At 37.6% G+C, this 72089-nt stretch overlaps 1 long non-coding RNA gene across 1 annotated transcript; it reads right to left on the bottom strand.

The window, feature by feature from the left end:
* Positions 1-35232: 35232 nt before the first annotated feature.
* LOC131493037 (uncharacterized) lies at positions 35233-36972 on the bottom strand. Its single transcript, XR_009252420.1, has 2 exons — positions 35803-36972; positions 35233-35451 (listed from the first exon to the last, which is right to left on the bottom strand). It is a non-coding gene; the product is annotated as an uncharacterized LOC131493037 (long non-coding RNA).
* Positions 36973-72089: the final 35117 nt, after the last annotated feature.

Consider the following 72089-nt stretch of genomic DNA (forward strand, 5'->3'; position numbering starts at 1 on the left):
ACACTCTTCGACATGAATATTACAGTTTATTAAAAAGAAAAAAAGGAAAGGCTGAAGCAAATTTTTCCAGTGGCTCTTTTTCCAAAATTCTACTCTTCTGTGAAAATTGTCTTTTTATATTAGGATACCCACCATATGTTAGACACTGGCAGGTGGCTCAGAGACATCGTTTTGGGCACTTTGGAATGCACTGGGCATGCAGTAGATTTCCAATTGCTTTGTACATTTTTCTCTTTTCTCCCTCTTTGCCCACTCTTGCTACTGTCATTATGTGTGGCTCCCAACAGCCTTCTCATCCTTACTTTGTATTTACCCCAATCTGCTGGAAGCTGGAAAAGACACAAGGATTTGATAAGCTTGATTATCTGTTACTGCCAACTTTTGCAATAAAGATCCAAATGCCTACATTCTCAAAGCCGAAGATCACTAGAAGTCTGACCTTTAGAGAAGTAAGGCAGTTCTGCACTTCGCCTCAAAAACCCTTAATCTCGAAAAGGACCTCAGGTTTCTACAGAGAACTTCCGCGTGGACGGAGATATGTCTGTGGGGTCCTTGGAAGGTGCTAGTGTTGTTGTTTAGGCTTTCTTTGAATACTTCCAAGGATTTTCAAAAACAACTTTGTTTCCAACTCAGATATTCTATTGCAGAATATGTATTGTTATCAAGATTACCTATTCTTCCTTTTTTTAAAGCTTATACAAATAATACCTATAATTTCTTTATATCAGCCCTAAGACTTTCAATGAGACAAGCAGAATAGGTCTACACTGCTTCTCAACATCAGCTTTGCATCAGAGTGATCTAAGGCACTCTGTGCACAGCAGATGCCCAGGTGCCCTCCTGGGAGGTCTGGATTCAGTGGGTGAGAGGCAGGCTGACGCATTGGTATTCTGGCACAGCTCTGACAGGTGATGTGGACGCACCTTCTGTATGACACCCTTCCCTTCCAGTATGGGAACGTGGTTGTTTTGTGTCCTCTCCTCTCCAAGCCATGTAGCTCTGGTTTCTTCAACTGCTCATGAGCCTTGATTTGCACATCTCTCATCACTTAGATCACTGTCCCTAAACTTTAACTTTTTTAATGTGTTTTTTTTTTTAAAGCAGAGTCCACACTCAGCACAGAGCCCAATGCAGGACTCGATCCCACGACCCTTGGATCATCAGCTGAGCTGAAATCAATAGTCAGATGCTCAACCCACTGAGCCAGGCACCCCTCTTAATGTGCTTTTTAAATGTGGCCATGGCATTTTGAACTCAAAGCTGCAGATGTGGTCTCACTAGCGTGGACTCGAACTTCTCCCTCCCTTCATCTAGACTCCAAACCCTGTTGCTGAAGTCTAACAACATGTTTCATTCATACTGCCCTGTTGTGCTGTTGTCTTACACTGAAGGTATGGCCAATCATCAATCGTAGGACTTTTTACCTGGTTTTCCTTTCCTTTCTGCCTGCTGCCTTCCGGCCTTGCTTCTCTCCTTCATCAGTAATTGCTAAGTGATACTTGGGGTTCAGTCCTGGGGATTCAGAAAGAGTCAGGACAGACATAGTCCCTGTCTTGCCAGCGTTGGGATTCAGACAAGCAGCGTAGCAGTTATGTCTTTAGGCTCGTTCTTACCTACACTGTGTGGTGTAACTGATTTATGAACACCCCTGACTTGAGCCAGAAAGGATTTAGGACTGTTGGCAGAATTCTTGAAACAGTGCTGCTTAATTCATCTTGCTCACACGAGTGTAGAGACCTGCCTGCGTCTGTCAGGTAAGTTCTAGTATCTGTATCTACAACACCCAGAAGAGTTCAAGTGAAGACTTTATGGGTATGGCTAGAGGATTTGACAAGAAAGGTGGGACTTTGGTTGTGTAGTGAGAACTGTAAACACTTTATTACATAGTCTAACATTCTCCATCATGATTACAAGGCTGGTGGAGGTAACCATCTCTGCTCTTGTTCCTTTTCTCTGTTGCCTGATGACCACAGTGAAGGGTCTGGGCTGAGTCAGGATATATTACTATTCTCAGGGAGCCGTCACCTGTGAGACTGCTCAAAGAGCCATTTTGTATTACCAACCTTTGCTGTCCTCCAAAGCCCGGTTGCCTGTTTTTGCTGGATAACAGGAAGAACTGTGGGCTATTGCTGCCGCTCTTTGGTTTTCAGTCCTGAAGGTTCTGTGTGTACGTTCCCTTTGCTGATCCTCTCCGAGGGTTAACTGTTCTCCATGTTCCTGCAGTTGGATGGGTGTTTCCACTGCCCTTTGAATGCTAGAGTTACTTGTTCACGGGAGTTCCCAAGCCAGAGCAACTCATGGAATCTGGTGTGACACTTCCACAGGGACCTGGTGACACACTTCTTGGCAGCAGATCTTGGGGCCTTCTCTGCCCCACTGCCATCAGCCAGTGCTCAGTGTGCTATGCCTACCTACCTAGTCCCTGACACATTTGCTCTTATTGATTTGGGGCTAGAATTACAAGTCTGTCAAGAGCATTTTGATCTTGATTCCATCTGTCTTGGTTTTGTGCTTCTGAAAATTTCATAAACATGGCTCCTTCAATGTCATATAAATCGTGAACCAAAACACTGGCAGTTTCAGATTAAGAAGAGAGAACGGAGAACACAGCCAGACACCTGTAAGTGGATATCAATCCGCTAATTCATTCTATTTGGTTATGGTCATTCAGCCAGTCCACACGTTTTTGTTGTTTTGAAGCTTTTATGTGGTGAAATATAAAATGCATCCTGAAAAGTGTCTCTCCCAAAAACATAGTTTAATAAACTATCGCAAAGTAAACAACTGTGTAATTTCTCCCCACACCAAGAATAGAAACTCCTCTCCTGGACACTACCTAATCATAACCCTCCTCATCTCCCAACACCAGAGATAGGAACTGTTCTGATTTTTATGGAAGTCACTGCTTTGCTTTATAGTTTTATCACATAACTACATACCTTTAAGTACAAGAGTTTAACTTTGTTTTTTGAAGCTTATATGAATGGAAGCATATCCAGTCTTTTTTTATGTCTATCTTATGTTATTATTATTCTCCTTGTGGTATCATTTAATGAACAGAAGTTCTTAATTTTAATATAGTTTATCAACTTTTCTCTTTCTGTAACATCCTTTCCCTACCTGGATCATGAAGATAATCTCCTCTTTTACTTTATAGAAAATTTACCTTGTTTACCTTTTACATGATCTCAAATGAATCTAGAGTTAGTTTTTTTGTATAGTATGAGGTAAGGGGGGGCAACATCCATTTACCTATATGGATATCCAGTGTCCCCAGGAAACCACGCTTTCTCACTGTTCTGTAGTCATTCTCTCTCTCATAAATCAAAACTCCATGTATGAGAGAGACTTCTAATCTCTTCAGTTTTCTCCTTGTCTACTCACTTTATTGCCAAGACCACTGTGTCTTAGTGACTGTAGCTTTATGATAAGACTTGATACTTGAGAACAAAACCTCACCCCCTTTTCTTCTTTGTGTTGCCATACAAATTTCAGAATTGGTTTTTCAGAAATGCCAGTGTTTCAAAAACAGTAACAAACAAGAAAATCATGTTGGATTTTTTTTTTTTTATCTTCTTGAATTAACATGGAAAGCAGTCAGCTGTTAGTCAAATTTTTGCTGTTTCAAGAAATCTGGTTTTTGTTTTCTTTTGAAACTTTCAAGACTTTATCATTGTTTTTGGTTCTCAGTAACTTTGCTTTGATCTGTGTAGATATGGGTTTCTTTTTATTTTTTTGCTTTGAAGTTTTGCAGATTTCTTCATGTCACTCATCAGTTTTGGAAAATTCACAGCCGTTATTTCTTCACTTGCTGATTCTATCCTATTCTTTCTCTTCCCTCCTTATGGGACTTTGATAAACATTTATTATATCTTTTCAATATGTCTGTATGTCTCATACCCGTTATTCTGTCTCCCATCCTTTTATCACTCTGTGCCTCATTCTGGATTTCTTTTTCTCTCTAATTTCCAGTTCCTATTCTCTAGCTGAGTGTAATCTGCTATGAACTCCATTCATTTAGACCTTATTTTTAGTTATTTTGTTTTTCAGTGTTACAATTATAAGCTGGTTCTCTTTTTAGTTTCCAGATCTTTGTTGAAATCTTAATGTCTTTATATCTCTTTTTCTAAATTTTTTTAAATGTTTATTTTATTTTTGAGAGCAAGAGACAGAGCATGAGTAGGGGAGGGGCAAAGAGAGAAAGAAAAACACAGAATCTGAAGCAGGCTCCAGGCTGTGAGCTGTCAGCACAGAGCCCAATGTGGGGCTCGAACACACAGACTGTGAGATCGTGACCTGAGCTGAAGTCGGACGCTTAATCAACTGAGCCACCCTGGTGCCCTATGCCTCTTAATATAGTAAGAAAAAGTCTGTATCTGATGACTCCATGATGTGGAGCCCCTGGGGTTCTGTAGTTGTGTTTCTGTTTGTTGTTTCTATTAATGTCCATACATGTTGGCTTATTTCCTTCTATGCCTGGTTACTTTGGTTTGTTGCTACTCATTTTGTTAGCAAAAAATGTTCGTAGAAATAATTTGAAGTCTAAGTGACGTTATATTTCATCCTGCTAGGTGATTTTATTAATTTCAAGGCTTTCTTATTTTATTAATTTTATCAATTCTGTTTCAAAATTGTGCTGTGGCCTCCAGTACAATATATACTTGCAATTTACCATTATTTCTAGGGTCTCAAGTTCATGATTCCAACTGTATGTGAAAGGCTTTCATTGGGACTCCCTAATATGGCCATACTAATTCCTCTCTAACTAGCTTAGTGAGATAGTCAAAAGCACCATGAAGTCTCCCCTGTCCCAGCTTTATTGAGATATAATTGACATATAGTTGTGTAAGTTTAAGGTATACAATGTGTTGATTTGATACATTTATATATTGCAAAATAATTAGCACTGTAGCATTAGCTAATATTTCCATTTGGTCACACAGTTACCATTTCTTTTCTTTGGTGAGAACATTTAAGATCTATTCAGTAAGCAACTTTCCATTATATAAATAGTAGTATATAATCACCATGCTCTACATTACATCTCCAGACTGTATTCATCTTATAACTGGAAGTTTGTACCCTTTGACCAACATCTACTCTATCCCCTACCCAGCCCCTAGTAACCACCATTCAAGTCTCTTTTTATGAGTTCAGCTTTTTTCGATAACACATGTAAGTGATATTGTTATACAGTATTTGTCTTTCTCTGTCTGACTTATTTCATTTGGCATAATACCCTCAAGGTCCACTCACGTTGTCAAAAATGGACCATCAAGTCTTTTAGGCTTTCAGCTACTCCCATTGATTTGGCAAGTATACTTAGGAGGAAAACAACCTCAAAATCCTGACTTCACATCCTCTGGGCATCAGTTTTCTGCCAGATTTTATGCCAATAATTCTTCACTATTTTGTTAAGTCCCCAATGTCATATAAGAAATTTAAAAGAAATACTTAGTTCAGCTTTTCAAGTAATTTTGAGCGGGAGTGTTAGTTGAATTATCCACTCTATTACTACCAGAATTAGTCTTCCAATTTACAGTAGATCCTGAACAATATGAGTTTGAACTGCATGGGTCCACTTATACACAGATATTTTTTTTAAATATAGTACAGTACTGTACATGTATTTTCTTTTTCTCATTATGATGTTCTTAATATTTCTCTAGTTTGCTTTATTCTAAGAATATAATATACATGCATATACATAAAAACAAACAAAAGGTGTATTAATCAATTATTTATGTTACCAGCAAGGCTTCCTATGAATAGTAGGCTATTAATAGTTAAGTTTTGGGGGAGATATACAAAAGTTATACATGGATTTTTGACTGTGCAGGGGGTTGGTCCAAACCCTCACATTGTTCAAGGGTCAACTGTACACGTTTGTCCCTCATCTGTAAGTATAACTCGAGACACAGTCACCTGCTTCCTGAAATCAATATACTTTGTTAGTGATTTTCTGTAATATCAGTATATAATTAACTTTACCAGAAGAGAAGAACTAAATTGACTTGGCCTTAATTAGTAATTTTATTCAAGTTCCAGTGATTACCATATTTTGCATGTGTGTATATTTGTGTGTGTGTTGGGGGGGGGTGGTCTTGATGTTCCTTCACAGACTTTCAAGTCTTTATTTATCATATTTTTACACTTAACTGTTTGCAGCTAGTTTTTCCTTCAGGGAGTGCTTTTCGTAACAGACAATAGACAATGCATACAAACACCATCAACCAGAATTCTTCATGATTTATCAGCTTTATTTTTTTTTCTGTCACATTTGTAAATTTCAGTGGTCATATAAATTATATTATCAACTTTTTCTATAAAACGAAGCCACAGATTATTGTATAAAGGTGTATCTTTAGGAAAGCATGATTACTGAGAAGATAGAATATGGAGATGTGTGTTTCCCATGAGTTGTAGCTTCTCACTGTCAAGGAAGATTAAAGAAAAAATAGTACTTGCCACTTTAGACTACACAATATAGATTATCTTGGGGTAGACTGATAAAGAAGTTCAAGTGTCATATATGATGCATGGGATATGACAGTGGGAAATGGGTGGTGGGATGGGCTGGGGCTGTGGGACTAGTCCACCCTGAAAGAGGAGAGTATTTTATCACTGACATTAAAGTTGCTGGAGTATACTACTAACACAAGGAAGCTGACTTGTCCTTTGATTTCTTATTGTAATCTTGTTTTTAAGCCCATGGCAGGTAACACACTCCCTTTGTAGCCTGTACTCAGAAGGAACCCCACCTCCTGTTCTGGGATAAATGCCCTAAATCCAGGCTAAATGCTAATGAGTTGCTCAACAAAAAAATCTGAAGACTGAAGTTTTAATTTGATGGTATAATTTTGGTATTATAAAAATAGAAAATAGAATGCATTAAAGCATAATTAATCAGTATTAATAATAGTTATACATTTCATTTAAATCTTTACATGAAGATGTATCCTGATCTAACAAATACACTTGGGATAAATAAGTACAGTTGGCAGTAGTATGAGTCTTTTCAGAACAATGTCAGAATGTCACATGCTCTGTATTAAGATTCAGATGGTCTTTTTTAAAAAAATTCTTTTAAAATGTTTATTTATTTTTGAGAGAGAGAGAGTGAGCAGGGAAGGGCAGAGGGAGAGGGAGACACAGAATCCGAAGCAGTCTCCAGGCTCTGAGCTATCAGTACAGAGCCGGATGCGGAGCTCAAACTCATGAACTGTGAGATCATGACTGAACCAAAGTCAGATGCTTAACCAACTGAGCCAGCCACTCAGGTGCCCTGATTCAGATAGCCTTTTTAAACACTTAATCTTTGAGCTTCAGTTTCTTTATCTAAAAATTGATGCTTATTGATAGGATTTTGGGGTGATGGTGGGATTTGGAGCCGACAGCCAAGAAAGAATTCTTGAAGATGTCTTTGGTGCAAAAAGGTGATTTCATTAAAGTATGGCAACAGGACCCATGGGCTGAAAGAGCTGCACTGGAGTTGTGCAGAGTGACTGCTTATATACTGTGGAGTTTTGGGGGAGGCAAAGTCAAGAGGAGGTTTCTTAAAGGGATTTTCATATGTTAAAGAGGATTTACAGATTACTGGAGGCCTAGCTATTGTCAAACTAAGGTTGTTTTCCCTCTAGCAAGGCATTATCATTAAGATAGTAGGGGGCTCTGGATTAAGCTATTGATGAGATATTTGTAAACTGATGGAGACTATTAATTTAACCCTTTGTTTTCTGTCCTTTCCTTTGTTCTTGGGCGGCCAGGAGTGCCTGAGAAATATCACACATATCCCACCCTGGGGGAGGGGGGGGGAGTGCTGGGTGCTAACTGGTGCTTGGCCCTCAGCCTACCTTATGGTCCCTCATCACTTAGGACTTTTTTGACTACTTCAAAAGAAGGTTATAAAAATAAGAGATCTATCAAGGGAAAGCACTTTGAACATTGTAGACCTGTGTACAAAATAAGCTAATATTTTATAATAGTGAACAAAGATTTTAATGGGATATTTTCATTGCTATTGAAGTATTACCAGCAGTTTCTGTGAAGTGGTTTAGTTTTATATTATGTCCTCAATTCTTAGACTATGCCTGTTTCTAAGGCTATTCCATTCTTACTCTAAAACAAAGTAAAACAAGCAAAGAAAATTCCTGATTGTCCACATTCATCCCTTTAGAAAATAGGCAATTGTCACATATTATCTGTTTAGTGTTTTATTATAGACTGAACCAAAGAAACAATACACAACAAACAAAACACTGTCAGTTCTGCTCCATTTCCACTTTTGTCTAATGAATCTCATTCAAATTGAGTGATACAGATTCAGTTGTGATTATCTCTCCAAAATGGGTCTAATTTCTCTGGCATTTTTATGTCATTGAACACTAAATTTTTGTGATTTTTTACTTAATATTTTTATTTGGAAAATGATTTTTCTCTACGTATTTGTTTATGGGTTCATTCATATGAATTTTTCTGTTAATCAATTCACATGAATATTATTTTTTCTCTGTACATGGTTTTTTAATGAGAAGGTGATATTTAATAGAAAGATTTGATTAAAAAATAGGTATATGTGGTTTAAATTATATAACCAAAGTGAAAAGGGACAGAAGGCAAGTAAAACCTATCAAAGTTTTGTCAATCCCTAAATTTGGAAGCAGGTATGACTTTGGCACTAAAATGGAAAAAGTCATTGTTGATTTTATAGAACATATCACTCATGGGATCAATTATAGGTATGTGGAAAATTTGGAGTCTGTTCTTTTGAAGGAGACATACAAGGAATGTTCCTTTTTTTGCCCCAAGTCAGAATATCATTTTTTCTTGCAGCTGAAGATCTGAAGATGTGTGTGTGTGTGTGTGTGTGTGTGTGTGTGTGTGTGTGCGTGTGTGCGCATGTGTTTATAGTTATATTTATGTTTTCCCCAAATCTACTCATTGCAATAGCCAAAACTGTCATTTTGATTCTAGTGTTATTTTTTTCCAACTTTTTCTTTGCCAGTTTTTCTTCTGACAATATTTCCTTTTTTTTTTCTTTTTGAGCTACAACAGAAGGATTTCTAGCAATCATATTTCCTACTTAATGTCTAGAGTGGCTACATATTGTAGAACAGAAATATCCTAATATCTACAGACTGGCAAAGTTTATGTCCAACACATTTAGGGAAACTTGCCCAAGATTTGCAATCATGGAACTCTTTCAGATCTCTATTTAAATTCTTGGTTAACTTAACAGAAGTGCTAGCATGGCCTTAGTTTAAAAGGGAAACAAACTCTGTCAAAACTAATTCTCAGGAGCACTCCTGCTGAGGAAGTTTGTATTTGATCCCATGTAGAGGCCTTCAATATGAACAGGCATTACAGAAGAGTCTGGCATTTTATGTAAAATTCAAGTGATCACTCAAAATTATTAATATCATAAAGAAGAGAGAATCTACCTCATTTTTTAAGAAAAATACTTACCTTCTTGATTAGAAAGGGACTCCCTCAACATTAGAGGTGTGTCTTCAATAGGAAAATGTGGGATATGCCACCAAATATGCTATTGAGATCTGGGTTCTGGCTCCCATTCTTTAACTTATATAGTCTATGTTTTGGGACACACAATAATAATTCTCCAAGCATTTATTTATTCATCTGTAAATCAAGAAGTTTAAATAGCTATACTTTAAGGCAGCTCATCTATTTCTTGGTGGAAAAAGAGACAAGACATGAGCAAAGGTATAAAGGCGTATCAAAATCCTTCCTCTCATTAGTGCTGAGTGGCTGGACTGGCTGGACTACTTTCTCCCTGTTGGCTGTGTAAACCAGCAATCTAAAAGGCTTTTGATGCCGAAAATGGCAGAAAGCCACATATTTGTGGATCCAAATATGCCCTTAGAAGAAACATTTGACTTTTTCATTTAAGACAGATGGATCAAGTTGAAAAGGAATATGCTAAACAAGAATTTTCAATATTAAGCATTGGCACAGATTCAAACTATTTAAGAAGTAGAGAGAAAGCCATTTCCATTTGCAAATATCTTCTCCCATTCAGTAGGTTGTATTTTTGTTTTGTTGATGGTTTCCCTTGTTGTGCAAAAGGTTTCTGTTCTGGTGTAGTCCAACAGTCTAGTTTTGCATTTTGTTTCCCCTCCCTCAGGAGACATATCTAGAAAAATGTTTCTATAGATGATGTCAAAGACCTTACTGCCTGTGTTTCTTCCTAGGAATTTTATGGTTTCAGGTCTCACATCCAGGTCTTCAGACAATTTTGAGTTTGTTTCTGTGTATGGCGTAGGAAAGTGATCCAGTTTCATTCTTTTGCATGTAGCTGTCCAGTCTTCCCAATGCTGTTTGTTGAAGAGACTGTCCTTTTCCTTTTGGATGTTCTTTCCTGCTTTGTCAGAGTCATTGATCATATAATTGTGGGTTTATTTCTGGATTTGCTATTCTGTTCTATCGCTCCTATATGCCTAGTTTTCTGCCAGAAGCATACTGTTTTGATTACTATAGCTTTGTAGTATATATTGAAAGCTAGGGTTGTGATACCTCCGGTTTTGTTTTTAGTTTTCAAGATTGCTCTGGTTATGTGAAGTCTTTTGTGGTTCCATGCAAATTTTAGGATTATTTGTTCTAGTTCTATGAAAAATGCTGTTGGTATTTTCACAGGGATTATAATAAATGTGCAGATTCCTTTGGACATTTTACCGATATTTGTTCTTCCAATCCAAGAGTGTGGGATATCTTTCAACTTGTTTGTGTCTTCTTCAATTTCTTTCTTCAATGTTTTATACTTTTCAGTATACAGGCCTTTCACTTCCTGGGTTAAGTCTATTCCTAGGTATTTTACTATTTTTGGTACAACTGTAGATGGGGTTTTCTTAAATCTTAAATTATTTCCTGAAATTGTTTTCTTTCTGTCGCGCTTCTGTACACTAATAATGATATAGCAGAAAGAGACATTTTAAAAGCAAATTACATTTTGTGTATATTTCTAAAACTTATTTACTCCTCTCTGTCACTATCGCCTCCATCAACTCTCACATAGATTGCTCTAATTGTTTCTTCACTAGGTGATGTACCACTGTTCTATTCTCTCTACTCCAGTCACTGTGAAATTTTGAAAGTACAAACATAATTTACCGTTTACCCTGAACTTTTTCAGGGCCTTCCCATTGCTCTTAGAATAATGTCCAAATTCACTAACAAGTTGAATAAGTCCCCGAATGACATGCTTTGGACCCTGCTCTCGTCTCTAGCCTCATTGCTCACCAATGCCCCGCTCCTGTCCTTATGCTCCCCACACTGAATGTCTCTCCTTTCTTGAGACAAGAAATGTCCTTTCAGCTCCATACCTTTCACAGAATGGTCTATCTTATTAGAACTACTATTTCATTGCCCAGCCTCTCGTGTTTGGCTAACTATGACAGATTCTTCATGTCTCAAATCAACAACACTTTTCTGGTGAAGCCTTCCCTGAGGCCCCACCTGCCAAGCCTAGGTAAGGTGTCCGGCTATGTATTTGCACAGATCTTTACACCTGCTCTAGAAGAGTCCTGATTGTCTTTCCTTTTCTCCCAATGGCACAAACTTTCCATGGGACAGGAATAGTTTAGATCTGGTTTACGGTTGTATTTCATACCCAGCGGGATATCTGATGCATAGTAGGTGCTCAGTAACTATTTAAGTTTTGTTTTGCTTTCATCTCATTTCATTTGTTTCATTTTCCCACTCGTTTCATTTTGAATGAACCACACTATTGCATAAAACATGACGGAAACTACACTGCTCACCAGGGGTCATTGACCCTAAATTGTAAGATCAGTCTGTTGAAGTCATGAAAACGATCCTTTGAAAGTTGGAACATACAGACATAGATGTAACTTTTAGTAGATAGGGGTCATTTCAGCCTGAGCACGGCCTAAACTGGGGTTATATCTAACATGGCAAACTGTGATTTTATATAATGATGTTGATGATGATTGTAATGATGGCCACAGTAAAATAAATGCCATCAAAGCACCAAACCTCAGACACACGTTGTTATTTTTAATCTGGCAATCAGCAACACTCAAGATATATGATTTTCAGAATGTAGTATTTATAACATGAGACTCATTACCCTAATCAAATCATGAACATTCACAGGCGTTTTCAAAATCAAGTTTGTGAAACCCTTTAAGTACATTCAACTCCTAGTTCCCCTCTCTGCTGCTTGTTTCTACTGCTAAGAAGAGCAGAAGTCAAAGGAAATAAATTTATACCTTCTAACCTTGCTGAAGGCATTGCTATCACCTTAAAAACAACCAGGTTGTGTGTGCACAAGGATAACATGATCAATAAATGAGTTTGGGAGACTCTCTGTGGATCTCAATGATGTTCTTCTTGCCCTCCCATTATGAGGATGACTACTCAGAGTTAAAAGTTAATTTTGCTGCTGTGTCCAGGCCAGCCCTGACTCACAAACAAAATATATATACAAAATATATTTAGGGGTTTTTCTTAAGAAATCCAGTGTCCTCTCAAAAATAAAACATAAATTATTGCTATCCATCACATTCTTTTTCACAATGGAGATTTGTAAACATCTGGTAGCCTGCTCTACCTGAGGATTATACCATCATGAATGCCAAATGAAATGCTGTCTTGTTTTGTGAAAGAAAGACAATACATAGGCAGGTCAAATGCATTTGAAAACAAAGCAAGTCCCTCCCAGAACCGAGTATAATCTGATTCCTTAAGATGCCTGCACAGGAAGTAATCGAAATATTATTCAATATTAGCCGATTTGCTCATTAAAAACAAAGCTCTTCTGATTTAATGTGTGCATAGAAATCTTGATGAGATTCATCTGAGCCACATCAGCTTGAAATCAGCACCAAGTCCTTGCTTTATAATCTTTTGCCTAAGTGATAATGCATAGGTGTTTCAACAGAAGTCATGGAATAGACAAACCATAGCGAGATCAACTGAAGTGCTTATAGGTATATTTTTCCCTGGAAATTAGTGTCAAAATATTTACATACAACCCTTTAAAATTCCATCTGATGTTTATGTCACCCGTCCTCCATAGCACCTTTATCTTGACTCCATAACAACATGAGTCAAAAATTTTAAAAAATATGGCCTTAAAAATCCAAGCTTTAGAACTTTGGACCTTGGCTCCTAATCTTTCATTTCTGCAACTCGCAACGTAGTACAGGTGAGGCTTTGGGTTCTAAACTTCAAAAAGAAAATCAACTAATTACTATTTATTTTAAAGCACCAATGAAATGTATAGATAAGCATGTGTATTCTTATTGAAAAACAACTTTTGGGGTGCCTAGGTGGTTCTGTCAGTTAAGTTTCAGGCTCGATTCCAGATCAGGTCACTATCTTGTGGTTCTTGGGTTCCAGCCCTGCCTCTGGCTCTGTACTGACATTGCAGAACCTGCTTGGGATTCTCTCTTTCCTTCTCTCTCTCTCTCTCTCTCCTTCCCTCTCTGCCCCTCCCTTGCTTATGCGCACATTCCCTCTCTCTCTCTCTCTCTCTCTCTCTCATGAATAAATAAATAAATTTAGAAAAAAAGCATTTAAAATAATGTAAAAAAAGAAAAACAACTTTTGATCTTGATTCTTATTTGCAGCATGTCTAAGGCTCTTTCCATCCCTACTCACGTGCCAATCACTACAAGCCACAGAGGTTGCAGTGGTCTTGGGCTTTTGTTTCTCTGTGTGATTGTTTCTGAGTCCACTAGATGCCCTGCTAGTGCTTACACATCTCTGGGTGTTACAACTAGGGAAGGGGAGGTCCTGTCTATGGGTGTAGTCATTACTGCTCCATCTTGGAACAACTTTTGTCTCCTTCTTATCTTAATTCATCTCCATGAAGAGTTCTAAGGGTGTTTGTCATCTTTTAAAAGACTCCTGATTACAGTCCTAATTGAATCAAGGTACAAAATTGAATACTATTTTCTTAGAGGGAGGATTTAAATAATGCTGTTCAATTCTCTTCTACTATAATACTACTATCATCTAACTTCAATTCAGTATGATAACAAAAATATGCATCATAATATGTGCTCCGGATAGAAAAGTCATCTCTCATAGTCCAACTGCTGGATCTCTGTATTTTTATGTTAGAATTCTTGCTCTATCAGCTACTCTCAGAATTAATAGATGCTAAGAAGATTCTAGAAAATCTGATATTTTGAAGCAATATTTTAGCTCAAATGTGGCATTAAATATTCATCTTAGCTGTTTGTAGCCATTCATCTGGCTGATTAAGGCATTTCAGACCATTTAAATATTTATTTTAAAAATGTTCCTTGTAACCAGGAATGATATGTGCTTCCTAGAGATGGGCTAGGTAGGTCGGGAGAGTTAAGAGGAAGACTTGTATAGAACTTTTGTACTTCTGATATTTGAACAATGTGGATATTACCTACTTAAAAGAAATATTAGCTTTAAAAAATGCAACATGAACTTTTTTAATACAAATTACACATATGTTTTGGTGACTCAAAACCACTTTCTGAGAGGGTGGAGGTCACTGCCAGTCAAAAGCTGTTAAGAATTCAGATCCATTTCCCTTCAGTTATGGGCCTATAAATAATGACTATACAAATATTTCATGGGGCATCAAAAGTAAAGATGTTTGCCTCAGATTAAAGTGTGCGGTTTGATTAGGACATGAAAATTACTCTATGACAGTGAACCCAGAATCTCAGGAAGTTGTGGGGATTACTGTGCATAACCCATGAGAAAGAGATAAAAGGATTGAGGAATTCTCCCAAGACAACATTCCTGAGAATTTCCAGTGAGCACTCCCGCCTGCTGGCCTCCCACAAGTGGTCTGCATTATCACTCCGGGGCCTGGAAGCCATAAAGCACAGGAACATATACAAGAAACGGTTTTAAGGAGATAAGAGAAAGTGGCTTAACAAAAGAAAATCAAGGCCCCTGTGCACCATTATCATTTAAGGAAGGAAAGAGGAAAACGAAAACTAGATTCTGTGAAAGAGAGGCTTACCAAATCAGCATTTGGTAAAAAAAATTGGTAAAAAGTTCATTTACATCTTTAGTGAACACTACTAGAGAAAATGTTCGTGAACTCCTGAACCCCTCATTAGGTAATTACCATATGCAAGTTTGTATGGAGAGCACACATGAACTTTTGTATCCTCAGCTTTTCAAGAGAAGGTACAATGACTTTTGTTTAATAGGCCTGGGGTTAAGGAGTTAAGAGCATGTACCTGGATGAAATCCTGGCTCCACTGCTTATGAAGTAGATGACCTTGGACAAGGTGGCTAACTTCTTGGATTATCAGCTTTCTCCTCTGCAAAATGGGATTATTATAGTATGTATCCAGAAACTAGTACTGAGGATGAAATGAGTTAATATTTATAAAGCACAAGGAACAGTGACCGCACATAGTGAGTGTCATATCAGTGTTTGCTAAAGAAAAATCCATGTGAGTAAAACAATAGAAGTTTGCTTAAGAAAAGTCTACTCAATTAATTCATGTCCTATTGCCTTTGAAAGCAGTAGTTGAAGCCTTACGACTCTGGGTGTCTACGATTATTAGCTACTCTCTTGTCTACCTCTGCTTCTACCTGTAGAGTTGTTTGCTTATCAAGACTTGGTTGTACTTATTCCCAGATACATTTATGTCAGACTGTTTTGCTTTTTTAATTAAATAATTGAATCTTAGGAGTACACCTATGAAATATACATTCAAAAAGAGAGGTTTTTCATGTGAGAATTCAGTTAAAGACTTTGGAGGAACTTGATGACTAGAGGCCATTTAAATAATGCTTTCGGTTTCAGTGTTTATGAAGCAACTGAACAGAATTAGGAAAAATTATAAAAATCTGGAAAGAGTTTATGCAGAAAACTGTTTTTCAAATGTCCTTAAATTCTGGCTCTACTTAATAGAAACTGAAGCTGGAAATTGTAAACGATGCATTGTGGGTATGATTTGTGCAAGAAAGACAGCACAGGATTCCAAGGCAATGATCCAGACTCAATAGCAAAGCTTGACCCTACAGCAAAAGTTTGGTGAACTCTTGTGGACTTATATGTTTTAAGCTAAGAGAAAACATATTTATTCATTATAGATCATTTTTTGGTGACTTCCCAAACAAATAAAATTTTCAATGCCAGGTGAGAGAATTTCTAACACAATTAAAACTGTTGGGTTTTAGATCAAAAGGGGGAAACAGTTAAAAACAAAAACAAAACACCACAGTCTCAAAGTGATATTACTTGGGCCAGGCCAAGTCACTAAGCAAGGGCTTAATACCCAACCTAACTGCAGTTTCAACCTCCTCCAGAAATGTAAATCTTAACCTGCCAATCAGGAATTTTCTGATAAGCACCAAAGAGGTAATCTGTCACTTGGGCCTTTTCCATTTCCCAAAGTAATATGTGGTCATTTTCATAATAAGAACACCTGACTTTCAGCCTAAGGGAAAGTTCCCTTGCCTGGAGCAATCCTTTCTTTTCTTTTGCTGATAACTTTTTTCCCCACCCTCCTTCCTATAAAAACCTTATATTTTGTACAACTCCTTGGAGCACCTCTCTAGATGGTGTGCTGCCTGATTTATATATTGTTTAATAGAGACAATTAGATTAAAACAAACAAAAAAAGAACTATTGGGTTTTAGAATACCTAGCCTAGGTTTTAGTCCAGGCTCTACTACTTAGTGGCAGTGGGACCTGGGGAAAATAATTTGCTTAACTTTTTTAGGAGTCAGTTTCCCCATCTCCAACACTGGAACATCAAAGTGTCCATGAGGTTTTCGGGAGGATTCAGTGCATGGAAAGTACTCAGTACCATGCACAGCGCGTGGTAGATGTTGAACACTATTATTATTATGCTTGCCTGCATTCCATTCATCACCTAACTTGCACATGCATAATTGTTACAGAATAAATGTTTAGGGGCGCCTGGGTGGCTCAGTTGGTTGAGTGTCTTAATTTTGGCTCAGGTCATGATCCCAGGGTCATGGGATTGAGCACCGCATCTGGCTTTTCTGCACATCAATCGACCTGCTTAAGATTCTCTCTCCCTCTTCTTCTGCCCCTCTCCCATGCACACATACTCTCTCTCTTTCTTAAAAAAAAAAAAAAAGGAATAAATGTTTATTACTTTTTGATGAGGATTACGCCTTTAAAAAAATAATTATTGAGCATCCAATTTGTCAAACACTAAAATGTGATTCTGAGAACACAGGCACAAATTAAGATATAGCTCTCTGCCCCCTTTAGAAGCTTTTCATCAGCCAGAAGTTAGATTAGACATTGCAATGAACCTAACCGTTATTGATCTTGTTGTACAGGCAAACACTAAGTAAAACCATTTTTGATATTGATGATGATGGGTAAGACTCTACCTGTTAGTTTTGGGCAAATAGTCATTCAACAAACATTTATCAGGCTATCCCCTAGAGGAGGAAAATGGGGTCATGTTGAGTGATAAAAACATATAAAGTGATAACTATATAGAAATGAAATATGTTATGGGGGAATAAAAGAAGGGAGAGAATAATAGCAAATTCATGTAAAGATGCATCATGTTTCTAAACACTTCTACCTACTTTAGTTATACATAAACCTAAAGTGTCTGCTCAGAAAATCAGACATGATGTCAAGTAGGATAAGCCCTTACAAGTTGATGAAACTATATATTGTGGATATGAGTGTGGATTTCAAGTAAGACCAAGATTGGAATCTTAACCTTGCTGCTTATTAGTTGTTTGACATGGGGAACATTACTAAACCTATTTAAGTTTCAATTTTCTCATCGGCAAAACAGAGGGAAGACAGCTACCCCCAAGGATAGTTGTGAAGATTCCATGAGAAAATACACCCAAGTTGTCCAGAGAAGTTCCTGGCACAGTAACACTTCAGAAGGCAGCTGATATTGTGACAGGTAAGAATGAACACTATGCTCAGGCTGTGTGCCACAATGCCAACAAGCGTCCTTCAGACCACAGGCAGCAAAACGCTTCTTGAGAATCCTTGACATAGACTTACAAGGAGCCTGTGGCTTGGCTTGGTGCTACGCTTCTCTGTTGACCCACTGAGTCAACCTCCTGTAGGGCAACTGTTCTTATATCTGCTCTACTTTTTAGCCAAAGCACGTCTATACACTCAAACACCTCAACCCTGCTTTTCTAAAGAAAGCCTTTTTATGCTTTTGTTTCTTTGTTTGTTTGATTCGTTCTATTTGAGGGATGCAGTGCGATTCCTGATACATGCATGAGTGCAAGTTGCTTTAGATTTCATGTCTATCCTTCCATGAGACATGCGCACTCTTACACAGACCATTTCCTAACATAGTCAGTTCCTCTGAGCACCTCTTAAATAATTATCCACAATATTTGATGAATATTAAAAGTTTTTGAGTTTGAATTCTTTCTCTGTGGATTATAATATATTCCAGCACCAACTCTAGGTATCTTGTTCTACCAATGGAGATGTCTACTAAATGTTTGTTGATTGATTTATTTCGCTGAGTGATTGAACCCTAAGGTCTTATAGTGTCCTTATGCACAGCTGTGTAAACTCTATGGAATGAAACTGAAGCTTGTCACATTCCAGGAGTAATAAGGAATGAGTTAGCCAAGTACCTCCTCTCTGACATGTCATCCATCAAAAAGCCTCAACATCTTGCTGACATAAAAGCAGCTTTAGGAGAAAAAGAATATTCTGGGGAAAAAAATCAAAATCACTTCCTCAAAGGATTAAAAGAATAATAGTAAAAATACCAAAATGTATGTGTCTATTAATAAGGGGAAGTGAGATAGAGGAGATACTTTCAAGTTGCAAATGAAAGTTGAACACGATTTCGCGAAGCTCCCATTGTTTCAGCTTCACCAGTGTAAAATTCTAAATCAACATGCTATGAGGCTGATGCACTTAAATTAGATCCCTAGATATGCTCCTGAGTTTAACAAGCAACCTCATGCCTTCAGACAGATGCTCTGGGAGAAGGAGGACTTCCTCCACAGCAGCTACTGCATGGCTTTAACTGCCTCGGCACAACAGACTCAGAACCAGAGACAAACTGAAAAACATATCTCGTCATAATTAATCTCTGTGCAAATGTGCCCCCCAAAAAATGGTTTTGAAAAGATTACCTTCCATGTAGGGTTCTCAGAAAATCAGTTGGTTTTCATTTCTGACTTGGAGATGATTAGTTAGATACATTGATTGAATGACTTTCCCTGCCCCTCCCCATCCTAAGCACTTTCCAATTTGGGTCCAAGCTTGTTCCTTGAACTTCTGTATGACAGAAAGAAGCAGAAATGGCAATATATGTGCTCTCTTGCGTAAGTCCAATAAAAGCAAGATGAAGTAACAGAAGAAGGAACACACCCTAAACTCATTGTGGGGCTTGCTATTTCCTGCAAACGTATTTCCATGGGTTTCCCAAAGGATTCCTGTCTTCTCTGTACAATTTTTTAGCTTTTGACGGCTTCCTTTAATTAGCATCCAGCCAACTCCTTCACACTGCTTTGCCTCTTATCTAGAGGGAAAAATTAACTTGCAAAAGAAAGGAAGGGGGACAAGATGGAAAGGCTATGCCCCAAATGCCACATTTTCACGGAAGCTGTTTGGAGCCAGGAAAAAAAAAAAACAAAAAACCCTGTTAACATCAATGAAGAGAAAAACCCCATTCCTTATGATTGTCAAGGGAGTTTGGCCTTGCTTTATAAAGATCACATCCTGGATGATTTTGACTTGGAATGTAACATCAAGGAAGAATATACTTTTCCGTTTAGAAAGCACTCCTCCTCTTACGCTCTGGAACTCAGCTCAGCGTAAAGGAAGAAGGTGACATTCTGGACTGCAATTCATACTCTGGAGCCTATATTCTCCACTCATCTTACAAGCATTTAATTCACAGTGAACTCGAAGCCTGTGACATTTAGAGAGGCACAGAGAGTTCTTTCCCAAGTTTATCCATTCCTACCTCTTTGTCCTGTAGTCCTTGAGGAAGCAGTGCTGAGCACCAGGCATTGTACCTCAGTAATTCAAAGACAAGTGGGAAAATATTCCAGCTCTAAAACTGAGGTTTAAAGATTTACACTTCTCTTCTGCAGATGCTGACTGAAGTAAGTGAGTACACAACTGGAATGAAGATTATTCTTCCTTCAAACACACACAAATGCACAAATGGAGTGGAACACCTGTTCCATATCCTCATTGCCCTCTGAATTTCTGGCTTTCTTATGTGCTCTCTTCCTATTTCCTATGGCTTCCTTCCATTGTCCTCCTTTTGTGCATTACTTTACAGACTCTTATGTGAGTGAGCTTGATGAATGAGGCATTCTACCACCATCTAGCTGACAGCTCCCACATGTTGTACCTAAAGAGACTATTGTCGTGAGAATAAAGTAGAAATACGCTCAAGCATCATTGTGTTTTGCATGGAAATTCCCATACATGTCTTTACTATTTTGAGGATAATTAACTATTACAAGATAATTTAAACAATAGAAAAATGACAGTTCTGGTTTCAGATATATGGTCTTATTATATCCCGAAGTATACGCACATACTTTACAACATATGTCTCGATTTGGGGTTCGGAAGTTGTTTGCCATGCTCGGAGCTCCTATTTTTCCTATAATGATGTTCAGACATATTGTTTACAAACTTAAACCCTCATACACTTAGCATGTGCTTTCATTTGAGCTGTGTGAACCAGGAAGGAACATGAATGATCTGATTAGTATCTAGCCCTCCCTCTGCATTTGACATCGCTCCACCTGCAGTTCCCATGCCTCTGCATCCCACGTTTCAAAGACTTCTCCTCCAGCCAATTCAAAACTTCATAAATACTAATGCTAAATAAGGCACTATTTTTGAAATATGGCTTTAAGACACAGCTCTACTATTACAAGTTAGATGACACTGACTTGCTGTTTAACCTGCTGAGCCTTGGGCACATCTGCAAAATGAAGGTGTTGTGATACATGATCACACAGGAGCAGTCCAACCCTACCAGGTACTTCTCGTATAGGGTCTGCTGGTCACAGTGGTCTGTTCCCACGTCCTTTGCACAAGAGTTTGATATATTTTTTTAAAGTTTTAAAAGTTTTGAAAGTTTTAAAGTTTTAAAAAAGTTTTTTTTTTAATTTATTTATTTACTTTGAGAAAGGGGGAGAAGGGCAGAGAGAGAGGGTGAGAGAGAATTCCAAGCAGGATCCATGCTCAGCAAGGAGCCCGATGCAGGGCTCGATCCCATGACCATGAGATCATGACCTGAGCCCAAATCAAGAGTCAGATACTTAACTGACTGAGCCACTCAGGCGTCCCAAGAATTTGATACTTTTCAAGGAAAACATTTATATAGGTCTGACTAAGCATAGCTGAGGAAGAGTTCTGTAAAACATAGTTATTAACTAAGTACATTATGTTTTCAAATGAGAGTTTTGCCTGGCAAATTAAAGCTTCCATTACAAACGGAACAAAACAAAAACAAACTATCACACTGATCTAAGAGAAAACTCAGTGTATTGAGTGTATTGATCCAGACACATATTGAACTTCGATTTAAAAGGACGGAGAAACACGCATGGCAAATGCACTATTACTTTACACAGCCCTTACATTTCCTCCTTTTTTTTCTGATTGTTTTTGCTAATACTAGCAAAGTAACAAAAATTATTTTCAGCATTCTTCCCATTTCTAACGCTGATAATCCTACGCATCTATACAGGGTAGTTTAAACTTCAAAATGAAAGTCACACTAAACTTACTCTCTTGCTAAATTATTTTGTCAAAATGAAAACCATCAAGGCATGCATCAGCACGCTTTTGGTACCTATGGCTATTTGAATGAAGGCTTTTGGCAATAGGGGAATAGCTCTTCTTAAGTGGTGAGTGGTGGTTACTTGTATGCAGATAATGCAAACACATCATCAATGCTTTATTACTGGTCTCAGAAGAAAGATTTTTCCTTTCCATCCTAAGTAAAACAATAGGATATATGGCACCATATTAAAACTTAAATAGAGAGGTAGTTGGTGGAGTATTACCGTAGAAGTATGTGTTGGGAAGTGAAAATTCTCGAAGCTCCATGGTCAGCCCCCAAGAGCAATGACTCCTGGGCTTAGTGTTCTTCTCAAAGGACAGCTGTAGATGTTCACTCTGCATTTCTAATTACTTAACTCAGTCTCTCTTTTTCCCATGAGGGGAAGATTGTCAAGGAGCAGAGAAATAGCAAAGGCAACCAAGCATGCATGAAAACATCATTACACCCCTGAGCCGAGGTCAATTTCTCTCAGAGCTGGGTTATATAGCTATGTGTAGAGGGAGGCAAATGTTTTAAATGTGTTATTCTTTTACACATTTGTAAGAGCTCTGTACTTTAGAGCAACTTTGCTGGCACAATGCTGTCCAAAGGGAAGGTAGTAGTCTATAAAATCTGTCACATGAAATGCTGAGAACTAGAAGACATGGTTGGTAATTTCCTGGAATGACTTTTCCAAAAACCTTCGCAACAAATAAAACTTTCCTACCCTGATCCTCTTCTTCCCTTGTTGGTGAGAGGATATTCAGTTAGGAAATGTCACCTTGCTCAACATGAGCAAGGTCTCAGGCCTGTCTTTATTATCTGAAATCTACAAGCAGGCAAAATCTTGCTTCTTAATTTCAGTCGCATGCAGTGGTGCTATTGTGTGATGATATGTAAGAGAATCCTCCTTTTCCTTTCCCTTAATGCTATTTTTTTTATGGAAAATCCTTTAAGGTTTTCTTTTTTTTCAATCCAGTATTCTGACCATAATCATATAAACTATGCTATTAAAAGATACTAATGACTGGGGCGCCTGGGTGGCGTAGTGGGTTAAGCGTCCAACTTCAACTCAGGTCATGATCTTGCAGTCTGTGAGTTTGTGCAGCTCTGTGCTGACAGCTCAGAGTCTGGAGCCTGTTTCAGATTCTGTGTCTCCCTGTCTCTCTGGCCCTCCCCCACTCACGCTCTGTCTCTCTCTATCTCTCAAAAATGAATAAACATTTTAAAAATTTTTATAAATTAAAAAAAAATTAATGACTGAAAACTATTAGAATAACCAGCATACCTACCACCTGAATTGTCTGCATTGAAGAGTTCCACTGAATTCTCGACTATTTTAATCAAAGACCCATATCTTTTCAAAGTAAGAATATAAAGTGACTAGAGCTCATTTAATAAAGGAAATTTAAGTGTGAAGGGGACTTCCAGCTATTCATATACCATCTCGACTTGTTAGGATTTGTATCAAATATCAATAGATTTTCCCACATTAAAAGAGCAGAATTTGATTTGGAAGTGAGTTTGTACTGTGATTTTGACCAAATAAATATACTCAAGTATATCCAAATATATCCAAATATAAATATACCCAAATATATCCATAAAGTGGGTATACAAATATTTAGTTCAGATTATTGTGAGTCGAAAATAGCCACCATTAAACAAAAGAGAGATTATCTGTTATCTTAATTTTCCTTTTGAGCTGATGCTTAAAGATTCATCACATCATCTCAAAGAAAGACAGAAAGTTAATGTTAGTGAATGTATCAGTCATACTCCAATCAGAAAAAGAGAAATGCTCTGAAAATTGCAATCAGAGGTGAATTTAATACAAGAAATTGGTTATAAAATTTTGATTGGGTGAAAGAGTAAAGGGGGGAAGGGCACCAGATAGAGTCCAGAAATACACATTGCTGCTGAGGTTGCCACCAATGCCACTAGAGCCTGTGGTCATCTGTCATCTCCACTGCTGCCTCCTGCAGTTCCCAGACCCACTGACACTGTTGGAGGTCATAGTCACCCACAGTCACCTGTACTTTTTGGTCACAGCTCCTGCTGGAACCATAAGCAGAAAGATGTCTCCATTACTGCTGTTCTTGCAGTCCCACTGAAATACTTCCTACTGGCAAAACTTAATTGGAACCAGTCAGCAAGATAGTCTGTGGAATGCAGTCTCTGCCATCCAGACCCCTCGATACAGGCAAGGGCACAAAGGGGAGAGTGGGCTGAACACCAGCAGACAATATCCAGAAAATAAGTCATCATGTTAGTAACCATGCTAGCACCAGGAAGCCAACAATAGCTCTCGTTCAAAAGGCTGGACTGTGTTTACTTCTTTTCTGAAATCCATGGAAATTTCATAAAGTATATAATGGAACTGAAAATGAGAAAGCGATCTGTGATGGTTAATTTTATGTGTGTCAACTTTGTTGGGCTAGGAGGTGCCCAGGTATGTTAAACATTATTCTGGGTGTGTCAGTGAGGGTGTTTGGGGGATGGCATTAACATTTGAATTGGTAGACTGAGTCAAGAAGATTGCCCTCTTGGAGCTCCTAGGTGACTCAGTCTGTTAAGCAGTTAAGTGTCTGACTTCGGCTCAGGTCATGATTTCAAGGTTCATGGGTTTGAGCCCTGCATCGGGCTCTGAGCTGACAGCTCAGAGCCTGGAGCCTGCTTTGGATTCTGTATCTCCCTCTCTCTCTGGTCCTCCCCCTCTCACACTCTATCTCTGTCTCTTGAAAATAAATAAATAAATAAATGTTTAAAAAACAAGAAAAAAAATTTTTTTAATTTGTTTAAAAAAAGAAGATTGCATGGAATACTACGTGGCAATGAGAAAGGATGAAATATGGCCTTTTGTAGCAACGTGGATGGGACTGGAGAATATTATGCTAAGTGAAATAAGTCATACAGAGAAGGACAGATTCCATATGTTTTCACTCCTATGTGGATCCCGAGAAACTTAACAGAAGACCATGGGGGAGGGGAAGGAAAAAAAATGGTTAGAGAGGGAGGGAGCCAAAACGTAAGAGACTCTTAAAAACTGAGAACAAACTGAGGGTTTATGGGGGGTGGGAGGGAGGGAGGGGTGGGTGGGTGATTGGTATTGAGGAGGGCACCTGTTGGGATGAACACTGGGTGTTGTATGGAAACCAATTTGACAATAAATTTCATATAAAAAAAAAAAAAAAGATTGCCCTCTGTAACATGAGTGGCCCTCATTCAGTCTATTGAAGACCTGAATAGAACAAAAACCTGAGTAAATGAGAAGTCACTGTCTATCTCCAAGATGAGACTTTGGTCTTCTGTCTTTGGACTTGCACCAGAACTTAAAACATTGGCTTTCCTGGTTCTCAAGCCTTTGGACTTGAACTGAAACTTACATCATTGGTTCTGGTTTTCCAGCTTGCTGACTATAGATCTTGGGACTTCTCAGTCTTTGTAATCACATGAGCCAATTCTGAAGAAAGAAAGAAAGAAAGAAAGAAAGAAAGAAAGAAAGAAAGAAAGAGGAAGACTGAAGGAAAAACAGAAAAGAAAAGAAAAGAAAAGAAAAGAAAAGAAAAGAAAAGAAAAGAGAAAAGAAAAGAAAGGAGGGAGGGAGAGAGGAAAGAAGGAAGGAAGGAGGAAAGAAAGACTAAGGGGGTGCCTAGGTGGTTCAGTGGGTTAAGCGTCTGACTTCGGCTCAGGTCATGATCTCAAGGCTCGTGAATTCCAGCCCCGCATTGGGCTCTGGGCTGACAGCTCAGAGCCTGGAGCCTGCTTCAGATTCTGTGTCTCCCTCTCCCTCTGCCCCTCCCCCACTCGTGTTCTGTCTCTCTCTGTCTCTCAAAAATGAATAAGCGTTAAAAAAAAAAAAGACTAAGGAAGAGAAATAGGGATATAAATATATAGACATAGACAAATATACAGATATCCTATTGGCTTGCTTTCTTAGGAGAATCTAGACATTATAAGACCATCAATGGATTAGAAATTCTTTCTAAAAAGAAAGAATGTAAATGGGATGATACTGATGATCAGATCCCAACAGAGAAAACTGTATCCCGAAGATGCACAGACTTTGGTGACACTGGGAGAGGCAGCTACCTTCTCTTGGTGGTGCCCAGCAGATCCAGCTGATACCAAAGCCAGAAAGCAGAGATGGGCTGTAATCAGTGCAATTGTTAATGGAATGTCTAAGGAATACCTTAGGCAAATTGTTCTTACCCATCTCCTGTGTGAAAAACAAAAACAAAACAAAACAAACAAAAAAATCCCAAAAAGTTATGCAAGAAAAGTAGGGCCCTATAAATATGAAGTTAAATAAGATTTGGCATGACTTTACACCAATTATGGCATATAGAGTAAGAAACTCTCCATTTGAAGAAATGCAACATGTAATATTATCATTCCATCAAAGAGCTTAATAACACGGGATTATGTTATTTCTCTATGAGCATAATCATACTATTTGGTTCTTGCAATACATGTAATTGTGAATCCTGCTTATTGGTGTTCAATCAATTTAAAGTAGAAAATTTCATTAGAGTTACAGGGAAAAATGCATGAAATAAATTTTGGCAATGAAAAATCAAAGGTAAAACCAACGAAGTTTTGGAGGAAGAGAAGTAGGAGACACTCATGCATTTATTTTCTCACCTAAAAGAGTGTGAAGTCAATAGTTCCACCAAAAGTTGATGTGTCAAGTGTGTATTGTTTAACATTTGTAAAGTTAACCCCCAGAAGAATGGGGTAAAAAAAATAACAGATGGAGAATGAAAAAAGAGATGGAAATTGGACTATATTTTTCATCTTCCATTATTTGAGAGTTAAATATATAAGGTCTAAGATTGACAAGTTAACAAACCAAGTTTCAAATATGTAATTTAGTGTCGAGAATAGAACCACAGAAAACAAGATTAGAAAGAGTGAAAGAGTAAGGCTATAGGTGGCAGAAGGGGGAGATATTTTTTAATTTTTCATTTTAAGACTTTTTTCCTATTTCTTATTTTGCATATATGTTATAATTTTATAAAAAATAAATGTAGGGGACATATTTCTGTCAATGATGGAGGTCTAGGAAGGGGCATGCATAGAAGCAGCCCCCTTTTGCCTCAGCTCAGTGTTTAGTTATATGATTTTATGAATGTAAAGCATCTAGAGATGGAAAGTAGAAAGAGATAAACGCTACTGCTCAATAAAATGAAACCAACAGTATGTATGTTACCAGGGCACCATACATGAGCAATCTTTTGAGAGTAAAACCTTTCTTAGAGTCAGCTGCAAAGCAGCAAAGAGTTTTCTCTCTGGTTTAGCCCTTTTCCCTTTCCTTCCCAACATTTAATTATAACATTTAAACTCAAAGAATTACTGGCAAGACAAACATAAAAATTTCTCAACAGGAAACACTCAGTTCTTTGTAGAAAAAAAAGTCATCATCATCATCAGAAAAGTAAATAAATAAAACCTAGGATGCTTGATAAGTTTATATGGTCAACAAGTCACTTTTTTTTTTTTTTTTTAAGTTAAGGAACAATCAAGTTGGGAGCACTATTCTCACTTTTGGTAGAGCGTGCACAACTTGGGGGGAAGTTCCCTTATAGTTTGTATATGTCTCCACAAAAAAAGGTCTTTGAATCAAAGTCCCAGCTTCTCCTGCATTATAAGAAATCAGTTTTCATTGCATAATGAAGTTTCTGGCATTTGGACCATGCCTCTATCATTCCCTAGAAACATACAACAGTAGGTCATGTTCCTAAGGCAAAATAGTGACCATCTATGTTCACTTCTGAACTAATCCATAAGAAAAGTGTGAACAGTCTCCCTTCATTCAAAATTGCTATGAGGCCCAAATGTTGGGGCCAAATGGGCTGAAATGACAAGTATATATATATTTTGATCATCTTTCCATTGTCATTGGCCTCACTTCCTGTAGTTAAATATTAGCTTAGTAAATTTTTTGCCAGTTTATAGCTTATCTAGATTGCTCATAATCCTCATCTCCAAAAAATATTGTCAGTCTGTTCTTTAAAATAGAAGCCCATTACCTTTAAACAATCTCATCAAGTCACTAGACGCTGGATGCATAATGACCTAAGTGTTCAGCTTTCCAACTAAGGTTCAGAGCCCAGAGCTCCCATTTCAAGTGGGTCCTGCTTGCCTGAAGTTCTCACACACGTTTCCAATCCCATCAAGAAAACAACATGGTCAGAGAATCCTTGGAAATTCATATATTCTTTGGAAACATAAAGTTTCTCTGTTTAAAAATGAAGCGGACCAAAACACAGCCTCTGCTGACACATAAGAAAAGTAATTTAAGTGTCTGTGTGTGGAGAATTTCCAACTTCTGAACGACTTGGTGTGCTCACGTGGTCAAGATTAATGTCATTCCATTCTGGCCGGCTCTTCCTGTCCCTACGGTGAAAGTGGGTTCCGAAACATGTTGGATGAAGAAATTTCCCAGTGTATCACAGTTACCAAGCCAGCTGTGCAACGTCATTTTTACATGGATACAGTTGAAATATTACCGATTTCTCACAGGCTTAATTATTGTACCTATTTTGTGAGCTCTGGGATGTGGGCCAGATTACAGAAAATATGAGAAGCTTGCTGGACAGTGGATAAAGATGCTCCTGTGTGTCATAAAGAACTTGGGTCTGGGATTTAGCAGTTCCAAATCCACGGCAGCACAAACACTGACCTTTGGCCTTTGTTGTTTATCAGAACACAGCATTAGCAATTAGCCACAATGTTTTGAGAATTAGGGGTTGGGGTTTCCATTTAATTTAATTTTCTGGTTGATTTGGGATTAAACAAACAAAAACACTTTTATTATTATTATTATTATTATTATTATTATTATTATTCAAGCCTTTGGAAAGGGGAAGGAAAGAAACCAACACTTATTGACTATTGTGGCAAATGTGTTAGATTTTAAAAGTATGTTATTTATCTTCACTGTAAAGCATTATGAAGTATGTATTATTTTTAAAAAATTTTATAGATGAGGTAACAGACTCAGGAAGGTTAAGTAGGTGTCTCAGATCACAAAGCTAGTGTTCAGAAAATGTAAAATTAAAACCTAACTCAGTCTGTTTCCAAAAGACCATGTCTTTCTTCTATTTTAACAACATGAAATTCTATCTTCTTGTATGTGTAGGTTTAAAATAATTAGCACATTTCAATTTTTATTAAATCAGTATTTGGGGGCATCTCTTAAATGCTAGTCACTGGGCTCCCTTTTAATAATAGAAAGGTGAATTCTAGGTGATAATACTTTCAGGAAACTTGCAGCAAAATAGGTGTTACTTAGTAATAAAAATTTAGAATACAGAGTGTTCCTGTGAAACAATCATTCTTATGGTGTAAAGGGGACAAGTAGCAGGAGCTGCTACTATGAGCTAGGGGTGGGAGGGTGACATCAAAAAAGCTTCAGAGGGAAGGCAATTTGAGTTTATTGATGAGAAAGTTACACTGAGTGGGGAACAGCCTATCCAATGGTAAAGAACCATGAAAGTTCATGGTATATTTGAGGCTCTGCAAATGATTTAGCACAGTTAGAAAACAGGGACACACAGGACACCAATAGAAAGTGAGCCTAGAAAGATAAGGAACAATAGCACATACAATATCATGTAGTCTGTGCTAAACTGCGTGGATGCTAGAAACTACGAAAGTGGGTGCAAAGACATTAGATTTACATTTAAAATGATCTCTTCAAAATGGAGGAGATCATTTAAAATTACTTAAGAGACTCCCAAAACTTGGCGAAGGATTACCAGTTGAAAAGAGAGAGAGGCTTCTAGTTCGAATGAGGACTCTACATTGTCAGGGTCATCTGCGGGAGCCTCTGCTACCTTTGGGAAATGCTACAGGTGTAGAAGACAGATGATACCGGATTGAATCTCACTGTCTCCCAGGCATACTCAAAAAGGTAAATTTTAAAAATCTGTTATTGAAGGGCATCTGGGTGGCCCAGTCAGTTAAGTGTCCGATTCTCGATTGCATCTCAGGTCATGATCTCGTGGTTCGTGAGTTTGAGCCCCGTGTCAGACTCTAGGTGGGCAGCACAGAGACTGCTTGGGATTCTCTCTCTCTCCCTCTCTGTCCCTCCCTGACTTGTGCTTGTATTCTCTCTCTCTCAAAATAAATAAATAAACTTTAAAAAATCTGTCATTGATTTAGGCACCTGATATTTGCTTTTTAAATTTTTATTTATTTTTGAGAGAGAGGGAGAGAGACAGAGAGACACAGAGAGACAGAGCTTGAGCAGGGGAGGGGCAGAGAGAAAAAGGAGACACAGAATCTGAAGCAGACTCCAGGCTCTGAGCTGTCAGCACAGAGCCTGATGCAGGGCTTGAACTCACAAACTGCGAGATCATGACCTGAGCTGAAGTCAGAAGCTTAACCAACTGAGTCACCCAGGCGCCCGCCCCTTTGTTTTTCTAATAAATGAGGAATATGGAAAACTGAGTGTTTTCATTAATAGATGTTTTACTATACATTTCAAAAGATCAGTTACTCTTACTTCTGATGCTGTTGTCCAAATCTCCTATGAGAACAGGTCTGACTCTTTATCTGCAAAGTGTCCCTAAAGGAGGGGAACTGAGTGGCTACACCAGGATGTCTGAGGAGAAGTCTAAAAAAGCTTGCCACAAGCTTTATACTGCTTTGAAGTCATTTTTCTGTCAGTCATGTAAATCATATATCCTGTTCCATAATGTATGTGTTTTAAAAAAACATAAAATACTATTGTAAATTCCTTCACTTTTCTCCCCAATCCTTGAAAAAAAATTAAAATGCTAGGAAAATGTACCATGTTTACCAGATGAATTCCTGTTCCTTCTCTGGCATAACCCTACTTTACTTGGAGACTCCAGCACTATACTATTTTGTTAGCCACAGGCAGGCAACCCAGTAATTTAGGAAATTAACAAATGGATCCTCACTTCTTATGTCAATATGTTATACATACTCTTTCTCAAATCTTATTCACAAGAATCCTATTAGTAGTTAAAAAGAAAAATCAGGGGCGCCTGGGTGGCTCAGTCGGTTGAGCGTCCAACTTCGGCTCAGGTCACGATCTCGCGGTCCGTGAGTTCTAGCCCCGCATCGGGCTCTGTGCTGACAGCTCAGAGCCTGGAGCCTGCTTCGGATTCTGTGTCTCCCTCTCTCTCTCTGCCCCTAACCTACTCACATTCTGTCTCTGTCTCTCTCAAAAATAAATAAACATTAAAAAAATTAAAAAAAAAAAAAAAGAAAAAGAAAAATCAGATTCCTGGGATTCATCCACAGAGGCTACTTTAATTTAACACGTCCATGGAAATGACATTAAAAAAAAAAAGTGCACATGTGATTCTGTTGGCATTCTGCAATCCCTACACTGAGAAACTCGGTTTCAGTGAAACGCTAGACTATGGACCATACCCCATGGCCCACAGTCCCTATTATCTTCTACCGTGTTGTCTATCCTTCTAACCCTGCAGGTGCCTAGGCCCACATCTCTGTAACCTTTGATACAGCACAAATAGATGCCCAGGTAAAGCAGCCAGAATTTTTACATCCTCTGTACTATGGGTTTTATTTTTTTTTTTTAATTTTTTTTTTCAACGTTTTTTATTTATTTTTGGGACAGAGAGAGACAGAGCATGTACGGGGGAGGGGCAGAGAGAGAGGGAGACACAGAATCGGAAACAGGCTCCAGGCTCCGAGCCATCAGCCCAGAGCCTGACGCGGGGCTCGAACTCACGGACCGCGAGATCGTGACCTGGCTGAAGTCGGACGCTTAACCGACTGCGCCACCCAGGCGCCCCTGCACTATGGGTTTTAATGCACTCAGTAGAACCTCTAGACAGGGGGACTGTACTATATTCTGAAAGCAAATGATGTTATAAGAAAGAATAACTTTTAAAACATATAAAAGCATATTCTATTATAAAATAGTGCTGAAATAAAAAGGGGGAAAGACAATAAAAAGAGAAAGCAATCTAAAAAGAAATTGCTATGGGGTACCTTCCAAAATCTGTTCAGCTGAGCCTTCTGCAATCATTTCAATTTTGTAGAGTGTGAAGGGAACTAATAATTATTAAACACTCCCTGTCTATCAGATAGAACCAGTAATAAGGTATGAATATTTCCTATATTTTCCAAAGAGAAGACAAAGGCTTATTGAGGTAAGTTCAATAGTAAAGTTAAACAAAAGATTACTGGAACTGTTCCAGAATTATTATTAGGCTTTCTCTGGAAGCACTGATACCTGCTTGTAATGCAGAATTTGGCAATCTCTACTTCCTTTGAGACTGTCTATTCACATCACTTTGCAACAGCTTGGAATCTAAACAAAGTTTCCTCACCCATGGAGGTCAAAGATAAGATGACAGATAACCTGAGGGAAGCCATTCATCACTGGAGATGCCAGCAAGACCCCAGCAAAGAGGAACATTGTGCCACTCTCCTAGTTCACTTGCATGACCTTTCCTAGCACAGGCACCCACTCTGTACCACCCTGTACCATCTCATCCCCACACCCAGCATCATCTCTCTGCTGTAAGAGCCAGAAGTGCAAACACATCACTCCAGCCCGAGGGTGCCACGTAAGTATCTCTGGTTCTAGGGGAAGATCACCAAGCAGTTATCAGGACCCCAGCCAGCTTTCAAAATGGAACAAAAGAATCAATTAGGCCTGTATGTCCATGCCAAATGCTCAATCCTATTTCCATACTAGCATGACTGAAATGAAACTAAAAGAAAAGACCTAAATGTTTTCTGTGCTTCAACAGACAAACCTGGCCATGGAAGGTCTTTAAGACAGCACTCAATCCAGTACTTCCCTAGCTTTCTGGGCATTGCACTAGGTCCTGTGGAGAGAAAAATCCCAAGATCCGTCAGGCAGGGTCTGCATCCTCTAGCGAATTTGTGATTTAGGAGGCTTTATTCTGAAAAAAAGTTCTCGGCCCCAAAGGGCTTTACTAAATGGCAAGTTGGGAAATGCCAAAGTGATGCCTAATTGGTCACACCCAAGTGCTGTCACTTTGTGCCTTGGGAGTAAAATCTTGCTGTTACATGACTCTCGAGTCTTGCAGTTCAGAGACATACCTGGGGCCCAAGTCATGTAAGTGATGCACCCCTTTAATAAAGCTGACAGGCGGAGCTGCATTGCTCAGCAGGTTTCTTTCCCAGTCCTCGTTGTTGCTGGCAGGGGAATCTTTGATGTTAAAGGCACAACCATTTTCTGGAGGTAACCCAGAGAAAGACGTGGTGGCTATTCTTTAAGTAGCTGTTCTCTATCCCCTCATTTTATAGTGCCAACTGTCCATCAGTTGGGCAGGAAAAGTCTTCAGGGAAACGGGGAACTGGCTCTTTCGCACTAGCATTTTATGTACTTCAAAATCAATTATAAATTGAACCCCAAAGTATGGTGTTCCCAGTTTCTGATATGCTTTGCTAAGGTTCTGCTGAGCTAAGTGGAAACATTTTAGTCCTGGAATGTCAAAGGAATGAAGGAAAATGAAACTTACCATTTGCTGAGTCCAACAGGAGGGACTTTCAGGAACTACAATGAGGCTTCATGCAACTCTATTTTTTTTTATTTTTTTATTTTTTATTTTTTTATTTTTGAAATTTATTGTCAAATTGGTTTCCATACAACACCCAGTGCTCATCCCAAAAGGTGCCCTCCTCAATACCCATCACCCATCCTCCCCTCCCTCCCACCCCCCCATCAACCCTCAGTTTGTTCTCAGTTTTTAAGAGTCTCTTATGCTTTGGCTCTCTCCCACTCTAACCTCTTTTTTTTTTTCTTCCCCTCCCCCATGGGTTTCTGTTAAGTTTCTCAGGATCCACATAAGAATGAAAACATATGGTATCTGTCTTTCTCTGTATGGCTTATTTCACTTAGCATCACACTCTCCAGTTCCATCCATGTTGCTCCAAAGGGCCATATTTCATTCTTTCTCATTGCCACATAGTACTCCCATGTAACTCTAAACCCAGAGACTTTTAGAGCCTCAAACTCACTCCACTAGCAGTTTGATACATATGGAGAACAGGTGAAGCCAGGTACTGGTGCTAGCAGTGGGAGCATGGACAAGCCAGTGCCTATCTTTATGAAATAAAGATGTGGATAAGTGATCTCAAAATTATTTTTCTTATTAAATTTCCAAGGATCTCGCGAAACACTGTATGTTGTAAAGAGAACAAGATCAAGGGCAAGGAGCAGAAAATAATAATACTTTTCATGCAAACACACTACTGCACTGAATCCTTGCAACAGCTGTGTAAGGCAGGTTTTACTACTCTCATTTTACAGATGAAGGAACAGAGACATAGAGATGTTGAAGAGGCAACCCAAGGTCACATTGAATAGGTAGCAGAGCAGAGATTTGAACCTATGTCTGCTTAATTTCTAAGTCCAGTGTACTTCATGGCCTCCCATCACAAAAAAAGTTCTGAAGCTGTGTGCACATTACTTTCCTTCCTTGGATCTTAAGCCTCCTTTACACTCTACCCTGAAGGGACTTAAAAGGTATACCTTAAGCATTATCAAGTGCAGGGAGAAGTCCGTGAGGAAGCAAGGGACAAATGTGCAGTCCTCACCTACCCTGCTCCTCTATTCTACTACCAGAACAGTTCAACTGTTAGATATTTATCTATTGGTTTTCTTTTTTTTAAATCTTTATTTTTGAGAGAGAGAGAGCATGAGCAGGGGAGGGGCAGAGAGAGAGAGGGAGACACAGAATCTAAAGCAGGCTCCCAACTTTGAGCTGTCAGCACAGAGCCCAACACAGAGCCTGCCTGGGATCCTCTGTCTGTCTCTCTCTACCCCTTCCCTGCACGTGTGTGTGTGTGTGTGTGTGTATGCACGCTCTCTCTCTCCCCCAAATAAATAAACATTTAAAAAATAAATTAATTTAAAAAAGAATTGGGTCAACTTTTAAAAATAAATAACAGGGGCGCCTGGGTGGCTCAGTCGGTTAAGCGTCCGACTTCAGCTTGGGTCATGATCTTGCGGTTCGTGAGTTCTAGCCCCGCGTCGGGCTCTGGGCTGACGGCTCGGAGCCTGGAGCCTGTTTCGGATTCTGTGTCTCCCTCTCTGTCTATGACCCTCCCCCGTTCATACTCTGTCTCTCTCTGTCTCAAAAATAAATAAATGTTAAAAAAAATTAAAAAAAAATAAATAACATAACATAACACCAGTTCTTTACCTTTATCAAATACCTTTATCAAAATACCTTTATCAAAAAGGGGAGGAAGGAAGGGGGGAAGGAAGAAAGGAAGCAACAATGAAGGAAGAGGAAGGACTGAAATAAATCTAAAACTACTGAGTGGCTTATTGCTTCACCTCTTAGGATTTTTAGAGCTTTAGCACTCTTTTAAGTGGCAAATCGAGAAGAGAGATCACATTTATAGGCTACTTTGTAAACCAGGTTGTACCATCAACTTTTATGCTGTAATAAAATTCCCAAATCTCCATAGCTCATAGCAACTAGTGTTTATTTCTCACTCATACTACTTGTCCTACACAGAGTGACAATGGCTATGCTCATGATGTCTTCATTTCAGGACCCAAATTGAAGAAGAAGTTCCTATCCAGGACATCCAGAGAAAAAAGAGCAGTGGGAGATCCATGAGACACCATTTAAAGCTTCTGGGCAGCAGTGAATTCTGTTGCTCTCACTCTCATACATGGCCAAGCCTAGTAGCCAAAAGTGGGGAGAAATTATCTTTCTATATGGAATGGCAGCAAAAAACTAGAAACAATAATGCTTCTTAGATGACTTACTCATTCTACCATCTACTCACAAGTTTTTGTTTCTATCCTTAACCTGAGTAAAATACATTCTCCCGTCTCTATGAAAGATACTCCTAAATCCACTCAAATCTAGTCATAGAAAAGGCTCAATGTCTAAAATCTTATAATATTATATGTATCAGGGCCAGATGGGGGGGGGTCCTTCAACCCAGAGATTACGAGCTCTCTGCCTCCATTATCACACACACACAGTAGTTGAATAAAGGACAAAATAACTACAATAAATAGTCTCACCAAAGAAGGGGAAGACAAGAGGAACACAGCAGTCACTGGCCTATAGAAATTCTGAAATTGTGGTATTCAAACTTTGCAAGCACCATGTTCCTGGGCACAGAGAATGCTCCTTGATGAAGCCCTGGGTCTGCTCCCTGGGATCTTGGTCCACTTCCTGAAAGGGTCTTGTTTCTCATGATGATTCTTGGCCACATATGGAGACAGCATTGGAAATGTGGCTTTTGGAGGACCTATGTAGCTTTCTCAGACTGCTTCTTGTATAAGAATCTTCCTATAGAAGATTGGGATCACAAAATTGTTTTCAATCTAAGTCATAATCTCTAACAACAATCTCTTACAAAGATGTTGGTGCCTCTTTTGGGAATACAACTCTCTAAAATGTAATGCACTGTTTATCTATTTGATTTCAGATGGTACCATGTTCAAGTACAAATAGCCACATTAAGTCTTTTGGAGACCCATCTCTTCTATAACCAAATAACTTAGGACAGTGATACAATGTACAGTGCAGAATAAGACAGGAAGGCCCGATAGGTCATACGGAAGATAGAGGTGCAGTTGTCTCTTTGCAAGTCTACATGAAGTTTAGGAAAATTCTGAAAGCCTGTATATGTACAGGATCAAAATTTAGGTTCCTCAATGTTGGACTGGCTCTTCCTAGGGTGTATGGTGGCCCATGCTGCCTTTCTCTGATAACTAACATTGATCCACTGCCCTGCCTCTGGCCCCTTCTCAGAGTTTGCTTCAAATGCCCTTAATGAGAGGGCAGCTGGCTAAGTCAGACTATATCCCCTGCCCAAAGTTTATTGGGTCAGGGTTAGATCCCTTAACTGAAGGGCTAATCAAATTTCTTTAGGAGAATTTGGTTTGGAACTGAGAGACTCTAGCTGGAAGTTTGAACAAAGAGGCTACCACTCAAGTTTTATTATTCTGGGTTTAAACAAACTGATAGTCTTAAAAGAGAAAAGGAAAAAAAATGAAATATATACATTGTTGGAGAAATATGTCCACTCATGGGGTCTATGATATATTCCTATTCAGAAAGTTATTCTCTACTTGAGCTATTTTAAATGGGTACCTATTATTTGCAACCAAATCATCATTCACACAAATGTTTAAACTTAAATTCAATTTCCTTCGACAAATCCTTCTTGAATTTGTGGTTCATGATACCACAAAAGAATTCCCAAAGAATAAAGAGATGAACATGACACAATAACAAGCTTTAGGGGTATTTACAAGCTTTAATAGAGGCAGGTACACAAATTCCCATGACGAAGATAATGATAGAAGTATGTAAAATACTATGGCAATTCAAAGCAAATTGTAACCACAACTGATCTGATGTATCTGGAAGTTTTTATAGAAGAAAATGGCAATTCAGATATAGTTACAGGACAGACAAAATTGAAGAGGCAGAGATGACAGAAAGCCTCAGTTGGAGTAAGTGGCACATCTAAAGGCCTGGAATAAGGAAATGGGGTATGTATTATGGAACAGCATGGAGCATTATTTGGCTAGATCATGGGAAACCTATTGAAAAGAGGAGGAAAATACCTGGAAAGGTAGTTTGGGATATTGTTACAATGGATAGTGCATACAAATATTCATCAGCTTAACTAGGTAGATAATAGAAATCCACAAAAGGAAACCCTGTAAATCATTTGGACATATGATCCAGTGGCAATGCATACAGCCATTTTCAATAGGCAAGAAAAGTACAGTGAGGAGAATGAATGGTCTATTGAAAGAAATCATGATGTCTCAAATCGGACAGTCTTATTGTTAATGGGAAGGAAATGTGTATAACCGGCAAGGCATACAGTTAGAAGCTGATGAGCCATATCTGATTGGATATGAATACACAGGAAAAGGAGAACTCAAAAAGGGGAAAAGCTTTCAATTCCATCAAAGGAAATCAGGTCAAGAATAAGATGTTGGAGAGACAAGGTGTTTGGACTTGTTGAATTAAATATGCCAGTGGGACATCCAGGCTAAGGGAGCTACCTGGTCAGCCCTTGGATACCATGAAACCCTAGAATTTTAATCTAGAGAATGCTTAGAAATCATCCTGTACAAATATTTTGTTTTATAGACAAGAAAACTGAGGTCTACAATGTTTAGTGCCTTGCCCCAAATGACAAAGCTTATAAAGATAATCCAGGAAATCTGTTGGTAGAGATTTGAGTGGAAATTCAAGGTTGACTGGATCACGTAAACATCCAGACTGAGCATGAAGAGCAAGCAGAAAGAGACTATATGACAACTTCCCATTTTGCCATCAGTGTGGGAAGTGTGTAAATGCTGGTCATTGGCAAGATGGAGCTCCTGCTGAGTGCTAAGTACCACACTAAACACTGTGCAATGCTTCAAAAGACATGAACAATGCAGACACCATGTGCCTTGGGAAGCGCGGGGCTCTAATTGGGAGGGCAGGCTAACTCTGCAAGAGCGGACTCGCTGAGGGGTTCCACCCCAGTGTGCAAACACAGATATTGGAAGCTCTTGGCATTAAGCAAGGACGAAGTATTCTAAATGCTTCTAATCCAAAACACAGACAAAAAGAGACAACTTATTGTGTCCTAATAACAAACCAAGATTTATAATTTTGTAAATTAAATTCTACCAAGGGTCTTATTGTAAACAGTTGGAAGGGACTTGCTTTCTTCATCTAGGGCGGTTAGATTATGCTTACTGAATTTACATTCAGGAAAGTTGGTAGGATTACACATGTTCTGGGGACACCTGAACATTTTCAAATTAACAAATTGAAATTAGTGGAATAAATATCCTATGTTATCTGTTCATCTTTAGGTTTTAAGGGTGGCTAAACTATTTTGATAAGAATTTGGTATTTTTAGGGCAAAGGCAAAAAAGAAGCATCGATTATGATTAAGTTTTATTAATGTCTATGCATATGTTATTTAAAAATGAAATTTAAATATATTCCTTTGGGAGATTTGGCTTTGCTACATAGGTTGGTTTAAATATAAATTTATTATTAAAAAGTCTTAAATTAGAGGGGCAACCGGGTGGCTCAGTCAGTTAAGTGTCTAACTTCAGCTCAGGTCATGATCTCAGGGTTTGTAAGTTTGAGACCCCGTCGGGTTCTGTGCTGACAGCTCAGAGCCTGGAGCCTGGTTCGGATTCTGTGTCTCCCTTTCTCTCTGTCCCACCCCCACTCGTGCTCTCTCTCTCTTTCTCTCTCAAAAATAAACATTAAGAAAAAACTTTTAAATAGTCTTAAATTACAAATTAAAACTATTTTGAGTTATGCAGTAATAGAAGCATCCTTGAAAGATTTCAGGCAGTTCCTAGAATAACATTCAGCTTTTCCACAGTCTCCTCTGACCCTCATCTTATTTGAAAGGAATAAGGAAGACAAGATAGATACACCTGAAAAAAAATTGTCATCAGTGGTCATGTAGGCAGTCTTCCTGCGTCTTGGTGATCGGTTTGACCTATTTATATGCAAAGGAAGAATGGCCCTGTCCACTTTAATTTGGACATCTTGCTTTGACAGCTGGGATTCTGCTTTCTTTATCATTCAGTACATCCTTATTCCCAGAGTTTCAGCAACATGATGAAATTTGCCTCCTCCGTAAAGCAGTCTCTCAAAGGTCCACATCAGTGGGCACAAGGGAAAACACCTCACACAACATCACTGCTGTTCGGCAGTGCGTGGGAAGCCATGTTTTCTCTCAGGGACAGAGCTTTTCAAGGCGCCCACATTTTAAGAGACACACAGATGGCGCCACTTAAGACCTGAATAAGGCATTCTTCACAGTTCCACAATGCTTTTCTTTCAGAAGCAGCTTTTCCAATCCTGCAGGTTATCAGAATGTCAAAAACGTTTGGGTCAGAAACACCTACACAAACTCTCACACAAAAAGAAAAACACAGCACAGTTTCTTGGTCAAACATATTCTAAGGCACTTTTCCTTTTTCTGATGCTAATGATTTATTTTCTGCATTGAGGAAAAAAACCATCCTCACATAAGTTAGTGTCAAAATATCAAGGCAGCCCTGCCAAATAGAGAATTTCCACCATGAAACATCTTTATCTTATTGCCGAAGGATTTGTAGCTACAGGATAACACTCAACATACTCCATCCAAGGTCACCTGGAGGAAAAGCAAGGAGAATTTTTTTTTTCCATAAGCGTAAAAGAAATCACAATGACATATGTCCACAAAGCGGTCAGTTCAGTGTACTCAGAGGTAACAAAGAGGTAACTGGCGATTGCATTTTGGCTGTAGAACACTGATAATGCTCTTCCTCCACTCAGCATATTGATGTACGACTCACAAATCCCACAATATTAATAAAATAAAGACATGTTTTTAAAATGACTTTGTAGTATAAAATAAAATAACTGGTTTTGAAGCCAATAAAAATGAATTTAAATTCTGGCTTAGACAGATACCTGTCTTACGTAGATGTAGAATGTTGGGTAATTTATCTCTGTGAACATCAGATCCCTCACTGATATCTATGGGTCTTGTCAAACAAACATGGCACACCAAATTTAGGAACCAAGGCCAAATTTGATTTGCTGGAAAGAAGGTAGCTCACAGAACCAGCTGAGAGTTTAGAGATCCACGCTTGGAAACAAAAGGAAAACAATGGAGACTGGGTGTATAAGGACACACATGTAGCCCAGGGGACTACCTGGTTAGAACCATATCAGGGTCACTGCTACCTATGAATACTGGATGGTAAGTGCTGCTTCCATGACAAATTTCCACCCATCCCTGCTTCTTTGAGGATGCTTGGTATAAAAGCCACATTCCTGCCAGAAGCTCTTCAACCTTTCTCTTTTAAGATATTGACATTTTTGAGAACAACAGATCTTCTCAATTAAGTTTATCAAACACTACTTAATTAGATTCAATCTGTGCATTTTGGGCAGAACATGATAAATGCTGGTGTTTTGTCCTCAACCCATCACTTCAGAAGGCACACAGGTGGGGTTTGTCTTATTATTGGTGATGTGAAGTTTTGAACACTTGGTTAAACTGGTGTCTGCCAGTGTTTTCCAAAATAAAATAACTTTTTTTTTTCTCAACAATGTGTACTCTGTAGGGAGATACTTTGAGATTACATTAATACCATTTCCCAGGAAACTTTCACTTAAGAGTTTTAGTATCCACTGATAAGTTTTGGCTGAATCCATTACTACTATAATGTGTGTGAAATGCTGATTTTTCTACCTCCATTGCTTATTTTACATTTATTAATTGACATCCCATTGTAAGGAAGAACTTTCTCTTCTTATTCATTTATGTACTTGTGTGTGTGTGTGTGTGTGTGTGTGCGTGTGTGTGTATACATACAGTAAAACCTTGGATTGCAAGTAACTCGTTTTGTGAGTGTTCTGCAAGATGAGCAAACATTTCTAATAAATTTTAACTTGATAAACAAGCAACGTCTTGCAATACAAGTAGTATGTAACACTGAATATCACATGATCACAACTGAGCCAATGGTTCTTGAAATCTGTTTTGACATATGAGTGCTTTGGATTACAAGCATTTTTCTGGAATGAATTATGCTTGCAAACCAAGGTTTTTACTGTGTGTGTGTGTGTGTGTGTGTGTGTATGTATGTGTATAATCTCTGTGGGTTCATAGATTCTTATTTTACTCAATGGGTTATAATCCCTTACTATAATTATGGCAAAAGGTTTTTTGTACATATCATACTATGTAGAAATATAATTGTTTATTGAATATAATAACTAGATTGTGGAGACACTGCCTGTTTTAAGTTAACTGACTAAAACAAGACAGATCTAGGATGTAATTAAGGGATAATAAATAATGAATAAGACCAAAGCAGGGGGTACTAGAAGTAACCATCTGCCTGGATCCCTTTCCCAGGGAGAAGGAGGCTCTGCATGTTGGGCTACCATATGCTGGCCATGAATACAACTCTGAGCAAGATTTCAATGTGGGTCACACCATACCTAATGGCTACAGGTGTGGTAAAGAGAAGCCCAAGAGCAGGAATGCAGAAACAGTACTTCATGTACACTGTTAACAAGAAAGTAGCATGCTCCTTCAGCCAAGAATCTTCAGCTGCTGGGTGGACTGTATCCAGCACCTGATAGTGCCATTCCTAAGGCAATTATGTAGAACACTTTTAATTGCCAGAGAAATGGCTGATAATGGAAAGGTGATAATCTAAAAATAGGAAAAGCCCAAATAAAACAAAGGACAAAAATGCATCTTGACAACAGTCAAGGATAAAAAAAAGAATAGACTTGAAGAAGAGAGACCATTTTTTTAAAATTAACAAATGGAGAAGAGGAAAAAAAATAAAACACAAAGCAAGCAATCCTGAAACAGCTACTAATAGAAGCCAAGAAGTGAATTCAAAGTAATCCACTGGAGTGATCAGAGAGACTATAAGCCATTTCTTCCTTGAGGAGTCCTAATGAAATGTAGATGATGTGAATTATTTCTGTGACTGAGATATCAACATGGGTAGGACAGCAGAAGAGGAAGAGCTACATTTCCTGCCAGTGAATGCTGAGCAGCTCCAACTAAATGGTTATCCAGACCTATCTGAAGATTTTAAAAATTTTATTCAAATATAATACACATATAGGAAAATTCCCATATGATAAATTCACTGCTCAATGGACTTACACAATTGAGTATACCTGTGTAGCCAGCAGCAAATCGAGAAACAGAATATTACCAGAACTCATGCACCTAGAAGCCCGTTCTTGTATGCCTTTCAGTCACTATCTCCTTTCCCACTAAGTGTAACCTCTTAGTGTGGGCGAACCTACCTTTATTTGTATTTCAGATGAATGCAGTCATAGAGTATGTACTGTTTTGTGCCTACCTCTTTTTATCCAACATTATGTTTGTGAGATTCATGCAGACTGCCTGTGTTATAGTTTCTTTATCCTCAGTGCTGTGCAATATCTTATTGTGTGAATAGACCACAATTTATTTTTCCATTCTACTGATGATGAGCATTTAAGTAAATTTCCAGTTTACAGTATTATAAATAAAGCTGCCATGAACATTGTAGGACATGTGTTTTGGTGAATATATGTACATTTCTGCTTAATGTATACTGAAAAATGGAATTATCAGACCATAGATATGCTTTAGTTGATACTGACAAACAAGGAATACACATTTCCATTCTTACCAGGTGCTTACATTTTTAAAACACAAAGGTTAATCATAATAGTTATCAGTGAATTAAGCTGCTTTCCTGGAAGTAAAAAAAAAGGCATTATGGAGTGGCATTAATTCACATGGATTACAATAAAAACACTAACAAGCAAACATAAGTATATGGTATAAGCAAAGGTGAAAAATTCTTACTTTATAAGAGGGGTTTCCTTGAATTTACAGATTTAAAAATTCTCATATTTGTATTTCCATAAAGACCGATAGAAGGGATTCAAGAAATGTTTGCAGCTCATAAAATGCTTTTTTTAAACAAAACAAAACAAAACAAAACTGTGATTTACGTTATATCATTTGCATTTCTTAATGAATGCACACGTGCACGCGCACACATACACACACACACACACACACACGCACACAAAGATTTAAAGAGACGAAAGAGAAAGAGAGAAGCTGAGGTGTCACCAAGTGGGACAACTTGCCCATGATTAAAAGAAGTGAGAACTGGGAAGTCAGATCTGTTAGGGCTTGTCAGCAAAACTCTGTCGGTCAGTAATGACACAATACTTGGCACACTGTTTGCTGAAAGAATTAATTAGTGGATTATGACCAATGACTTTGTCCCATTTGCCTCACATGGTGCTAACGTAGCAGTTAATTCTAAGAAATTAGCAAACTCTTACAAAAGGAACATCTAGGATTTCTCTCTTCCAACCACATGGTATGAAACACAGTGGCTACCATTCACTAATTATGTTCATTGACCATCTACTCTGTGCCCAAATCATACTGAATGCTCTGATCAGTAGAATGGGATCTCAAGGAACTTTTTAAACCCAGAAGAACAACACATAAGTTGACTTTTTTTTTTTTTACAACCTAGCTGTGAAAATAAACCATAATCACTAAAAAGCACAAATGAAGGTGCAGGAGTAGAAACTAAACAAGTAACCAACAGAATGAGAACTTAGAGACCCTTCATGTCCATCAGACAGCAAATGCAGTTATGTTCCAAGATGGTGAGACCCCTGTGGGTAGCACGTATGGGAAAGGACTTACAAAGGAAGTAGAACTGTAATCAGCATTTGGAGGGAGGATGGAAGTTGGGTAAGTATATTTGAAAGGACATTTCAGCTAGTGACAATGTGACCAAAAGTGGGGAGGAATAGATCCATGTGGCTGTTCAAAGGACCTTGAGTTAAGACTCCTTTGTCTGGAGAGCAGGGTTGAGGCCAGTCTTGAGCACCAATTGCATAACCCAAAGCCAAGGGAAGATGACAGGCCTTGGAATGTGTGGTATTTGCATTCCTGTCGGGGTTTATGGCCCAGGCAAGCCCAGGTTTCTATGAGCATGAGAACTGTGGCAGTGTCAGGGGCACACCCATGCCTTCCACCTTTGAAAACTGATCTCAAATGTGAAAGTTCATCCCCGCTGCTGAGAGCCTGCCATCAGGGCTGGATCTCCCAGATCTGTCACCTGATAGACACACAGTCAGCCTCCTGATCACATGCAGCTCCCGGAGCTTGGTGTGTTGGTGAGGGCAGATGTGGACACTAATAATATAGCATGAGCTATAGATGCAAACATGGAAAGACAGATTTAGCTGGGAAGCTTCTCCACCTGGGAGAGAAGGCCAAAAAACAGCCATAATAACCCTTGAATGGATCAAGAGGTATCATAAAGATTTCAAGGACAAGCCATTCCAAGTATGTGGGGGACTGAACTAGAGAGGGGAAGGAGTGATATATAAAACACCTAGTGGGAATAGAGATCCACTACCTGGGCAAAGCGTGATTATTTACTTTGGAAAGAAATTATCTTGAACATTTAACAGAAGATCCATTTCAGAGTTTAACCTTATGAAATGACTGCCATTTGCAGTTAAAAGGAAAATATATAGTACCATTTATTTGCATATAGTATTGAGTACATGTTCTGAATTGCTGGAGTTGGAGAACTTAATGTTCTAACTCTGGTTGAGCAAGACAATATTTCCCTATATTTTAATATATTTCCAGTGCTATAAGCCTCATGTACAGCCAGTGTTGCTCTTATAACAAAGTTTTTTTTGGGGGGGGTTGGGGGAAGGACTCAGAATGTGAGGAGAGGAACATTAACCACAGGATATTTTCTATACTGAACAAACACACGAGACCAGACAAAACATACTTCCCTGAGACTGATCTCATAAAGATATTTAAGTTTTAGTTTAGTGGGTTTTTTGGTGGTTGCTTAACAACAGTCTATGAATCATGACTTGCAGAAAGTTAAAGTTTCTATTTTACTTGGGAAAAGTGCTTTAAAATTTCTATGGGGAATTTAAATTTTAATATTGCCACATATAGCCAAAACTTTCCCAGACTTCTGTAGCCTATGGTCAAAATGGGGTCCCACTGATATTAATGTCCCACTGTTGCTGGCTCATTACCCCCAGGTTCCTAGCTGGGGCTTAGCTTAGAGCCCTACCTGCCAATCTCCTCATGCTCTATTCCCAATGTATCTCTCACAAGGTCACCAGGACAAATCCATACACTGTAGATACTTGCTGCCTTAAGCTTACTTGAGTGGACACTTCAAACATGCCAACATCTCAATGAAAAACAGCTTTCCTGCCAGGATGCAGTCTTGGGCTACTGAGGCTCATAAAATTATCAGGGTGGTAAGTTATACTGGTTTTCCTTGAACTTTCATAATGCTGAAGGTCAAATGAAAGAAAGTCATTCTCCCCAACTGTAAACCTTGAATTAACATTGTTTGGAGTCCAAGTTTGATAAATGTTTTTGTGAAAAATTTCCTCTTGGCCTCTGCCTGGAGAAAGCCCAAACATTAGTCTCTGTGATCCAAATAGGAGACAAACAAAAACCTCTCCGTTTCCTGTTTCTAACCCAGGGACCTGCACTCAAAACTTACTCTTTACAAAGTCCCAACAGCACTATCTCCCTACAGTGTACATCAACTCATGCTGGAGGTTACAGATCATTAGTTTTGCAGGCATAGCCAGACTTTCCTTTCCAGTCTAGGTATAGCCAAAATGCCCTGGGTACTTGAGAATGGATGCATCCTAGTACCTAAGCCTTAACTGTTTTTTTTTTTTTTTTTAAATTTTTTTTTTTCAACGTTTTTTTTTTTTTTTTTTATTTATTTTTGGGACAGAGAGAGACATAGCATGAACGGGGGAGGGGCAGAGAGAGAGGGAGACACAGAACCGGAAACAGGCTCCAGGCTCCGAGCCATCAGCCCAGAGCCTGACGCGGGGCTCGAACTCACAGACCGCGAGATCGTGACCTGGCTGAAGTCGGATGCTTAACCGACTGCGCCACCCAGGCGCCCCAAGCCTTAACTGTTTTTAAAGTATGCACATAATTTACAATAGAGTAGAAAGAAATGTGGCTTGCTGTCCATGATATTCCCCACCTTGGGATATGTGCCTGTCATCTATGCTGAGAACAGAAACCCACCAAGGGACTTGATAATAGAACCTTCATAAGGTCCAGGACAGCAGTTCCCAGAATTCTGTCTTTTGAACAGCCTTCAGCATGACTCAGGAAACTGGTCTCTCATACCCAGTCACTGATCATTTGGTATTTTGGGCAAGAGGCCTAGCTGACCTTTTTAGCATAGTCAGATTAGGTTTTTTTAGATTGCTCCCAGTACTACAATTCTATTCTGCTGTTAGTCTAGAGGCTTTTTGTAAAGCTCCCCCTGACCCTTGCCCCCCTTTAACATTTTTCCTTTGATACTACAGGGGAATCAAAATGCTTGCACTGGAGGGGTGTCTGGGTGGCTCAGTCAGTTAAGTGTCCGACTTCTGCTCAGGTCATGATCTCATGGTCTATGAGTTCAAGTCCCACATTGGGCTCTGTGCTGACAGCTCAGAGCCTGGAGCCTGCTTGGGATTCTGTGTCTCCCTCTCTCTCTGCCCCTCCCCTGCTTGTGCTCTGTCTCTTTCTCTCTGTCAAAAATAAATAAACATTTAAAAAAAATTAAAAAAATTTTTTAAATGCTTGCACTGGAAAGGGTTAAAAACAGAGCTACACAAAGATAAAGCATCAATAAACAAAAACGTTGCCAGCATAAAGCTAGTGAAATGGCTTTGGTATCTAAGGGACAATCACTTCTTTAAACATGAACAACAAGGTCCTGCCAGAAATTCAGCATCCGCATTTTTGTGGTCTCCTTTCTCATAGATTATTATCTTTGGATGCTCCATGGGTGGGTGGTCCCTTGTGTATAATGGAGACTGTTAATTCTGCAGTAGGGCTTGACTTAAAATAACCACAGGTTTGATCTTTTCTAGCACTTATGGCAGATTTCCTTTCCTAAACACCTCCCTGTTTTACTGAACCTCCAAAAGGAAGTTTGGAGTCCTGCTGGTAAATCTCCTCCCTTTTCACTAAGAAATTTCTAGTTAGCCATTTGAGGAGAATTAAAGCAAAGTATCAAGGCAGCAGGGCCTTCTACTTATCCTTGTTTCCTTAGTTAACAAGAGCAGACTTGTTCTGGACCACTTCTGAGGATACCAGTTCCTCTTGATTGTGAGAACCATGGGAAGAACTTTAGACACTGACCTGAGTGAACTAAACTCTGGTCTTCTGAAAGTTAATGTAGACCAGACTTGGCTGTAGAACAAAATCACCACAAGCTTTTTTCTCTTATATGTACTCTCAAGGTACCATATAACTGAATTGTGAATGAGAGGTGGTTGCCTACTCTAAAACAAGGGTTTGCAAACTGCAGCCCCTGGCCCAGATTGAGGCTGCTGTCCATTTTTATAAATAAAGTTTTATTGGAATATAGCCATACCCATGTGTTTAGGTACTGTCTGTAGCTAATTTCACACTTGACCAGAGTTGAGTAGTTTTGACAGAGATCACATGCCACACAAAGTCTAAAATATTTACTTCATGTCCCTTTACAGAAAATGTGTAAAGGCTGTGGTTTTGAGAACTCTAACTTCTGAACAACATTTAGTTATGTTTATTGTGTTTAGGACAGAGTCGCCCAAGCTAATTTTCCTGGAATATTTGCTAGTTCCACAGAGTGTTACCAGATTTAACAAAGGAAAAAGAGAATGGTGGTCAAATAAATTTGGCAAATTCCAGAATAAGCCAAGTGAAACAAATGGATTTTTGGTAGCCCTTTTCAGGTCATTTAATGTGTTAATATAGATGACAAGTCTACAAAAGGGGGTTTGATTATACAGAACTTCTAAAGCCACTAGGCCTTAGCAAACCTTTTTCATGGGGCATCTCACAGAGTTAGTGTTCAAGAACATACTGTGGGAAAATGACTGTTTAGAATTGGGAAATCTGATAATACTATATTAGATCATACCATGTCTTCAAGAATGCTTAACTTTAAGAAGAGTCTGTTGGCCGATGAGATAGGTAGTTAACACAGGTTCCACAATTACTCAGGGTTTATGTAAAATTTAACTCTTTCAGTAGCAGTTAGCTCCAGAATGCATTAGGGACAATGTTATGTTGACAACATCACTATGATGACATAGCAGGAAAGAACTCCATGCACAAAACTCCCACTCAAGGCAGCAACATTCTCAGGGCCTTTCTTCACCCCCCGAATTTTAGAAAAGCTAACTGTCTATGGAACAAGTGTTCGAATCATATTCCCCAGTGAATGCAGTTTCCTTCTGAGCAGCCAGTGCTTACTATGAGAAGGTTATGTGGGCGTCAAGAGGTCTAGGAAAGCCTATTTGTCCTCTGGGGGACATTGCAAGGAACAATGGAAAAGTTCCTGAATATCGGGAAATGTTTTCTCAAGATCAAGAGATGTATTGGTATGTGGGAGAGATTCCAAAGCAGCTCTACTGCCTGAAACATTTCAAATTTGACTGCTAGCTGCCAGGGCCAGTTTTATCGAAGGTCAATTTCAGTACAGTGGCACACAGTGTCCTGGGATGTCTAAGTAAGGCAGCACCAGTGCAACTGTGATTATGTTTCCAAAGGCAAGTTTTTTTACCACCACACTTTTTTTTTTTTTTTTTAAGTTCCTACTGACATTGCCACCTGTTTGCCTAACTAAGAATGTTATTGATGAGAAGCCAGGTATTTGTTCACTGGAGTCGAGCAGGACTTGGAAACCAAAACAACTACTCCACAGTCCAAAAAGGATTTGGCAGCGCTAGAGAATGACTTCCACCTCAGAGAGTGCTAGGAACCTGCCTGCTTGCTTGCAGGAAGACTGAGCTTTCACATGGCTCATGTTTCTGCAGCCATCTAAGTCTGAGAGGGAAAGTCATCTTGCTCAGAGCTGGGCGAGGAGCAGAGAGGTTGAAAGGCAGGAAGATCACTGTTGACCTGAAACTGTAAACTTCACCAACATCACACCTTGTAAACATTAGCAAACACAGGAGACAGGCCCTGCCCAGGGATCCTTCGCCTAAAGTCTTTATCATGGTGCTCATTATATAACAGTCCTTGGCCGAATGCTACAAGAAGCATTCCTGATGATTGGCACAACTCAGCCTTTCCAGAATCAATAAACTCTGTAACACAGGACCTCAAAAACCAACAAAAGGGATTGTTTGGGAAGAACCAAAATAGAAACGTCAACAAATGCTTCTTAGCCAGATCCATTATTAATATTAATTATACTAATGACCTCTAATTTTTGAATCCAAGGCAGACCAAATTGACAGTGCATTTGTTACCTCATTAATCCTAACAGTAACCTATGAAGTAAGGATGATTAAGCCTATTTTACATAAGAGGTAACAGGCTCAGAGATTGGTTGTTTTGCCTCAGGCCATGTATGATTCAAATCCAAGTGTGTCTATTTCAAGGCCTAAAATCTGTTGCCTGTATTTTATGTGCTGAATTTTAATTAGGTTCAACTTCCTTTCCACTAAGAATACCCTACTGTCCAGAAGCTCACAATCGACTACTTGCTATTAGAACATTCACTTAGCAAATATTTACTGAGGGCCTGCTTTATGATAGGCAACGAACTTGGTGCTAAGGATGCGACATTGAAAACGATAGCCAAACATCCCTGCAACCTTCAGTCATGTGGGGAAAGACATATGCTTAAAAATACATTCATTTCAAATTACATTGTATTACATTATATTAGAACGTACTAAGTGCTGTGAGGAAATAAGCTAGGGATGAGGGACAGGGGATGCCAGAAGAATATGAAGTCGAATAAGGGAGTTAAAGAAGGCCTCTGCAGAAGTTACCATTTGAACAAAGACCTGCAGGAGGTGAGAAAATGAGCACTGAGAATATCTAGAACAGTGATTCAGGCAGTGGGAACAGCAAGGGCAAAGGCCCTGAGGTAGAAGCATAATTAACATACTTGATCTAGAACAGGGAAGGAAGAGTGGCTGGAGATGATAAGCAGAGGAAAGAGTTGAGGCTAAAGAGATGGGCAAGGTAATGAGTTTCCTTTTGTGCTGCAGTGCACCTGTCCTCCACTATATTCTCTTCATACTGCTCTCTTCTGTACAGGTATGTAACTTCCATTCTGCTAAGCTATCCTGGTCTATCTTTTAGCAATACAGTTAATATTTCACCTTTTTACATGTATTTTTTCTTTTTTCTTTTCTTTTTTCTTTTCCTTTCCTTTTCTTTCTTTCTTCCTTTCTTCCTTCCTTCCTTCCTTCCTTCCTTCCTTCCTTCCTTCCTTCCTTCCTTTCTTCCTTTCTTTCTTTCTTTCTTTCTTTCTTTCTTTCTTTCTTTCTTTCTTTCTTTCTTTCTTTCCTTTCTTTCTTTCTTTCTTTCTTTCTTTCTTTCTTTCTTTCTTTCTTTCTTTCTTTCTTTCTTTCTTTCTTTCTTTCTCTCTCTTTTCTTTCCTTCTTATTTTTGCCCTGGTTCCACTATCCAGTGGACATCCTAACCAGTGTGTCTGCCATTATGACAGCATACATACAAAAAATTCCAAGAATGTTATTGATTTCTCCCACCTTCACCCTCCACCTCCACGCCCCACCCCACCAACTCTTAGGACTCAACTATCTGACTTGTATTTGTGAAGGCATTGGGTATATAAATTCTGTAGGAAGTCCATGGCTTTCTGAAGAAGAGACTTATTTTCCATGATTTTTGTTTGGTGGAGTCCCTCCCCTTCCTATCATTGCTTTCTTGTTGTTGTTGTTCCCTTCCAGAAAGCAGTGAGATGTGATATGGATGGGGAGCTGCTCTACCAAACAAAAACCATAGAAAATTAGTCTGTCTTGGAAAAGTCACAGGATTTCCTCCAGAATTTAAATGCCCAATACCTCTCCCTACCTTCACCCATTTCAGAATGGTTTCTTTTTTATTTAACCTAAATTAGGTTTCTTTTTTATCTATTTTATCTTTTATCTTTTTTATCTATTTATCTTATTTATCTATTCGGTTTCTTTTTTATTTAACCTAAATTTCAGTTGATTACTGCTTTCACAGTTATGATCTGGTAGTCAGACATAGGTCTCTGAAATTAGCACATGAAAAAGGAGAAATCTCCTTTGGTAGCAGAAGTTATCCTTGCCCTGCCCATAGCCTTTAGAACTCCCAGATAACTGCCAACTGCCAACATCTGCATCTCTGTGTCTAAGGGCACCATTTCCCAGAAGTGCAAAAGTCACTCTCAGGCCAGCACAGGGCAGGAAGTAGTTATTAGGGAATTCATTCCCCCAAGAGTAGCCCTCACCTATGACTCTCAGGAGTTGCTACATAAATATGCCAGCTCCACTGCTCCACCATGGAGTTAAACTGAACTGTGGGTTTTGCAGCTCTTCCCTGCAGGATTAAACTCCATTCACTCACCTTAATAGATGGTTTAATACCTCACCTTTTACTGGTCTCTTCCTTTCCTGGTATCAGTTCCTCACTCCCCTACAGCTATTTCTCATAACTTCCAAATTAATTACTTGCATTTGAATCCTTAGCTCAGGTTTTGATCTGGAAGAATCCAAACTAAGCTATCTCACCATTAATATTTAGATTATATGTCATAGGTTACTTAAATGACACTTTTCATTTGTTGAGGGGAGTTAACTACCATTACGTTTCATCATCTAAGCTATTTGTGCCCCAAATACTGAAACCTAACCATAAAAATAAAAATGAGTCAGTAAGAATAAACCAAAGATGCTTAGATCTAGGTATGCTGTATCTATGTAGGAGATGCTGGTCAGAATGTATGTAATTTAGAATTTGTGCTCTTAAAAATGCCAGAAAGTAGAGTATTTTTTTGAAAAACTGATCAGAGTAGAAAGATAAAGATATGCAGAGCAAAATATGGAAGAAAGAACAACTTGGAACAGATAAACCTGGGTGCCTTGCCTGGATCTACAGCTTTCCAGATGGGTCATCCTGTGCAATTTAGAGAAAAAACACTGCCTCATCCAATGATTAAATCAGATAATGTGTGTAAAGTGCTTATCACAGGCCATGGTGAATCTAGAGCTCCTGAAAAGTCAGGCAGGTACTGCCTTAGGCAGACAAACATTCCTGAATAATTTCCCCATGCACACCACAATGACAACTTTCCTGATGTCACACAGTTAATGGTGCTTCCTGGTTCTAATCTGTGGTTGCTCTGGGATTGCTTCCTTCCTTCCTTCCTTCCTTCCTTCCTTCCTTCCTTCCTTCCTTCCTTCCTTCCTTCCTTCCTTCCTTCCTTCCTTTTCTTTCTTTTCTAATAGGGAACTGTTCATGATTTTTCTAACAATTCTCCAGCAGTTAACTCTAATCCTGCTATGTAGTCCTGCTTCATGGGTTAACCCATGTATGGCTTCTACTTTAATCTTTCTACCCGCTGCCTCATTTCTAAGTAATTTGTTCCCCTTAATTTAATTCTATAGACATTTAAGGTTAGAAGAAAAAAAAACATTTGGAAGAAAAAACAATTCAAAAGGGACTGATGTATTTAAAATCTACCAGGATTATGTGATGATTGAGGTCATTTAATACAATGAAAGTTTTCATCTGGTTTTAGCTTTGAACTTGAGAATGTCAGATACCAAAACTATAAGCTGCTTAGGAACAGGCTGGATGAAAGAAACATTCTACTTATTTCTGAGATGCTTTCTGTAAGTATTAAACCTCAGACATTGAAATTATGTAGAACCTTCATGTTGGAAATTATAATTAGAAAGTATCATGATAAGGGCCTTTGCTGAGTTATTTATACATTTGTGATTTTTGGAACTTACCATTATTGGCTCTGGCATTGTCTGTGGAGGTGGCTGGGTTTAGCTTTCTCTTTGCATGGCTCTCAGGGGCATGAGGGTGCATGCTGAGTACATAAGGCCTTCAAGCTAACGTGCCCCTGCTCGCATCCCTTCATCCCCAACCCTGTATAATAAATTCCTTCCTTCCTCCCTTAAGAGAACCCAGGGTAACAAGTTAGGCTTGATCACTTATCCTGCCTTGAAAATCCTTTTCTACAATACATTTTGTTCTTAGGCATTTACAAGTAAATAACCCCTATGACCCTCAAGTAGAATTCTTTGTAAGTATCCTAAACTCTGTGAATATATTAGTTGGCTAGTATGGCCATAATAAAATACCACAGACGGGGGGGCTTACACAAGAAAAGTTTATTCTTCATAGTCCTGGAGGCTAGAAGACCAAACTCAAGCTGCGAGCAGCATTGCTTTCATTCTGTGGCCTCTCTCCTTGACTCACAAATGGTCGCCTTCTCATTGTGTCCTCACACAGTTGGTGTATGTGTGTGCACACAATACACACACACACACACACACACACACACACACACACGTGCACACACACAACTGCCCCTGGTATCTCCTTGTACATCCTAATCTGCTCTTCTTATAAGGGCATTAGTCATATAGAATTAAGGCCCACCCTAAGGGTCTCATTTTAACTTAATTACCCCTTTAAAGTCTCTATAGAGTCACATTTTGAGGTACTGGGGGTAAGGGCTTGAACATAGGAATTTTCAGGGGACACAATTCAGTCTACATTAGTGACATTTTCTCTTTGTTGTTGTTGAGGTATAAGTGACATACAATATTAGTTTCAGGTATACAACATAATGATTGGATATTTGTATATATTGCAAAATGACCACCAAAATAAGTCTAGTGAACATTCTTCACTACACCTGGCTAACGAATTTTTTTCTTGTGGTGAGAACTTTCAAGATTTATTCTCTTCGTAACTTTCAAATATGCAATACAGTATTATTAACTGTGTTTGCCATGCTGTACATTACATCCTCATAACTCATTTTATAACTGTATCTTTTGATTCCCTTCATCCTTTTGCTCACCCTTCAACTCTTATCTCATAACCACCAATCTTTTCTCTGTATCTATAAGCTTGGGTTTTTGTTTGTTTTTGTTTGGTTTTTGGATTCCACATATAAGTGAGATCATACAGCATTTGTCTTTGCCTGATTTATTTCACTTAGCATAATACCCTCAAAGTTCACCCATGTTGTCAGAAATGGAAAGACCATTCTTTTTTATGACTGAACAATATTCCCTTGTGTATATTATACCACATTTTCTTTCTCCATCATCTGTTGATGGTTGTTTCCAAATCTTGGCTATTGTAAATAATGCTGCACTGAACAAGAGGATGCATATATCTTTTCAAGTTAGTGTTTTTCATTGGATAATTTTCATTGGATAATTACACAGAAGTGGAATTGCTGGATTATATGGTGGCTGTATTTTATTTTTTTGAGAAACCTCCATACTGTTTTCTATAGTGGCTGCACCAACTTACATTCCTATCAATAGCATACAAGGGTTTTCTTTTTCCATATCTCTACCAATACTTGCTATTTCTTGTCTTCTTGATAATCGCCATTCTAACAGGTGTGAGGTGATACCTCATTGTGGTTTTAATTTTCATTTCCCTGGTGATTAGTGATGTTGAGTATCTTTTCATGTACCTGTTGGCCAATATATCAGATCCTCTGCCCTTTTTTAAAATTGGCTTTTTAAACTTTTTGCTATTGAGTTGTATGAGTTCTTTACATATATTTTGGATATTAACCCCTTATCAGATATATGATTTGCAAATATTTTCTCCAATTTAGTATGTTTCATTTTGGTGATGGTTTCCTTCGCTATGTGGAAGATTTTTAGTTTGATGTAGTCCTAGTTGTTTATTTTTGCTTTTGTTGCCTTTGTTCTTGGTGTCAAATCCAAAAAACCATCGCCAAGATGAATGTCAAGGAGCTTACTGCCTATATTTTCCTTTACAAGTTTTAGGTTTCAGATCTTACATTCAATTCTTTACTCCATTTCTAGTTATTTTTGTTTATGCTATAAGGCAGTGCTCCAGTTTCATTTTTTTGCATATAACTGTCCAGTTTTCTCAACACCATTTTTTGGAGAGACTGTTCTTTCACCACTGTACATTCATTCTTGGCTCCTTTATCATTAGGCAACTGACCACATATGCATGGGCTTACTTCAGGGCTCTCTATTCTGTTCAATTGATCTATTGGTCAATTTTTATGCCAAAACCATACTGTTTTGATTACTATAGCTTTGTGATATAGTTTGAATTCAGTAAGTGTGATGCTTTGTTTTGTTCCAGCTTTGTTCTTCTTTTTCAAGATTGCTTTGACCATTCAGGATCTTTTGTGGTTCCATACAAATTTTAGGAGTGTTCTGTTTCTGTGAAAAATGCCATTAAAATTTGATGGGGATTGCCTTGAATCTATAGTTTGCTTTGGGTCTTATCAACATTTTAATAAGATTAATTCTTCCAATCCACGAGCACAGAATATTTTTCCATTTACTTGTGTCTTCCTCAATTTCTTTCACCAATGTCTTATAGTTTTCAGTGTATAGGTATTTTACCTACTTGGTTAAATTTATTCCCTAGGTATTTTATTTTATGTTTTGATACAATTGCAAATGGGATTGTTTGCTTATTTTCTCTTTCTGATAGTTTGTTAACAGTGACATTATCATATCATTAGCCTTACTAGTTGTTGCTACAGCTGGAAAAGCTATATTTTTCTGAATATTAATAGCAAAAAGAGAAGAAAGAAAAATTAGTATTGTTGCTTATTTATATGAATACATTTACTTTTTACTTTTAAGATTCTGGCATTGCTTTCATTTACAAAGTTCTGCTTTTTACAGGTACTGTAGCACATAAAGTATGCAGTATTGAAATCAGTATGCAGATTCTAGCAGGAATAATTTGAATCCCCCTACCTGTGTCAACTACTTCCAGAAGTCAACAAGGGCTACTGGATGCAAATGGAAGGCTTTTCAGATGTTCACTTTATTTCAGTATTTACTAATAATTGAAATTCTGAGATTTTTAAATTTTTTTTTTCAACGTTTTTTATTTATTTTTGGGACAGAGAGAGACAGAGCATGAACGGGGGAGGGGCAGAGAGAGAGGGAGACACAGAAAAGGAAACAGGCTCCAGGCTCTGAGCCATCAGCCCAGAGCCTGACGCGGGGCTCGAACTCACAGACCGCGAGATGGTGACCTGGCTGAAGTCGGATGCTTAACCGACTGCGCCACCCAGGCACCCCAAAATTCTGAGATTTTTAAAAAAGAAACTCATTAATTTCCTCTGAACTTAAACTTTCATGTTTGGCTGGTTTCTCTTATAATTGGCCTGGATGGAAGAGTCACATAGGAAACCAGAGCTCATCTTAAAAGTGGAAATCAGTGAATCCTTACACATTTAGCCTTCATTAAAAATACATGAACACATCAGTTTGCCAAATAGATGACTGATTAATATGGTCTGAAGTTTGCTTAATGGATTGCATTTTTTTTATGTTTGCATAAAGAGATTTCCCAAATCTATTTTACTATAAAGTACTTTATACTGAATTCTTTGTAAGATATTGGTAGCTATTCTTGGAAGCTAGAGAAGTGTTGTAAGTTTTAAGGATATTGTTCACATATCATTTTAACATGAATTTTTTGAAAATTATAACTTGAATTTTGAGCACAATTCAACATAATTTTGTTAAATTGTAAAAATTGAATTATTTGGTTTGAAATCATCTCAGTCCATATTTTTCAAATCATAGGAAAACGTTTCTTTTTACAAGTTACAGCTAATGTATAGCATTTCAATTTTTTTATTAAAGAGATTATTAAATTGAAACTCTACAGGAATGTATAAAGTAATAAATAATGGTCTCTTTTCCTTGCCACCCACCTCACCACAGTCCCAACTTAAATCTACATTTCTTGCTCCAGAGGAAATCACTAGTAATGGTTTCTTGTATGCATCTCTATGTATTAACATATACATCTTTTTTATGCAAATAAGACTCTACTCTGCATAGAGTGCTACAACTGGCTTTATAAGCATATTTATAAAAATATATGCTTGCAAGCTTATCAATTAGATAAATCCTTTATGTGCCAAATGGTAATCACATTTTGAATTTTGGGAACCAGTACCAAATCATCTTCTATATGCCATTATACACCTATTGGAATGGCTAAAAACAACAGCAACAACAACAAAAGAACCTGGTGATACAAAATTGTTAATAAGGATGCAGAGCCACGGGAACTGTAATTCACTGCCTACAGGAGTGCAAAATGGTATAGCCACTTTGGAAGACAATTTGGCAGTTTTTTACAAAGCTAAACAAAGTTTTACCATGTGATACAACAATATTCTTCCTAGGCATTTACCCAAGTAATTTGAAAACATAAATTTATATTCACACAAAAACCTGCAGGTGAATGTTTATAGCATCATAGCACCTTCATTTGACTTTTAATTGACCCAAACTGAAATTAAAAGATATCTTTTAATATGTGAATGGATAAACAAACCGTGGTACATAAGATAAAAATACATGAGCTATCAAATCACAAGAAGACATGGTTGAATCTGAAATGCATTTATCTAAAGGAAAAGCCAATCTGAAAAGGCTTCATGCTGTATGATTCCAACTACTTGACATTTCTAAAAAGGCAAATTTCAAGAGAATACAAAAACACAAATAGAAAAGACTTACAAATAATGTATGTAAATTTTCTATCAAAAAGGGGAACATAACTCCCAATTCCTTAAGTGTGAGCTGTAACTAATGACTTCTTTCCAAAGAAGACAATATGAAAATGGGGAGGAAAAAGACTGATTTTGCAGTAATGTGACATTAACATCAACAGTGACAAGTTGTGTTCTTAGTATGTGATCTTGATATGATATGTTGAAAATGGCACTTTACCCCTGTGGTCTCCCCCCTCATGCTCGTCTGATCATGACAGAAACACCAAACAAATTCCATTTGAGGGACATTCTGCAAAATACCTAACTAGTTCTTAAAGCTATCAAATATAAGTAAAATCTCTAAAACCACCACATCTAAGAGGAGCCTAAGGAGACATGACTAAATGTAATGTGGTGTCCTAGATGAGATCTGAGAACAACAACAACAAAAAAGGACATTAAGTAAAAACTAAGGAAATTTGAATGAGGTATGGACTTATACTAATAATAGGCCATTAATTGTAGCAAATGTACCAAACTGACATAAATTGTTAATAATAGGGGAAACTGGGTACAGGGTATATAAGAACTCTACACTATCATCACAAATTTTCTGTAAATCTGAACTGTTCTAGAATAAAAAGCTTATTTTAAAGTATACATGAGTATGTATCTACCAATATTTAGGGAAGTTCCTATTTCCCAAGATCTTCTGCAACATTGACTATCACTATTTTTAGTTTCTATCTATCTGATAGGTTAAAAAAAATGTTATTTCATTGATTACCTTCTAAGCCTTTTCTTTTCTTTCTTTTCAAAATTCCAGCGTAATTAGCCATACAGTGTTATCTTAGTTTTCAGATGTACAATATAGTGATTCAACAGGTCTATACATTACTCAATGCTCATCATGATGTGCACTGTTAATCTTTTTCACCTATTTCACCCATCCTCCAATCCATTTTCCCTTTGGTAACTATCAGTTTGTTCTCTACAGTTAAGAGTCTGCTTTTTTGTTTGTCTCATTTTTACTCTGTCCATTTGTTTTGTTTCTTAAATTCTACATATGAGTGAAATCATCATATGATATTTGTCTTTCTCTGACTGACTTATTTTACTTAGCATTATACAGTCTAGATCCATCCATGGTGTTGCAACGGCAACATTTCATCCTTTTTTATGCCTAAGCTTTAAGTATGAATAAAATGAAGCCATATCTTTTTGGGGCCATTTTTATGTTTATTTTTTTTTAAGTGGGAAAACTGCTTATTTCTTTTCTTTGCCCATTTCTTTTGCTAGTTCATATTTTTTTCTTTCTTATTGGTTTGTGGATACCCTATGTATGTCAAGGAGATTATATTATGCATTTTATATAAATTGCAACTAATTTCCTAGTGTGACATTTATCTTTGGACATATTATGATTTATGAAGACCTGACTTATATCACCTTTCCTACTCTCTCCCATACAATCAACATTCTCAACTGAATTTTACCACTAATTTTAGTTCAAAATTGGTTGATCTTATAATAAAATAATATACTAGCTCCTTTATTTTTTGTCCTACAGTATGAAGAGTAGTTTGATTTTATTTTATAAGATAAACATTTTATCATCTATACTATTCCTTTCAGCTCACCTACTGTTTCAATTCCAAAATTACATCATATATATTCACACACTTATATTCTTTTCTATAATCATGACTAAATTTTCAATTTGTAAATGTGTTTAAGTTTTATAACTACATAAATCTTATTCTCTGAAGATCTGTGAATCATTATGACTTCATTGCCTTTGTTGTATCTTTTCTTGAGTTTCTAAATGTCTTTATTTTACATTTTTCTTTTCTTCCTTTTTTGTGCTTGTTTTTCTTTTGCACAATTTATAAAAATTTCTGAAAAAAAAAAAGGAATCAAGCAACTGTTCTATAATCACTTCCTTTTTGTGGGACACTGTTAATTTAAAGCAAAGAAAGCCAACAATTTGGCCTGAAGCCTGTCAACTGGACGTACATGTAAAAAGGCTAATGAGTTTTGTTAGGAGCAAAAGACTTAATCTGTAGAATGCCCTTTGTAAGACATCCCTGGCCAAAGTATTACCTATAAATAAATCCAGGATCTACAGATTTTGAAGCATGGCTCTCTGGAGAGTGCCATAAAAACAAATCAACTCTCTGGGATATAGAATGGAGATGTTTCATAACTTATTCTTTGCTATGTGAACAAGCCCACAAACCTCACTTAGAGACTACATCTATTATTCTAGGCCAGCTGTGCATATCCAGTCTCAAAAGGAAGGACCCAGGGACTCATATAAGTTGTTTTATTCTTTTCTTTACTTCACCTGGAGCTTATATGATCACCTGTATCCTCAAAATTATTAGTAAGGCTTGATGCTGGCTAAAATAGCTGATTTGTGTGAGAGTGACAATCCAATCCTGTGGTTTAGCTCAATTTCCATCCAATTAAACCTTTCAAATATTCTTGGTCTATAACTCCCCTCTCTGATACTCATTTCTTTTCCAGGTCTTTCTGTCATGCTATAAGACATAATGAATTCATTCCAGTCCTGCCCTAAAGAAGCAGGCTAATTCACCAAAATATTAATCTGCAAAGTATCAATTTAGTAAATAACCAGTTTGCAAAATTTACCAAATTGACCTAATTCACTTTATTTTCAGAAACATTTAAAAATATCACATTTATTAACTGTACTGAAAAATATAATGCCCATTTATTGAATATTAAAGAATAGCTTATATAATTTAAAATTTTTATTATTAAAGTATAGTTGATACACAATATTACAGTAAAACCTTGGATTGTGAGTAAGTTGTTCTGTGAGTGTTCTGCAAGATAAGCAAACATTTCTAATAAATTTTAACTTGACAAATGAGCGATGTCTTGCAATACAAGTAGTATGTGATGCCAAATGTCACATGATCACAATTAAGCCAATGGTTCTTCTCTCTGTCTCTCTCTCTCTCTCTCTCCCCCCCTCTCCCTCTCTGCGGGATTGTGGGTAATTGTCTCCCATGCTCAGATGCTCAGTTCAGGCTGTGGTGTTTGGCAGAAATCGGTGATTTTCAGAACATTGGAAGGTGCCCACAACTGGCACTAGTGCATTTTTTGTCACTTCGAAGCACCTATGGACAGGCCTTTGCTTTTCCATACAGGAGTAAGCTTAGGAATGCTTTGCTTCATTCTAGGTCAGGCTGCCTGCAGATATACACCCTATTCTCTGTTGCCTTATTGCCAGTTACATTAAAAACAGTATATGACAAGAATGACAAGAGTTTATTAATACTGTATTGTATAGTACGGTACATGTGAGCATATACAATGGCCCCATGCAGAAAAAAAGTTGAAAAGAAAGGTGGTAGGAAGATGATTACAGTGGAAGTTAAGAAGGAAATCAAGTATGAACAAGGTATGCGAGTGGCTGAAATTGCAAGATTGTATAAGAAGTCTAAGTCTGCATCTCTTCTGCATAGGAGGAGAAGAAAAAGGTGGAGGAATCCCTCACTTCAAATGAGATTAGGGAGATGTGTAAAATGTGGGAAACAGTGAAAAATTTCGTGGAAAAGCACCACCTGAATAAAGCTGTAGCAGTGCGAGTGATGAATCTGTTTCACAACAATGCAATGTCACATTTCCATGAAATCTTCAAAAGGAGGCAAAAGCAAATGTCATTGGATAGGTTCCTTGTTAAAGTTGCACAAAAAGAAAAAGATTCCATTGAGCCAACAGATAGCAGTGATTCTGTTAGTGATAGTGAAAGTTGTTCTACACCATAACCCTCCTCTCTCTTGTCTCCCTCACACCAGCCATGAAGGTTTTCAAAGTTAAATGCAGGTTAATTTGTTTATTTTCCTTTATATTTTGTATTCTATTACAGTACTGTAATCATTTTTATATGAGTATTTTGGAGTTGTGGAACGAATCATCTGAGTTTCCATTTTTTTTTATGGGGAAATTCGCTTTGATATACAAGTGCTTTGGATTACAAGCATGTTTCTGGAACAAATTATGCTCACAAATCAAGGTTTTACTGTATTTTCATTGTAGCTGCCCAACATAGTCATTTAACAATTCTATACTTTACACTTAATGCTCACCGCAGTAAGTGTAATTATGATCAGTCAACATAAAACATTATTATGTACTATATTCCAATCCCATACATTTCATCTCTATGATTTATTTATTTTACATCTGGAAGCTTGAGTCTCTTAATTCCCTTCACCTATTTTACCCATCCTACCCTCCTCATTCCTCTGAGAACCACCAGTCTATACTCTCTATTTGTGAGTCTGTTTCAGGTTTTTTGTTTGTTTGCTCCTTTGTTTTGTTATTTAGATTCCACATATGATTGAAATCATATGGTATTTGTCCTTCTCTGACTGACTTATTTCACATAGTATAATACCCCCTAGGTCCATCCATGTTGTCTCAAATGGCAAGATCTCATTTTTTATAGTTGAATAATATTCCATTACACATATATAATAATAGATAACAATATATATAATACATCAACATATATAACATAATATATAATTAGTGTATATTATATATGTATCATATATACATATATCTTACAATGTGTATGTTACATATATGTACACACCACATCTTCTTTATACATTCATCTATCAGTGGACACTTAGGTTGCTTCAATATCTTAGCTGTTGTAAATAATGCTGCAGTGAACACAGGCGTGCACATATTGTTTCAAATTAGTGTTTTCATTTTGTTTGGGTAAGCACCCAGGTATAGAAATACTGAATCATATTATATTTCTACTTTTAATTAAAAAAATTTTTTTAAATGTTTATTTTTGAGAGAAAGAGAGAGAGAGAGAGAGAGAGAGAGAATGTGGGGAGGGTAAGAAAGAGAGGGGAGACACAGAATTCAAAGCAGACTCCATGCTCTGAGCTGTTAGCACAGAGCCCGACACAGGGTTTGAACTCTGTGATCACAGAGTTCATGACCTGAGTTGTGAGATCATGACCTGAGCTGAAGTCAGATGCAGAGCCGACTGAGCCACCCAGATGCCCCTCTACTTTTACTTTTTTTGAGGAACTTCCATACTGGTTTCCACAGTGGTTGTACTAATTTATATTCCCACTAACAGTGCACAGGGGTTCTTTCTTCTCCACATTCTTGCCAGCACTTGTTATTTCTCATCTTTTTGATAATAGCTATTCTGACTGGTGTGATATCTCATTGTGGTTTAAAATAAATTTATTATGAAAATGAATATGGCAGAATTTGAGAGGATGAAAGCACTTACTGTTAATTCTTCAAAGAATAAAACATTCCTTAAAACAATGCAATAATGGGAGTTTTGGTTCAAGATGGTGATGTAGAAGACACTGACCTCACCTCCTCTGTGGAACATACCAAATTACACCTATTTATAGAAAAATTCTTCCTGAAGAACTGAGGGCTGACTGAACAGCTACTGAACAACCAAAGACACAGTGAATGGCAAGAAAACAGCAAGAGAGACAGAGACATGGTAACAAAGGGAACCCAAACCTCCTATGCTTTGAACAGCAGTGGGCAGGAATAGTGCTGAGGGATCAGTACAGATCCCTGTGTCCTTGGGCACAGAAAAAAACCCCACAATTTAAAAGAATAATTAGCATATTAAAGATACAGCACCAGAACTCTGCCAAGCAGTGGATGACCTGCAGGAAAGTTCTCCAGGTCACAGGGACTGGAGAATACATGGTTTACATTCCCACCACATTTAAAAGCCTAGGCTGGAGAAGCATCCAGACACTGTAACATGTGGGTCTGGTCATCTCAGTGAGCTTGTGACTTTAGTGAACCCAAGATCAACAAGCCCATGCTAGCTGCCTGTGGTGCTAGGGCACAGAAAACAAGCTGTGGTTTTGTGGGTTTCATTTGCTTTGCTTTTACTTTTTACCATTTGTCTCGTTTTGTTTTTATTTTTTTTCTTTTGGTTTTGTTCTTTTCTTTTTTGTTCTCTTTTTTTCCCTTTCATCTTTTTTTCTTTTCTGTTTTCTTTTTCTTTTTCTTTTTTTGTTTATTACATTATATTCTTTTTTCTCTTATTATTCTTAGTTTTTTCTTTATTCATTCTGTAAAAATTCATGATTAAAAAAAATAACTAACATGTAGAGCCATAGCCCCAGCCAGTCAGCAAAAGTCACCAAGTGCACATAATCTGTACAAGGGATACCATACACAAAACTACTCTTTCAACTTTAGGAGAAGTAGCCCTTTTGCCTAGTTCATAGAAACAAACACATAAAGTCAAGCAAAATGGGGAGACAGAGGAATATGCCCCAAAAGAAAGAATAAGAAAAAAAAAAACCTCAGAAAAAGAACTTAATGAAATAATGAGATAAGCTGGGGCACTTGGGTGGCTCAGTTAGTTGAGTGTCTGACTTCAGCTCGGGTCATGATCTCATGGTTCATGAGTTCAAGCCCCACATCAGGCTCTGGGCTGACAGTTCAAATCCTGGAGCCTGCTTCTCCCTCTCTCTCTGACCCTCCCCCACTTGCACTTTGTCTCTCTGTCTCTCTGAAAGATAAACATTAAAAAAAAAAAAGAAACAGAGATAAGCAAAATACCTGAGAAAGAATTTAAAGTAATCATCATAAAAATATTAACCACGCTGGACAAAAGAATGGAAAAACTCAATGAGACATTCAATAAAGAGATGGAAAATATTAAAAAGAACCAATCAGGGGCACCTGGGTGGCTCAGTCAGTTGGGCTTCTGACTCTTGATTTCAGCTCGGGTCATGATCTCGCAGTTTGTGGGTTCAAGCCCCGTGTCAGGCTCTGCTTGGGATTCTCTCTCTCTCTTCTCTCTGCACCTCCCCTGTTTGCTCTCTATCTCTCTCTCAAAATAAGTGAGAATAAACTTAAAAAAATAAAATAACATAAAAAGTCCCAATCAGAGTTGAAGACTATAATAACTGAAATAAAAAACATACTAGAGAGAATCAACAGTAGATTAGAGGACACAGAAGAACATACCAGTGATCTGAAGATAGAGTAATAGAAAACACCCAAGCTGACCAGCACAAAGAGAAATGAATTTTAAATTTTTTTTAACGTTTATTTATGTTTGAGACAGAGAGAGACAGAGCATGAACGGGGGAGGGTCAGAGAGAGGGAGACACAGAATCTGAAACAGGCTCCAGGCTCTGAGCCGTCAGCACAGAGCCCGACATGGGGCTTGAACTCACTGACTGTGAGATCATGACCTGAGCCGAAGTCGGCTGCTTAACTGACTGAGCCACCCAGGCGCCCCGAGAAATGAATTTTAAAAAATGAGGATAAATTAAGAGATCTCTTGAATAACATCAAGTGAACAACATTCACATTATAGGGCTCCCAGAAGAAAAAGAAGAGAGAAAGAAAGGTGTAGAAAACTTAGTTGAAGAAATAATAACTGAAAATTTCCCTAACCTAGGGAAGAAAATAAATATCCAAACCCAAGAAGTACAGTGAGTTCCAAACAAGATGAACCCAAGGAGTTCCACACCATAGCACATAAGAATTAAAATGTCAAAGGTTAAAGATAAAGAATCTTAAAAGCAGCAAGAGAGAAACAAAAAGTTATTTACAAGGGAAACCTATAAGGCTACCAGCTCATGTTTCAGCAGAAACTTTGCAGGCCAGAAGGGAGCGGCATGATATATTTAAAGGAAAAAACACTACAATCAAGAATACTCTACTCAGCATGCACCTGCATGGCTCAGCTGGTTGAGTGTCTGACTCTTGATTTTGTCTCAGGTCATGATCCTAGGGTCATGGGATTGAGCCCTGTGTGGAGCTCAGCATGGAGCCTGCTTAAGATTCTCTCTCTCTCTCTCTCTCTCTCTCTCTCTCTCTCTCACTGTCTCTCTGCCCCTCTCCCCAGCAAAGTTATCATTCAGATTTGAAAGACAGATAAAGAGTTACTGAGACAAAAACATATAAAGTTTATCACCACTAAACTAGCCATATAAGAAATGTTAAAGGGGTTTCTTTAAGTGGGAAAGAAATAGCCATAATTAGACATAAGAAAAATATGAGTAAAAAGATGTAAAATATGACAATATATACATAAAATGTGAAGGAAGGAGTAAAAAGGGAAGAGAAGGGGGAAAGGAAGGGGAAAAAGATCTGTTTTCTTTTTCTTCCTTTCTTTCTTTCTTTCTTTCTTTCTTTCTTTCTTTCTTTCTTTCTTTCTTTCTTTCTTTCCTTCCTTCCTTCTCAGAATGTGTTTGAACTTAAATGACCATCAAATTAATATGGACTGCTATTTACTTAGGATGTTATATATGAACTCCATGGTAACCATAAACCCATTACCAATGAGACATACACAAAAAATAAAGAGAAAGAAAGCCAAACAAAACACTATAGGTACTCATTTATCACAAAGAAAGAGAAGAGAAAAAAAAAGAAAGAATGAAGGACTATGCAAACAACCAGAAAACAAACTTTAAAAAGGCAACAAGTACATACTTATCAATAAGTACTTGAAATGTAAATGGCCTACATGTTCCTATCAAAAGACATAGAATGGCAGAATAGATAAAAAAAAAACCCAAGAACCAAAAACGAAAACAAAAAATAAGACCCATCTATATGCTGCCTACAAGACTAACCTCAGACCTAAAGATACATACAGACTGAAAGTGAAGGGATAGAAAAACATTCACCATGCAAAGGGAAGTGAAAAAAACAAAAACAAAAACAAAAACCCCTGAGGTAGTAATACTTATATCAGACAAAATAGACTTTAAAACATAAAACAAATATTAATGAACATAAAGAGAGAACCTGATAGTAATACAACAATAGTAGGGGACTTTAACACTTCACCAAACATCAATGGAAACATCATCCAGAAATAAAATCAATAAGGAAACAATATCTTTGAACAACACATTGGACCAGATGAACATAACAGATATATATATAGAACATTCCATCCAAAAGCAATAGAATACACATTCTTTTCAAGTGCACATGAAACATTCCCAAGAATAGATCATATATTAATCCATTAAACAAGCCTCAATAAATTTAAGAAGATTGAGATCATCCCCTGTATCTTTTCTGATCACAACAGTGAAATTTGAAATAAATCACAAAAACAGGAAAAAACAGACACATGAAGACTAAACAACACAATACTAAATAACCAGTGGGTCAGTGAAGCAAGTAAAGAAGACATCGAAAAATACATGGGGACAAATGAAAATGAAAACACCATGGTCTAAAATCTCTGGGACATAGCAAAAATAGTTCTAAGAGGAAAGTATATACCAATAAAGGTCTACTTCAAAAAACAAGAAAAAACTGCAGTAAATAATCTAACCTTATGCCTAAAAGAACTAGAAAAAGAACAAACAAAGCACAAGGTGAGCATAAGAAAGGAAATAATAAAGATCAGAGCAGTAATAAATGGCATAGAGACTAAAAAAAAAAAATTAAATTAAAAAAATTAATGAAACCAAGAGCCGGTTCTTTGAAAATATAAAATTGACAAATCCTGGGGCGCCTGGGTGGCTTGGTCGGTTAAGCGTCCGACTTCGGCTCAGGTCATGATCTCATGGTCAGTGAGTTCGAGCCCTGCTTCGGGCTCTGTGCTGACAGCTCAGAGCCTGGAGATTGTTTCAGATTCTGTGTCTCCCTCTCTCTCTGCTCCTTCCCTGTTCATGCTCTGTCTCTCTCTGTCTCAAAAATAAAAAAATAAACGTTAAAAAAAAATTAAAAAATAAAATAAAATTGACAAATCCTGATCTAGACTCATCAAAAGAAAAACAGAAACGACACATAAAAATAAAATTAGAAATGACAGAAGAGAAATAACTGATACCACAAAAATACAAAGGATTATAGTAGAATACTTTGAAAAATTATATGCCAACAAACTGGACAACCTAGAAGAAATGGATAAGTTCCTAAAAACATACAATCTTCCAAAATGAACCAGGAAGAAATAGAAAATCTAAACAGAATGATTACAAGTAATGAAATTGAATTGGTAATCAAAAACTACCAAAATAGGGGCATCTGGGTGGCTCAGTCGGTTAAGCATCCGACTTTGACTCAGGTCAAGATCTCACAGCTCGTCAGTTTGAGCCCTGCGTCAGCCTCTGTGCTAGCCTGCTTTGGATTCTGTCTCCCTCTCTCTCTGCCCCTCCTGTGTTCACACTCTGCCTCTGTCTCTCAAAAATAAATAAACATTAATTAAAAAAAATAAAAATAAACTACCAAACTAAAAGTCCAGGACTAGATGAATTCATGACTTAATTCTACCAGACTTTTAAGGAAGAGTTAATACCTATTCTTCTCAAACTATTTAAAAAATAGAAGAGGAAGGAAAGCTTCCAAATCCATTCTACGAGGCCAGCATTACCTTGATATCAAAACCAGATAAACACCACAAAAAAAGAAAACTGCAGGCCAATACCCCTGATGAATATAGATGCAAAGTCCTCAAGAAAATATTAGCAAACCACATGCAACAATACACTAAAAAGATTATCTTATCAGATTATAAGCATGCAACAATAGCATTTATAAATGTTATTAAATAAATCCTTATATTAGGTATACATGAATTAATTAAATTAATTAAATTTCTGAAACTCATTAAATTAATTCAATAAATTAAATTCATTTAATTAAATAAATTAATGTAATAAATTAAATTTATTAAATGAATGCAACAACAGCATTTACAAATGTTATTAAATAAATCCATATATTAGGCACATATGAATAGGTACTAGACAAGTGGATTGTAACAAAGAAGATGCACTACAGTTTGAACAAGTATTTTGCTTGACTTCTCTGCACTCATCAGTGATACTTGATGTACAATCAAGAACAAACGTGACATTGATGGAGAGGCAGTGTATTAATATATGTGTACATGTCCTTCTTTACTAGCACTTAGCTTCTTCGTCTCTTCTTGAAGAAAACCCTATTGTGTTTTCTTCTTTTTTCAGATCATGAATCATTTAGAACAAAATCTATATTCCAAATTTTACTTTCAGTTACAAGAATGTGAGCAAAAATCTTCTCTCTCAGTAGGAAAATTATATTTTTGGTTAATTTTTTAAAAAATTAGTAGGATAGGGAGCTATTCTGTCAAGCCCTTTAAAAATTGAAGCTTGTGGCTATTTTTGTCATGGAAGAGTAATGACCAGTATAAATTTATCCCACTTGAGAAATGAATAATTTTTTATTTCATTTTATTTCCAATGGAATTTCTGATCCATCAATACATACCTACATATTTCTTGGTTCATATAATTTCTATAATTGAGACAAAAGATCTGAATAGTTTATTTGCAGAATTATCTTTTACTATGGTGGGTTTTGGTACTGTAATATTCTACACCAATAATGCTTTTCAACAGATTGGCCTGTGAAATAAATCATAAATTACATAAAATGGCTCCAAACAAAATAATGCAGTAAACTCATGACAGCTGGCCCTCTGAGTGTTATCAAAACACCAGACTAATGCTATGAGATGTCCAAGGGCAATATAACTCCCATGACATAGACAAATTATAAATTACTACAAATAAATATTATCTGTAATGCTTCGTTATTTTGAAAATATATTCAAATATTTCTGCATTCTGATTTTTTTTAGGACTGCCTACAAACATGACAAGAATAATTGTTTTTTATTCTGAACACTTTAAAAAGGAGACTAGTAGAACAACATTTATCTGCCTTTCTGTCCAGAGAAAGATAATTTATAACTTATAAATAATTCATGCCATCTTATGGGCAGTTTTTAGAGATTCTTATAAAGAATTGTATATGAGAACTAATTCTTAACTTCAAGGAACTTATAGTGAGGTGGGAAAATGGCCATGTACACATAAAACACATTAAAATATGACGAATAATGAAACTAATAGATAAAATATATCCCTCTGAAGTGTTTTCTTTAAAAACCTGAAATATAGAAAATAAACTCAGACTTGAGTTGAAATATTCAAAATTCACATCATTGTAGATTTCCCACACTTGTGTTTGTTTCAAAACCACCAGATGGCAAAATAGAAAGATTAATCAAAGTGAGCTCCCCAAACAGCAAATTATTTGTTTCCACACATAATTCTTCCCTCCCTCTGTCAGGGTTATTCCTGGTCAAAGGATAGGTTTTAGAAAACTGGAGAGAGATACCTTTAGGGAGGCAGAAGATCTCAGATTTCACACACAGACATAGGAATCTGCTGGAAGTCCATGCTCGTCCATAGTTAAACTGTTCTGATGATTTTTGAAGTGGGTGAAAAATAAGCTCACTCTTCTTTGAACATCTTCCATCTAAAGGAATCATGTAGTGTGGTGGAGTAAGAATTGGACTAAGAGGCAAAAGACAAACTTTTTATTCCTTGAATCTGTACTCATGACTGGTGCTATGACACATTTATCTTAGTGGTTTGTCCATTAAACTGGAATTAAAATATCTACTGAGGATAGTGGTTATGAATGTTAAGGAAAGATCTGTGAACACAAATGCCTCATATAATGCCTAAAACAAAATGTATATTCAATAACTATTAAACAATGTATACTGATCATATGTGGCAAATCATTAATAAATATTTATTCCCTTTGATTCAGAAAGTCTACTTCTGGAATGTTTTCAGAGAATGTAATTCTAAAAGCAGAAACAAGTTTATTTATAAAGATGTTAATTGAAGTCCTATATCTATTAACTGAAAAAATTGGAAACAATTACAAGGCCCCCAAAGAGAGAAATTGTAATAAAAACTCTAGTACATTCACTTGATATATTATACAATCTTTAAAAATGATATTTATAAAGTACTTATTATAATGTTAAGATTATTAAGCATATATGATAAAGCACATTAAGAAAGAGCAGTATCAAAAGCTGGATATATACAATATGACCATAAATATATAAACCAAATAAAAAATATGCATTGAAAAAGGAAAAGAAAAAAAAATACTGGGTATGAGTGTCCCAAAGCATAGCAAGAATTGTTTCTGTGTGATAAGGTAGGCTGTGAATGATTTTTGCTTTTCTTCCATATGTCTGTATTTTCCAAACGCTCTATTCCAATTATTAATTACTTTTATGATGAAAAAAGAAATGTTGTCATTTTACATATGTGTTTTATCTCCCCAACAAACAGACAAATTTCTTGAGGGCAAGAATTTTATCATTTACTCCTTTGAATTATAATACTTTTATGCCTAAACCAAGTGCCCACTAAAACTTTTCCAAGGGGACAATGACTGATGGATAGCGTTTACTCTCTCAATTCAAGTCTTTCTAGGACATCAAAAGGGGAAACGTGACTCAATCTGTTTTGCTTCTAAATCACATCCAAAAGATTCCATACAAGCACCAAATTATGAGGCTAAAAACTAGGCTGTTGTAAACTGTTTTGAAAGGGAAATATTAAAAAAAAAAGAGTCATTTTGCTAAAGCTGTGTGAATAATGTAGCATGTGTAAGATTTGGCACCAACTCATACTCTGATAGCACCAGACTCCTAGGAGAAAACCATTTCTTGTCTTTTCTTCCCTTAAAAGAAGGAATAGAAATAGCATCTCCTTTCACTGAGGAACTAGAAGATAGGTGAAAAAAATGTTGGTTGAGTATATCTACTGAAAACTCTGTCCAGTACCATGGCTGGTAGTAATACATGATCTCTGAGCCTCCCATACTTGGTCCCATCTGTTAAAATGGCACCATCCCTGACTGCCAGATGGTACACTGGCTTCATAGGGACAGAGGTGCCAAAACGATGGCTTTAGAAGACATTGTTAATACTACCCCCTTGGGCCTCCCACCACAGTAACAATTCACCCCTGTTGGCGCCCCATCACATCTCGCACTGCTTTCTTCATTTCTAGAAATAAGTGGTTCCAAACACTTACTAAGTCATTTCCTTGAGCTGCCTACTGGTTTCTGATCTTACACAAGTTGAAAAAGAATACCAAAGTGGGGAAATGAAAGACTGAAAGTATCCAAACACTTGAAGTTGCCAACACCTACAGCTTGCGCCTGAGGGCCATTAGGATCATATGATGCGTCAAACTCTATTATGTAAGGGTGGAATGTGTGGGCACTGCTTGCAAAGTTTAACCAGTCTCAGTGAAAAGAGAGCAGCTCTGTTATATGAAAGAACCAGTTTATAAAGTTCACTTATTGTGAAGAAA

The sequence above is a fragment of the Neofelis nebulosa genome, chromosome 2 (assembly GCF_028018385.1).
Source record: "Neofelis nebulosa isolate mNeoNeb1 chromosome 2, mNeoNeb1.pri, whole genome shotgun sequence".
NCBI classification, from domain to species: Eukaryota; Metazoa; Chordata; class Mammalia; order Carnivora; family Felidae; genus Neofelis; species Neofelis nebulosa.